This window comes from Castanea sativa, chromosome 1, assembly GCF_040712315.1.
Source record: "Castanea sativa cultivar Marrone di Chiusa Pesio chromosome 1, ASM4071231v1".
NCBI classification, from domain to species: Eukaryota; Viridiplantae; Streptophyta; class Magnoliopsida; order Fagales; family Fagaceae; genus Castanea; species Castanea sativa.
The window spans coordinates 39,896,632-39,968,720 of NC_134013.1; the positions used below are offsets into that span (position 1 = coordinate 39,896,632).

The 72,089-nt window shown below is 36.4% G+C and overlaps 4 protein-coding genes across 4 annotated transcripts; 3 read left to right on the top strand and 1 right to left on the bottom strand.

Moving 5' to 3' along the window:
* The first annotated feature begins 3,966 nt into the window (after positions 1–3,966).
* On the top strand, positions 3,967–12,802 carry LOC142622717 (dolichyl-diphosphooligosaccharide--protein glycosyltransferase subunit STT3A). Its single transcript, XM_075796246.1, has 23 exons — positions 3,967–4,606; positions 5,025–5,087; positions 5,272–5,327; positions 5,489–5,560; positions 5,735–5,840; positions 5,927–5,977; positions 6,739–6,834; positions 7,078–7,137; positions 7,346–7,459; positions 7,694–7,780; positions 8,568–8,671; positions 8,763–8,858; positions 9,143–9,263; positions 9,346–9,426; positions 9,521–9,652; positions 9,751–9,981; positions 10,539–10,682; positions 10,807–10,993; positions 11,079–11,176; positions 11,353–11,432; positions 11,528–11,615; positions 12,207–12,296; positions 12,397–12,802. Exons 1-23 carry the CDS (start codon positions 4,490–4,492, stop codon positions 12,457–12,459), a joined length of 2,337 nt encoding a protein of 778 aa, XP_075652361.1. The 5' UTR covers positions 3,967–4,489; the 3' UTR covers positions 12,460–12,802.
* A 578-nt stretch (positions 12,803–13,380) lies between these two features.
* Positions 13,381–19,035, bottom strand: LOC142622718 (protein unc-13 homolog). The gene is made up of 5 exons (XM_075796247.1): positions 18,427–19,035; positions 16,766–17,632; positions 15,509–15,964; positions 14,997–15,186; positions 13,381–14,905 (listed from the first exon to the last, which is right to left on the bottom strand). Exons 1-5 carry the CDS (start codon positions 18,937–18,939, stop codon positions 13,971–13,973), a joined length of 2,961 nt encoding a protein of 986 aa, XP_075652362.1. The 5' UTR covers positions 18,940–19,035; the 3' UTR covers positions 13,381–13,970.
* A 7,779-nt stretch (positions 19,036–26,814) lies between these two features.
* Positions 26,815–27,192, top strand: LOC142626894 (uncharacterized). The gene has a single exon (XM_075800613.1). It carries the CDS (start codon positions 26,815–26,817, stop codon positions 27,190–27,192), a length of 378 nt encoding a protein of 125 aa, XP_075656728.1.
* A 1,216-nt stretch (positions 27,193–28,408) lies between these two features.
* On the top strand, positions 28,409–31,581 carry LOC142626904 (uncharacterized). Its single transcript, XM_075800624.1, has 4 exons — positions 28,409–28,791; positions 29,808–29,977; positions 30,085–31,136; positions 31,210–31,581. Exons 1-4 carry the CDS (start codon positions 28,409–28,411, stop codon positions 31,579–31,581), a joined length of 1,977 nt encoding a protein of 658 aa, XP_075656739.1.
* Positions 31,582–72,089: the final 40,508 nt, after the last annotated feature.

Consider the following 72,089-nt stretch of genomic DNA (forward strand, 5'->3'; position numbering starts at 1 on the left):
AACCTTTGCTTGCTTGGTCTTGCCCTGGACGACCTCCATGGACGATATTGGAGTTTGTGCCCCATCAAGATAGATATTACTATATTAGTTAGACAGACTTGGACGTGTTGTTAGTAATAGTTAGTAGCTTTTGAAGTAGAACTTAGTTACTTTGTAGTTAGCAGTCTTAGTTAATAAATGTTACAACTAGAAGTAGAGCTTAGTAGTTAGTACTTTGTAGTTAGTGCTGCTTACTTAGTAGTGTAGTCTACTTAAACACTGGACAATAGATGCTTTAGGCTTTAGCTTTCATTTTGTATTTTTTTCCCTTTCATTTAATTCGTTATTTTTTTTTAATAAATAGGGGGCACAAGACACAAGTTCATTGTGCCTTTTATGATAATGTTATGCACTTAGGAGTAGTCTAGCACACCTTGCCATTTAGTTTTTAAATTTTTTTTAGGAGGAAAAAAAAAGAGGTTAAAAAACGGGGCGGGCCGTGGGTCGGGTCGAGTTGGCCCGCAAAGAAAAGGGTGGGCAGCGAGTTGACCCATATTTAATTCGGGCCTAAAAAATTGGATTCGGGCCAGGCCAAAATAGGTGGGTTCGGGTTGGGTCAGCAAATTTTGGCCCATATTGCCATGTCTACTTTTAAAGTGAAAATTGAAGTTTTTTAAAAAAAATATAAGATTAAAAAGCGAAACACCCCCAATACAAATTTAGGATATATTTTCTCTCTCAAAAAATGTTTTCGTATTTAGGTTATTTTTAGTAAATTAGAATTTTTTTTCATATGTGATTCGTTTTGATAAAATACTTTGTATTTGGATCAATTTTACTTATTTTATTTATTATTTTTTAAATATGAGTAGATAGTAGGAAAGGGAGATATGAAGTATGAACTACACATGAATCAGCGTAAAAGATACCATTACTAGTGGACTATCACTTGAACCTCTTATCTTATGAAATTTGATAGAATTACAATTATACCTTTAAAAGAAATTGTCATAACAAATTATTTATAAGTAAATAAACCAAAAAGAGAAGAAAATGTTAATTCGAACTCTCTTGACAGTTAACAGAGTTACCCCAAATTTGATTTTAGGGTTTAGTTTGTCATCTATTAAAAGTTCAAGGTTTAATTTAGTACTTTTGAAACTATGAGATTTAATGTGGATTACCCTTGAACTATAAGATTTAAAATGAAGTTTTTCCTCCCATTTTTTTTATACTGAAAATGTTAAAAGTATAACAAGTTTTATTTACAAAATTACATGATAATGAAAGTGATTGATTTTTTTTAACTACCTCATAAATAAATATTTGAATTAATTACCTCATAAAAATATTTGAAATGCGTCTTTTATGATCAGTGATACATTAATTTGTAAGCTCCACCATCTCATAAGTAAATACTTGAATTAATTACCTCATGAAAAGATATTTTCATGCCTCTTTTATCATCTTTGATGCATTAATTTGTAAGCTCAATACAGTAAGACTTGTAGCTAGGGATGACAATGGGGTAGGGTGAGGCCGAAGACCCCATCCTCGGCCCCGCCCCGCCTCGCCTCAGGATAGAATCTTCAACCCCGCCTTCATGGTTTTGTCTTGCCCCGTCCTTGCCCTGCCCAACATGATGGAAAAAATTTTCTTGTCCTATCTCAGCCTCTTGGGACCCCACGAAGCCTTGTCCACCCCGTAAAACTCTATTTCTTATTAATATTTCTCTCAACTATTAATTTTTCCATCAATATAAATATACTTGAATTTATAAATAAATTTATCCCATAAAATCAAAATTTTTTTTAGCAAAAACTGAATAATATTATTCAAGTGTTTAACAAGAAAAATTTTACAACAAAAACAAATAATAGAATATGGTTAAGATTATGGAGTAATAGCAAATGGCCTATATAAGCAACAAATGTTTGCTTGTGTCAAGGTATGAAAAAAAAGCCCCCCCAAAACAGTATACAACATATATAACTTGATGGGTTAACTTAAGTAAAGTAAGTATCAAATAAGTTTTTATCCGCATCACAATGGTGTCACTCTGAATTTATGTGTAATCTTTTACTATTGCAAGTTTTTCAAAACTCATTTAGACGTGTATCAAATAAGAAACATTTTGGAAAGAATCACAATTTTTATTTCAAAAGACAATAATTGGCTGCACAACTGCACGATCACAAATAACTACAAACATAAAACATACTATTATGTTCATGATAAAATCTATGCTGAAAAGAACGTTGAATGGAATCAATGATTCAATAATATATAATTTTTTTCCTAATAAAGACAAAAAAAGTTAAAATTTGTACGTTGGCTGTTTTTGGTTCATTGTAAAATATTTTTCGAGTGTAAAATAATTTCATATGAAAATATTTTCGAGAAAGGAAAATAATTTCTAGTGTTTGGTTGCATTTTAAAAATTATATTTGAAAATAATTTCAAGCGTTTGGTAACATTTTGAAAATGCAAATATTCTACTAGTTTCTTACATTTTCCTAGCTATTTCTCAATTTCCAAACAAATTTTATAATAGAAAATTGCAATACATAAACTTTTAAACAAACAAAAATCAAAACAATACCATTCTCAAAACAATAAATCATTCGGTCAAACTGAGAGAGGGAGGAGGAAGAGAGAGTCATCGTAAGTTTGACGGAAAGGGAGAGGTAGATTGGGAAAGAGAGGGATCAGTGGTCGGTGGGTCATGGGCGACGAGACCAGTCCAGCGGCGGCAGGCTTCGGCGATGCGATCTCACGGCGTGATCTCGGCGGGACGATCTCGCTAGCGCAATCTCACCAGCGTGAGCTCTATGGCGCAAGCTCTATGGCGCGATCTCGATGGCGTGATTTCGCGGCTCGATCTCGTCGGCGCAAGCTCAACGGCGCAAGATCACGGTGCTGGGGTGCGACGAGATTGGTGCGATCTGGGGTTGGGGGCGATGGTGCGATCTGGGAGTGTGGTGCGATCTGGGTTGCTCTCTCTCTCTCTCTCTCATTGTTTTCAGTCTGGAAAATGAGATTTGAAGGTAAAATAAGAACGGAAATGATTTTACGGGTGGGAAGGATTATTTTACAGTCAACGTGAAAAATAATTTCCGTTGACCCAACTTTCTGTGCGTACCAAACACATAGCTTGGTGTAAAATAGTTTCTTGAAATGCTTTTTAGCCAAAACAAACGCAGCCTTTATTTCCAACCTTGCTAAAGAGAAAAAATGACAGGGAGCCATGTTGGTTAAAATACAGTAAGTTGATGATATGTTTGTTGAAATAGTAAGGTTTTAGGTATGAAAAATTTACAATTTAACATTTATCAATATAGGGCGGGATAGGGCAAAATTGTCATCCCCACTTGTAGCATCTATACCAATACCTTTATATATATATATATATATATATATATATATATATATATATATATATTTTTTTTTTTTTTTAATACTCACGGCTTTTTATTTGATGTGAAACTAAATTTTCATGAATTTAAGCAAATAACCCATTGTTTGATTGGTAACTTTGCTCATGATTCAATATTTTCCCCATGAAACATGGTACTGTTATTACCTGGCCTATCCATGGGTTGAGTTGGTTTATTTTGGACTTGACTTGAACTTGACCCGCTCATATTAGGTGGCAAGTGGAGAGACCTATAATCGACCACCGACATGAACAAGTCGAGTCAGTTTCGAGCTTTGATAAATGTTGATCAGTTCGGTTGGTGGTGGAGGTTGCCGGATTCCAGTATATCATTGGTTGGTTTTTGGAGAAGAAAACTCACTACTTGACCTGCTGGAGTTGGTACTTAGAGGCAGAGACTGATGGCAAATGGACTAGAGTTTCAAATTGAGCGGGCTGCGAGTTGGCGTTGGGCAATTTCGTTGGTGATTGGGTTGGACACCCCTAGTAAAATGTTACCATTGCCATAGGCTATAAAATTTGTCAAATTACAACCGTAGGATGTAGTTACTAATTAGGTATCTCTTCCCCATCGAGTTTGGACCCAAAAATAGGAACAAAACAACAACAAACTCATAATTGTCCATTTAAAGGAAAACTCATATTTATCCAATCAGAGAAGAATTGGAAATATCCACCACATTACACAGATTCCACACATTTGTAAAGACTTGAGGAGTCCAAAGTCCGGAGTATCAAGAAGATCACAAAAGTCCTTCCAATAAGATCACACCACAATGGCAAGCCACGGTGTTCATCACCAATGGCAAGCCCCGTCTCAGAAGAAGCAATAAAAATCCGCCACGTCAAAACAGAAAAGAACAGATTTGTCATTTCACCGAGACCCATCATTGTAATTTGAAACACAGTGGCAATTTCGTAATAAGATAAAAAATTAAAACCTCCACAGCTACAAAAAGTCTTCCACTTCTCTCCTCGTCTACGGTCTAGACCCACACGACCTGCAAAACCAACCTCACTCTCTCTCTCTCGCGCTCTCTCTCGCACTTAACTCAGAGCTCGATTTGGCCGTCAATGGCGGCCTCGGAGACCTCAAACGGAACCGCCTTAAGATACGCTTTCGGAAATGTTCTCTCCTTCTTCATCCTCCTCCTGATCGGCGTTCTCGCATTCTCGATCCGACTTTTCTCCGTAAGCTCTTCTCAACCTCATAGATCCGATCTTTTCGTACTTTTCAATTCTACAATTTTCTCCGTTTGGTTGCTTCGAAAATGAGGGAAAATACTCACTTTACATCATACTTTTTTCCGTCTAACACTAATTAATGAGTAATTTCCTATTTCTCTCTTAGCATTTAGGAAATGCTCTATGCGGCTTAGGGATTGATTGTATGTGTAATATAGCAAAATTAAAATAGATGCAGTTGCAGTATGATTCTTAGGCCTGACTAATGGAAATTTAGGTCGAATTTTTCATTTCCTTTGTGTTCTTACATTTTCTCACCAGCCAAACGGAAAGTACGAGTGTGTCTGTGTCTTTCTAGAATTTTTTGCTTTTTATGTGTATGGGTAGTGCTTGCTGTAACATTGTTATGTGGAATAATCTGCAGGTTATAAAGTACGAGAGTGTTATTCACGAGTTTGATCCTTATTTCAATTATAGAGTCACTCAGGTGTGTTTTCCGTTGATTTGATTTGGCTTTGCTTTTTGATTACTCGAAAACTTTTCACTATTATGTTGAACTTTATTATGTAAGGTTGGTATTGTATTAATAAATTGCATTATGTTCTCATAATGGGTGAAGCAAAGTTGAAGGTGATGTCGTCGTTTTTTATTTTATTTATTTTTAATTACAGTACCTGACAAAGAATGGAATATATGACTTTTGGAACTGGTTTGACGATCGGACTTGGTAATTATTTTCTACCCTATAGTGGTGATCGATTCTTATTCATTAGGAAAAAAAAAAAAAAAAACTTTCATTGCAAAGTTCTTGTGTGCTCTTTTACCCTTTTAGTGGGGTACTTATTTTAACAGTTCTGAGGCGACCTTGTTTGTTTCACTTTTCTCAAGGTATCCTCTTGGTCGAGTTATTGGCGGAACTGTTTACCCCGGATTGACATTGACCGCAGGCACCTTATATTGGTGGGTATTCGAGAGTTTTTAGTAAGAAGTTATTGTAGTTAATTTTGTCGCTCTATTTTGGTACTGGATTTGGTTTACCATCTGTTGATGGTTTTCCCTTGTTAACAATGCTTAAGTAGCTATGTTTGAGTCATATGCTGTTACTAAGTTTGAGAAATTACTCTATAATGGCAGGATTTTGAATTCGTTGAACATTCCTCTGTCTGTGGAGACTGTGTGTGTATTTACTGCACCTATATTTTCTGCTTTTGCATCATGGGCTACTTATCTTCTGACTAAGGTATTTATTTTGACCTAAACCTGTGTTCTCAGAATTTGTGTTTATCCTAAGCTTAGATGATGATCGTAAATTACCTTTCTTTATAGGAAGTTAAGGGTGCTGGTGCTGGACTGACAGCAGCGGTTCTTTTGGCCATGGTAAATTATACAGCGGGTATTTGTAACTCTGCAAGTTGTTCTTGTAGTTGATTTTTTTAAGACTTAGAACTGCAGCACAAGAAAGTCATTTCTTCTGACTTATCCTACATAATTTTGATCTATGATTGTTTTATCCTGTTTCTTTTGCTACGTATTTGTCTTTCAATTTAGATATCTTAACATCTCTTACACTTTTCTCTTAGAAATTCTGATCGTAGTCTGAAAGGTGAAAACCCCAAAACAAAAGTCATTAAATGAACAAAATAGCAACATATGTACATGTTTATGTGTTCCCCTGGGCCTGGGATGAAGTAAAGTAGTAAGGAGGTGGGGTGAGTTGTGATTATTTGCTGTTTTTTTTATTTTATTTTATTTTAGAAGTAGTTGTGGTTTTTTGCTTAAAAGCATATCATCAAAAAGGGGGAAAAAAGCACTGTATCAATGTTAATATGAAGGCTGATTTATGATTTATGTGTAAGGCCATGTGAATGAAAGTTTCTTGGGAATTTAAGCTAAGTTTTTTTTTTTTTTTTTTTTGGGAATGGGCTTTGGGGGGGGGGGGGGGTTGTGATTGTTCTTGAAATATGTTCTTGTTCCCTGTCTTTAAATTTCTTGTGAATTATTTTTGATATGGCTTTAGTGTAAATGCAAGTTTCTCTTGATTGTGCAGAACCATTGCGTATTATGACTGATAATTATTTGCAACACAAATATAACAAGCACATAATGTCTGTTGTTCTCTTTTGTATTTTCATTTCCAGGTTCCATCATATATATCCCGATCTGTGGCTGGCAGCTATGACAATGAGGCCGTAGCTATATTTGCCTTGATCTTCACCTTTTTCCTTTACATAAAGGTTAGGCTTTGTTAAAATCACACTACATTTTTGTGGTATTTTATTTGCTTCTAAAGAAGATCTTTGTTTAGGAAATAATTAGTTATAGTTTCTGGCATATAGTTTTACCATTATTATTTTTAATAAAATAATGTTTGTTTTAGGAATAATATGATTTTGTTCATTGGTTAATGTTTTCCGATTGATGTACTACTGCAGTTTCTACGTGATGATTATTTTCTGACTACAGATAGTTATTTGCAGACATTGAATACAGGATCCCTCTTCTATGCCACTTTAAATGCCATAGCATACTTTTACATGGTAAGTGTGCACTTGGTATGGCCTATTTTCGTTGTCCTATTTTGCTTAAAAGATAAGCTGGGTAAAAATACAGTTGTACTTGGAAAAAGTGGGGCTTTGAAAAGTTGTACCAATAAGCTATAACAAACGTAGTCAAAGATTTGTGTGCTACTGTTGTTCAGCTCCTTATACACCATATTTATGTTTGGAAAAATATTATTTCTTTCAGGTTTGCTCTTGGGGAGGATACACCTTTATTATTAACCTTATACCGATGCATGTTCTTCTGTGCATTGTAACTGGTCGCTATTCTTCTCGACTGTACATTGCATATGCTCCCCTTGTAAGTATCTATAGCACTCATGAAAGTTTCTTGTTTACAAAGGATTAAAGTTTCTTGATCATAGAATAACGTCTGATTCATATCTGTGTCGGAACTACTTACATCACTGATACAGGTCACAAATTGTCCTATTGATTTCCTTGACTAGAACTCTAGGTCATATAGCTGGGATTTTTTTTTTATTCATAAAAAATTCGCTTGGTTCTTGTCAGAATTTTATCATTTCCAATGCAGGTTGTCTTGGGAACGTTGTTAGCTTCGTTGGTGCCTGTTGTTGGATTCAATGCAGTCTTGACATCAGAACATTTTGGATCATTTTTGGTGAGTGTTTTTCTCCACTGATAATCAGCTATGATATTAGCCTTTTTTTTTTTTTATAAATATTATAGTGTTAATTTGTTTTCATCATGATTTTCCATGTCTAACTGCTTTTGCTTGGCCTATTTATTGGTTATTGTTAGAAATCTATAGCCGTTTCTCCAGATTTGTGGCTGGGACCATTGAGTCTACATATCTGGTTATGCCACTCATAGGAGTTATATTTTATGACTAATTGATTTTAGGGGAGCACTATCTCAGCTCTTAATTTGTTTCTTCAACACCACCCCTCACTAGGTTTGGTCCTGCCCTATGAAAGGGGGTGGAGGTGAAGAAACAAATTCTGGAGTTGAAACAACATTTCCCTTACTATTTATAAAAATGCTTTGAAGGCCAACAGCATTTCCAAATTCAGATGTGTTGCAAACATGGAAAGTTTCATAAGGACTAAGGGACATGAGGTAGTAATTGTTTGAAAGATGTCACTAAGACAGTTAATATAAAATGCTAAACGGCATTTAGTTGATGTAGTCCACTAAGTGTCCATTTGGAAGAGACCACACTTTTTCAAAGTACATTTTTCTTGAACTTCCTCTCCCCCAACCCCACTGCTTTGTACAACTCTTTCAAACAGCCCATTTTCGGAAAGTTGAAAAAATAAGTCGTACCAAATGTTTTTTTTTTTTCCAGGTTTTCCACAAGATTTGTTCTCTCCTACGTTTTGCACCATGTTGCTTTTATTTCTTTCACATCACGATCATGATTTCTTGCTGCTAATTTTCACCTGCAGGTTTTCATTATTATCCATGTGGTGGCTCTTGTGTATTATATCAAAGGGATTCTCTCTCCAAAAATGTTCAAAGTTGCTGTTACCCTTGTTTTATCTATTGGCCTGTAAGCTTCTGTTATTCAGTTTCTTTAATATATTCATGGTTGACAGAGCACTAATTTGATCTCCATTCCTTTTGCATTATTTATTCCTCAGGGTAGTGTGTTGTGCTGTGATAGCAGTACTTGTAGCACTGGTAGCTTCAAGTCCGACAAAGGGATGGAGTGGACGAAGTTTGAGTCTGCTTGATCCGTAAGTACCTAGTTCACATTTCACATCTTCTTTGTATAGTTACCCAAGTCCTCTGTGATGATATAAGTATGATAGCAATAATTAGGGTTGAACTTGGTTGGTGCAACCTGACTCTATAATAGCTCATTTTTTTGCTCTGAGGTGCAAAAGAACTGTTTGACATACTTATCATTCTATTGTTTTTCCCAAATTATTTGGAATATTGTTTATCATGGCTTTAATATTCATAGGTATAAATTGGCATGCACCATTCTTTATTTTCTATTTTGCTTGTGTTTTTACAGAACATATGCAAGCAAGTACATTCCTATTATTGCTAGTGTTAGTGAGCATCAACCTCCTACTTGGCCTTCTTACTTTATGGACATTAATGTCTTGGCATTCTTGGTTCCTGCTGGCATTATTGTAAGTAATAAATTTGTAAGGCAAATTTGCTTTATGTTATATATGCTTTAACATCTTTAACATGGTGTGTATCTGTTGGTAGGCATGCTTCTCACCCCTGTCTGATGCAAGCTCCTTTGTGGTCCTTTATATTGTGACATCAGTTTATTTTTCTGGAGTCATGGTGAGATAATGTTGGGAGCTGATGTCTTTTTGTCTTTCTTCTTTCTATTTTTATTTTTCAATGTCAATCATTATTGTTTTGGTTAATATTACAGGTGCGGCTTATGCTTGTACTTGCTCCAGCGGCATGCATCATGTCTGGGATTGCTCTCTCAGCATCTTTTGATGTTTTTACACGATCAATCAAATTTCAGTTACCTGGAGTAAAAGGAAATTCCCAAGTTGATGTAAGCTTGTTTCTCTATGCTATACTGCCTGTTTACGTTCATCTGTCCTCAATAAATTTAATCATGACTAAAATCCATTTCTGTTTTTGGCCATTAAGGCCGGGGATACTAGTTCTGAAGGCGTTGTAGCGCAAAATGAGGTTGCAAAGACTGACAAAAATGAAGAGGCATTGAAGGAACGACCCTCGAAAAAGAATAGGAAGAAGGAAAAGGAGCATGTGGAAAAGCCTTCTGTTAAGGCCCAAATTAAGAAGAGGCTACTGGTTTTACCTTTTGAGGCATCTATCATTGCCATTCTCTTGCTAATTTTGCTGGGTGCCTTCTATGTGGTAATGGAACTGTCTTTTCTCTCCATCTATAAGAAATTTTCTGTAAAGAATTTATATTATTTTTCCCCTAATTTTAATTCAATTAATATATACTTAATAGAAAACTGTTTGATTACTGTCAATTTAACTTTTAACATGTCAACCCATTTTCATATAATAATTCTGAAGTCTTCATCTTGCCAGCCTTTTATCAAATAAATGACAACAACCAAGCCTTGGTCCCAAAATTTTGGGTTGCTATGGAGCCTCAATAGATTAGTCAGGATGTTATTTAAATAAATAATGTCAAATTATTCATAAGTTTTCCCTGGAATGTCAATACAAACATTCATCTGCAAGCTTTATGTTAGACATTAAATACTACTGTAGTGAAATTTTAGACTGAATTGAAATATCTATGTATTTTACTTTAAAAAAAAATCTTTTTTTTGTTTATATTCTATTTTTTATAATTTAATATAATTGTTTTGGAGGAGAATTGCTTCTTACATTTGTGTACTCAACTCTCCTTTTTTATAAAAGCTTTTTCTTGATAACAAGTATCTTTCTTTTTTTAGGTTCACTCTGTCTGGGCGGCTGCTGAAGCTTATTCTGCTCCTTCTATTGTTCTAACATCTTATTCGCATGATGGTCTTCATGTTTTTGATGATTTTCGAGAGGCTTATTCATGGTTGAGCCATAACACTGAGGTGGATGACAAAGTGAGTTTCACATCACGTCTTTTCCTTTCTTTTACTGCCCTTCTTCTCTTCCGTTTAACATTTGTATTACTGACCAAAAATAAGATATTTGGTGACACTAATTCTTGCTGGAAACTTCTTTCAGGTTGCGTCTTGGTGGGACTATGGGTACCAAACTACTGCTATGGCTAATCGTACTGTCATTGTTGACAATAATACATGGAATAACACACATATTGCAACTGTTGGTACTGCCATGTCTTCTCCTGAGAAGGCAGCTTGGGAAATTTTTGACTCCTTAGATGTGAAATATGTTCTTGTTGTCTTCGGAGGTAAATTTCTGACATGTATTCTGAGATTATCTTACTTAAAAGATAAATAAAGAAACTTTATTCCTACGTCTTACTTCAATTTTAGGTCTTGTTGGCTACCCGAGTGATGATATCAATAAGTTCCTGTGGATGGTTCGAATAGGAGGCGGTGTATTTCCTCATATCAAGGAACCTGATTACCTTGTAAGTTATTATCAATAACAAACGAGTCTTAAACCTCCATTTTGTGTGTGGCTGTGGCTGTGGTTTTTGTTATATTTTGGGGGTGGGGGGAGGGGAACGAACAATGATATTGTTAGCTTACAATTTATTTGATTTATCAATGTCTTTAACTATTTTCCTTTTCCTTCTGTTTATAGAGAGATGGTCAGTATCGGATTGATTCTCAGGCCACTCCAACCATGCTTAATTGCCTCATGTATAAACTCTCATATTACAGGTGTGGTTTGGCTGTGAAATTTTTTGTTGTTTGTACATGGAGATGAAATTTGTTTGACTGTTTCATCTTTTAATTATTTTACCTGTTTACTACAGATTTGTGGAGACAGATGGTAAAGCCTTTGATAGGGTCAGGCGAACAGAAATTGGAAAGAAACATTTCAAACTCACCCATTTTGAAGAGGTCAGTTGATCTTTAACATCTGGTTTCTAAAAGAAGTCTGTTCTTCAATATCATTTGTATTGTACATCACCTATCAAAAAATTCCTCAGTATTGTACGTCTCAATATGTTTTAGATGTCTAATTTTGCGAGGGCATGTTTTTAGTAGTTATATCCACGAGTCCTGCATTTAGCGGACGCTGAAATGAAGCATTTTGATTCACAAACGGTTTAAACATCTGTTTTTCTTTTAACTTCTGTGCTTCCATACTCAAAACTGTGGCCGCAAGGGTATAGAACATTGGCTATAAGTTGGTGTCTTTGTTTGTCACATTATAAATTATGGCCCCTTTGCTATTTTTATTCGCCTCTTCTTCATGGTTTGATATTATTGATTTTTGTGATACTTTTTGAAAATGTTAATGTATTAAGCAGTTTATCCATAAAAGAATAGGTAAAGTAAGCAGGTGCTTATTCTCATTTTTCCAGACCAATAATTTATGAGCATTAGTGATCTTGGTTTAACCAGGAAATTTTTTCAAGTGGTGTTTTCTCATGTTAAGTGCCAGTAGTTTTCCTAATTTGACATTGGTGACCTTTTAAAACAATTTAGGTATTCACAACTCATCATTGGATGGTTCGCATATACAAACTGAAACCTCAGAAGAACAGGATCCGGGGAAAGGCCAAGAAATCAAGATCGGTAAGTATTATTCCTCCTTACAAGAGGTTGTTGTATGCTTTTGAGATACTTGCCAAATCTTATCGACATAACTGATTTTAATTTTTTTTGGTATTAACAGAAAGCAAGCTCAACAACTAGCACGAAACGAAGCGAAACACAAAGGAAGAATCCTTGGCACTGAAGATCTCATTTGTCTTATCTGATAGGCAATTTCTAAATTCAGTTACTGTAGTTGATACATATAAATGTACGTTGGAGCCGATGGAGAAGGATTGAGCTGTCATGGTTAGTACTATTACAGAAATGCAAATGACCGGTCAAGGATTTTGCAGCCTCATATATCCTGTAATTTCTCATCTTTAACATTCGGGTGGAGCAGATGGAAGAGAACAATTTTGCATTAGTTGTTTGAGCATGGCGCTTAGTGATACATTTTTATTTTCCCCCCTTTTTGAGAATGCTTTAGTGATATATTTGAGCTTTCGGCTTTTGTGGCCCATTAAAGGACGGTTTCTTTTTAGACACGTGTTTATTCCTTTTCCTATCCAACTGAATAGATTCTACTCGTGTATACTAAATACTATATAAGAATAAGAATTGAAACCAATGTCCAAGTCTAACCAAAACCAAATCACACTGATTTAAGATTTGGTTGCCCTCCTTGGTAGGTATGGGAAATTTATTGGGTTAAGTTTAAGTACCACCCTAGATCTGGATTAATTTTAATTAATCTGACATCACCATCTGCTTTACTGATCAATGGCATTTCCAAGTCCTGGGATAGGTGAATCACGATTTGCAAGATTTTCAATTTAAGTTCTTTCCTATCCAATCCAAATACTTATTATCCAAGCGCTGTTGGTTAATAATGTCATTATATTCTATCCGTATCAAGCCACGATGCCAGAAAATATTAACTGGTTAGATCCCAGTTAAGTGTTGGCTATGAGTGACTCTAGTGGCTAGCAGCTTCTCCATATCAGCATCAACCTAGACCTACAGTAGATTGACACGAATAATAATGCTAGGGACACAATCAAGTGACTGGACCAAACCTAAACCCAAACCCTGAGAAAGTAACAACACAGTACAAGGGCAGCTGTTACATGGGGCAAATTTCTGTGATGGTTTTCCAAAAAATTACTACCAAAGACAATTCACATTATTGGCCTAAATTCTGAACACTTAAATAATAAATTTATACAAAATATAATGCTTCAATCATTGAAGTTTTCTACTATTTTGCAATTCACCATTTTAGGCAGTGTGAAACATAAGAAATATAACCAAAGGGAGCTGAAGAACCTCATCATGTGAAACAAATGCTTATGTGGTAGTTTGGACACGAGGATTGTCTTCACAGGATCTTATGGGATAGTATAAAACTTCAATCTGCGCCCTTCCTCTTGCATAATACATTCCCAAACTTATTAATCATAAACCTAGGAGCAAGTCCATTGCTCCCACGAGGTTCCCATAACTGACTAGTGATGCCCTGAAGTCATGAACAAATGTAATGCAGCCAATAGATTACTATACAGGAGCTATAATTTTCCTCCAACAATAGAAGTCCCCCATAGGAGATGTTGGAGTTCTTAGCATCTAGTTGGTGTAATATGTACTGGAAAAGACAGACATGACCCAGCAGCATTTCTTGCCCTTAAATGCATTTCTCTACACAACCCAAAGTTGTTATAATTTCTTGGGTAGATTGTAAGTCTTCTTAAGAAACTTTGCTGCCATCTCATCATTCCGATAACACAGAGCTCGTAAAATTGTGTTTGGTTCAGTTGGATCCCACTGAACAGAAGTTGGAGGCAGCGGAAGCTTTGATTTAGCAGAGGAGCTATAAATCTCAAGAATCATACATCTGAATTGCTCAATTAGGCTCTCAGTATCAGTACAAAGTAAAGCGAGGATACTTTTAACAGTAGTTGAAAGCTTATTTATTAAATCAGCTGGCAATCCATCCCCATTGGACCAAAATAGTTCTGTGAGAAACTTAAAATCCTCCTCTATTATTTCAGAATCGTGTTGAGTGAAAGCACGAGAAGGGCCTCCAGCAAGCAAAACCAACAGGAACCCATCAAAAGAAGCTTTCATTATGTCAGTAATAACACGCGTTCTGACTCTGTCATGCACTGTTGATGAAACAATCTCCAAATATTGCTCAAGCTCCTGAAGGAAGGGATCAATCCTAGAAGAAGAAACTTCCCCAACATACAAGCCATCCCAAAGAACATGACTTAGGTCATGGAAGATTATCTTATATGCCATTGCCTCACAGAGTTGTTGGATCCCTTCCCCACATGCAGCTTTTGAAAGTTCAAACTTTTTCCCTGTCCCATTTGCAATATTCTCAGTGAGAGTACATTCAGTGTTTTCAAGATGAGCAATCATCCTCTTCTCTAGAACTCCCAATTCTGTTCGAATCTGCTGCAAAGTATTTACGCGAACACACAGCTGGGGTATCCCAAAGGAGTTATCCCCATTAGGTGTTTCAACTTGGGATTTCCTCTTCTGTGTTATTTGTGATTTTTCCTTCTTTTTGAATACACCATGGAACTTCGATCCTGTTGAGCATCTAGTCAGAGCAGGCATACTGGGGATGTAAGTACTTCGGCCTCCTGCAGATCACAGAAGAAAACCGGTAATCATTATAGAGATTAATAACTTAAACATAAATGCATCAGTCTCTCACAGGCAATAGAATAATACCACAGCCAGACTTAGTCTTCAATATGTAATACTGAAGGCATCTGTCAAAACCAGTCATCAATTCTGGAAGCAAGACTGGATGCATAGGAATTGGCAACAGAAAGAATGCTTCTAAAGTTTCATCTATGACTTGTAGAACTTCAACAGCAGAAGGAGCAAAACGCTCCTTGTTGGCTTGTGGATTCCACACCTACAAAAAAGACGACATCAAGGTTTAGTCATGGACAGGACAACTAGTAAAAAGATAAGAATCACATTATTTTTCCTAAGAAATGATTGGTGAAGTGTGTGTGCAGGCAAGCACATATATGCATGCATAGAGAATGTTCATATCCTCCTGAATTTCAGATGATATTGATCTATATCACATAAAAATGAGAAAAAAAAGCACATCCAATTTACATAATATTAAAGGCATATCAAAGTTGCATCCTAATCAGCAGGTGCTGGCTGAAATTCAGATGCGAATAGACTTGGATTATTTAGAGAAACAAGAACCTTCCATCGCATACCTCTCGTTGCAGATTCCTGTCAGTCCATTCCTTCAGTCTGTCAACTCTTGTCTTTATCCATGACTTTACCAGATTGGCCATAACCGATTCAGCCTCATAAGGAGGCATCTCCTGTATGATAGACTTCCCACCATCCTCACTGTCCACTGCATCTTCAACTGCAATCTGCACAAGATCTTTCTCCAATTTGTCAGCAGCTCTCAGCACTTGTACAGCATCAGGAGTCAACTCACTAATACCCGTAATATATTGCTTCAGCTCATTCCCATAGCAAGAATGAAGGGTAGCTACAGCAACACCTGCTGCAAGAGGGTGCCAACTCTTCAGTATTGGACTAAATATCTCTTTCTCGTTAAGAGCCAATTCACTAACATCTTGTGCAAGGATGGAAAGGGCAGGAAGAGAACTGTTCCGGTTCTTAGATATACGCTTGCCTGAGTTCATCTTCTCCATTTTCTGCCTTAAGATAGACAAATCAGATCCTTGAGTCATATTTTTCAAGGCAAAATTGGGAAGCATCCTTGTTAAAAAAAAAAATATATATATATATATATATATATATATATATATATATATATATAAATGTATCCAAACATAATCTGGGGGAGAAAAAGGAAATTCACTAGGAAAAAGTATATAGCTCAAAGTGCATTGTCTAAACTTACACTATATGCACCCAGATATAGGAAAATATATCCACAAAAGTCGCTCATATAGTTTGTAGCCCCATGGACTAAGGGCAACCAAACATAAAAATTTTACCATATACGTGAGCTTATCACCAAGATCATCAATTTCAGCCAACAGAGATATTTAAGAGTCAGAGCAATTCAGGAAATAGCAGAACTATATTAAAAATGTCAATTTACAAATGGGACTGACAAGTAAAAGGAATTCAACCAATAATAGGTTCCCCTGTGGAGGCAGGGGGGAAGTACAGATTCAAGAAAATCAGAGAATGCTACCGTAGGAGTAGAGAAGAATGGAGCAATTCATAAAATGCTTATTATCTATGAAGAATCTGGTTAGGTAGCATGTAACAGAAACGTTAGAAATAGTCAAAAGCTTCTCTGCAAGATTAAAAAAATTGTAACAAAGATCATTTTCTGGAGTCAAATGTGTACAGAGGGTTCACCAACTGAAAATTTTAATTGATCGGTCAAAAAGCGTACCATATACATCTCAGGATCAAAGGGTTGTTGGATATTAGTTTCATATTCATACTTAGGGATATTATGCTGAATGAATGAAACTTGCCTGAGCAAAAGCAGTGCTTAGCGATGATCTTATATAAGTTTCAACCCTTTCATGGGGCACATTAATTTCTTTCCTCTTCTTACGATACTCATGTGAGATATCTTCTACCAATATCTTTGCTGATAATACCCCTAGGGAGACAACACTTTGCATTGATTCAATATTACCACTGTGGAAAGTATCACGGTAAGCAAGAAGCCTTTTTTCTGCCCACCCCAATATCAAACTCAACGTAGAGCTCAAAACCTCAGAGTGGACTGGATCTGTTATTGCCTTGGCATCCTTTTCAATTTCTATCAAGAGATTATTGGATGCAAATAACAGGTCAATTTCCACTTGACCAGTTACAACATAATGGTGGAATAAAACCCATGAGAAACAAAGTTCATGCAGCATCTGGTTCAATCCTAGGATTGCCCAGGTCTTCTTTATGAGTTCTAAAACCTCATCAACCTCTTCGATTATAGTTGTTTCTTCATTAATATCAAAACATGCTTCTAAGAGCATTTGGTAGAGCCGGAGGTTCAATGGAAACCCATCTGCCCAGTGACACGTCTCGGAAGTAGAACCATCAAATGATCTGCAAGCAAGAGACATTACAACACCCCGCAAGACTTGTATCGACTCACTGTGTTTTCCAGTTTCTATGGGCTTCTCTAAGGCCCCACGAATTATCTGGCGAAGCTGCTGTGCAGTGGTGTTTGTCTTCTCTAGCGGCAGGTGAGGATGCACAAGGAGTCCTGCTTCCAGAACCTTCAAATTCCTCCTTTGCCAAGCCTCATATTCTAGCTGATTAGGAAAATCTGGAGATCGAAACTGTTGGAGTAGCTCAAGTGGCAAAACCATTGACTCCATTCGTCTTCCAAGCTGATTCATGAAATAGAATCTCAATAATTTACTGTACTGGACTAAAAGGACACAAGTAACAGACAACCATGGATTAAGTTAATTTTTTCTTATTAGTTTATGATTGAGAAATAAAATTTTGGCACCTTTTTGTGTTTATTATCATTTTATAAGTTTGCATTTCTTATAGTCATTCTCTCTCTGTCTCTTTTGTTTTTTTTTTTTTTTGGCATTTATGTTTTTAGTGGTTTCTAGCACCGATAGTGCATATATTCTCTACCCCTTTGGACAAGGTCATGGTACCAAAATTATACGTTAGAATCAAATAATTCTTTGCTCTCACCTTAAAGAAACTAGGCTGACACGGAGCAATTAACTAAAATAGAACTCCAAATTAGTGTTCTCAAGCAAGTTCAATGGTACTATTTTTAAGTAAAAAGAGAGAGAAAGTTCAAAACTTTTTATTTTTTTTTTTATTTTTAACGTCCTTTCATTTCCCTCAATTCAATACTTACCTTTATTTCCCTAAACTTTAAACTCCCACAGAGAACCTAAATTGCAAAATGAACACTAAAAAAAAAAAACTGATATAGAAAGAAATTCAAATTAGTGCTCCCTAAACATGGTCCTCACTTGAGTTTGCTCAATATTTTCAGGTATAAAAAAAGAAGTTTCTTTTGCTTGCTTTCATTTTCCTCAATTATCTAAACTTCCACAGAGAATCCAAACCACAAAACCATTAAAAAAAAACAGAAGAACCCAAAATGTAAAATTCAGAAACAAAGAGAGTGAACGAAAAAGGATTTGGAGGTGACCTGACCAGCAGCGACCCTTAACAAGGCTCTCCTAATTCTGGAATCAGTTTGCTCCGAAACCCTCATTTGGACCCGCATCAGCTCCCCAGTAGTCACCGCCTTCTTCACTCGTCCCTGTCCCTGACTCACTGACTCTCCTCCTCCTCCAACTGCGGCAACCCTCCTCTTCGATGAAAAAGACGATGTCGTTTTGAGCCCAAGCGCCTTCTTTACTCGGCTCGCCGCCGATGAAGTCAGCGACCTCTGCAACGAAGCCGACGTTGTAACTGTAGGAGCCCTTTCTGGCTTCTCTGACTGAGGGATATAAGTCAACGGTCTCGTACCGGAGCTCCGGCATGCGCCGACGAGGATCTCGTAAGCGGTTTCTCGGAGCTCCGAGTCGGAGAGATTGGGAGCCCCGAATGGAGAGGGTAGGTGCTCCACCGGTTGCATGGGCATGGGAACTTGGAAGTCGATGTTGATGTTGTGTCTTTTGGAAGATCCTAAGGTTTTGTCTCTGAAAATCTTGGACATTGTTTCCTGTTGCTGTTGCTGTTGTGTCAGTGTGGTTTGGTGTGGTGTGGGCTCACTTTGCGTGTGCGTGTGAGTGAGTGATGTTTTGTTTTGGGATGTGAGAAAAGAAAAAGGTCAAAAAAAAAAAAAAAAAAAAGTAGGAACGAATGAATGGAGTTGGGTTATAATAATAATAATAATAATAATTGATTATAGAATAGTTTTGGTGTTGTTGGGCTTTTATGCTTGCTTGACTTTTAGAATAGGAAATGATAGATGGATATTATTATGGTTTGAGAATTGAGAGAAAGGAAGAGTGTGAGTGTGAGTGTGAGTGCGAGTGCGAGTGTGATTGTGAGCGAAGAATTTCTTCTTTTTTAGATAAGAAGGAGGAATTGTGAGAGTTTTGTATGTTGTGCTTTTGCTCTTGTGTCATTAGGAAGATCTGAGCTCTTGGAATGGAATCTCAAATCTCAGATCTGTATAGAGATGAGAATTTGGGTTTGAACTTTGAGAAGCAGGAAAAGTTACTAGTTTACTAGTCTGGTGTGGTCAGTGCTGCTGAGAGAGAGAGAACAGCGGTGGGAGCTTTGGTCCAGAAGAAAAAGTTCTTCCAAATGCAAAGAGCTATTATATAAATCAATTTTGTTTATGGGATAAGGATAAAAATAATGGAGTTTTTCTTTGGGATTAATAAGATCCGGTGAAAGTGAAACAAAGACCCTCTGTTCTGTTGAGTTGAGTGTAATTCTAATGGCCCAAATAATTAACATCTTTTTACTTTTTATACCAGCCACTTGATTAAATTAATAGGTCAGTTATCCTTTTTTTTTTTTTTTTAAAAATTTTAACAACTTCTTAATTTTTGAATCCAGTACTTATTACTTAATGCAAGTGCTTTATATGACCATTGGATTCAGCTGGACCCAATTCCATACCCGACCTATTGCACCAAATTTCAAAAGATGAGTACAGATTTATTAGGACAATTTATTTTAGTTTTTACCCTTTTTGTAAACAATTTCACAAAATGTGGAATAATGAAAAGTTTGTTAGGAAGTCGTATGATATCTTTTTATAAAAATTATTTTTTTAAGTGGCAATGTGATTGCCCATTCCTTCGAATTTTATTTTATTTTATATTTTTTCAATAAAAAAATGGCAATGCTTTTACCCGTCTCTCTTAAAAAAGCTTCAAATTTTCAATATCTATATGGAATAATAAACATAAATCTCACTGATTTATATGAAATAAAATTAATAGATGTAAAAGTTCTAGTCCTCATATTTTATTTTTATTTTGGTAAAAAAAGCTACTGAGTAGGATAGTATTTGTTGAAAGAAACTAGTGCATTGTTCAGTGAAAATATAATAGACTTTGTGCTTTACAACATAGATAATGTTGTTTGATATGGTTTTAATGTCTCAATCGACCTAATTGTAGGTGTATCAATTACTTTTGTTAACAAGTACCAAATAGCTATGTGGATCAAAGCTATGCTAAAACATTGTGCTAATAGAGCTAATTGATGTTGAATAGGGATAGATTGATGCAAACATGAAATGAGATCAATAATGAATTAATGATAGATTATTAAAGATCTAGACTAATAACTAAGAACATTTTTTTTTGAGAAAGTAATAACTAAGAACTTGAATCAAATTCAAAGGTATTGAAATATAACCAAGATTAGCAGAGTAACGAACTACAAGTAAACTACTTGTATGAACAATTTACAAAGCCCTACGAGAAACTAAAAGGAAATACAACACCAAGAATACAATTCTCTATATAAGTCGTTGGTCAATGGAAAGTTTGTGTTTTTCTTGAAAATGAGTTTTCTATTTATACTTCAGACCTCTTGTGGTTTATGTTGAAAAAAAAAAAGGTTTGATTTAACAATGCAAACCCTACAAAATTTAGCAATTACAGAAAATTAAAGAGAGTTGGAAGGATCTCACAAAGTTATAAAATTATGTAATAACGTTGTCCTTAAAGATTGATTCATGCTAGCTGGAATAGAACTCGGTGTGAATAAATCTCTTAGTTAAACAACTCCATAGGATTAGACTATAGCATTAATCTTCAAGTTATATATTCACATTTCACAGTTACTCTTTCCACATGATTCTTCTTTCTTGGGCTCCAATGCCACTTGTCACGTTTCTAAGTGTTGTTTTAACTTTGATAACTACATTGATGCCAATGTTGTGCATGATAATTGCTACATCTTCATTTTTTACAATTTATTTTACAGATGTCACGTCCTTGTTCCATCACTTGTCACGCTTTTATCCAACAAATAAGCCATTGTATATTTTCCTTCTAATTGAAAATACTCGTTAAATAGCACAGGTTTCTTCCAACAAAAAGTTCCAATGTGAATTATGTGGTCCAAATAACTGTTGAGTTTGCAATGCAAATTAAAATCACCAAATATGTTTGACACCTTAACGTATATGTGGAATGGAAAGAGAGTGACAAGACTTAGACTATATTGTGTAATGTGTTTTAATTTCACACAGATGACAGAACATATATACTTGTGTGTAGGATTTTGGTAATGGTAATGGTAATGGACCTTCAATGTTGATGATGAAGTAATAAATCATCAATATGTTCATCTTCCCCTTTTCCGCGGAAAAATGGATTTCTTGAGTTTGGTTAGATCACCACCCAAATGCCGCAGCTGCCACCAAATCATTGAAACCAAGGTCTAGTTTGGCCTACTCCATTGTGAAGCACATTTAAATTCTAATCCACTTTGTTTGGGTAATATATACATACAGTTCATTTTCTTTCTTTGTTTAATAGGGCTGGTCATTGGTCATTCATCATTGTCCTGTCTTATATTAATTGATGCATTTGTTTGCTCAGTCCGTACATTGCTCAGATATGAAAAGTAGCTATGAAAGTTGGAAATCAATATATTCTTCAATATGGCCTTTAATTTGGCTTAATGTTCCCATCCAAATTTCCAACCTCCCACCTACTTGCAAACACTTACATAGTTACGTAGTACCTAACCTTCCAACGCCTATTTATTTCTTTTCTTCGGTATACTTTAGTCCAATTACCACAATTCAAGCAAAAAAAAAAAAAAAAGAGTCCAATTACCACAAGCAGCATTTCAATCTCTAAATTTTTAATCAATTTTTAGTTAAAATTATAATTTCATTTTAGCTAATCAAATTATAAAAAAAAAAACCAATAATCCAACAAACATTATTCTTTCTCTATTTTATTTAGACATTCTTTACATATTCTTTGATGTTAAATCTTAGTAATCAATGTACTTATTCATACAAAGAGGTTACCATATCTTTTGACTTGTGTTATAAGACTTTATGTCACAATTACATGAGGCCACAAACATTGGAAAACGAACCACATGAGCTAGCATTTAGTCTTCTTAAATTGGTGGGCCATCCCATTGCAATTGCTACCCTTCATCTGATAAGAATCATATCTCATTTCAAATTCAAACACTTGACTCATCTTACGTGGATGCTCCATGAATTCCATTGTTGGAGAAAATGATTTGCCTTATGGGGAAGCTCTGGCATATGTAATATGTTACTTGTACAAAGATTTTATTTTATCTTTTTTTAACTTGATAAGGGTGGAAAGGACATTGACTAGGAAGAACCACACCTAGAGGAGGATTAAATTAAGGCGTAAATGTACTTTTGGTTCTTATATTTTGGGACTTTTTCTATTTTGGTCTCTACATTTTATTTTTTTCACTTTTAGTCCCTAAACCAATTAATGCATGACATTTAAGTCCTTACCGTCACCCAACTAACAGAAAATGCTGATGTGGCTAACGACACAGTAAAATAATAATTAAAAATCTATTTTGGCATTAAAAAATTGCCACGTCAGCGTTTAAATTAATTTTAATTAAATAAAAAAAATTAAAAACAAAATTAAAAACAAAATTAAAAACAAAAAATTGAACATGAACATCATCAACAACAAACCCAGAATCAAGAACATGAACATCAACAACAACAAAATAGATCAGACTGAACCACACCCAAACCAACAACAACAAACCACACCCAAACCAACAATAACAAACCCACACCGATTAGACCAACAACAACAACAAGCCCTTGCAATCCCAACCAATGAACCCAATCGAACCTAGCACCCACCAACAAGCTCCCTTCCACCGAGATGGAATTGGACCGAGATTCCTATCGGAAAAGCTACGCCGCTCGAACTCTCCCCCTTCGTCGACGCCGTCGAAGCGCTTGAACAAATCACATAGATCGTATCGACTTCGCTTTGCATGAGAGAGGCAGAGAAGCTCTAAACCCAGATCTGATCAAACCTAATGGTGGCAGCGCGTCGAACTCTCCCTCTTCATCGACGCCGTCGAAGCGCTTGAACAAATCACACAGATCGTATTGGCTTCGCTTTGTGTGAGAGAGGTAGAGAAGCTCTAAACCCAGATTCGATCAAACCTAGATCCGATCAAAACCAGTGGCGGCGGTGCATCGAACTCTCCCTTTTCGTCGATGCCGTCGAAGCGCTTGAACAAATCACACAAATCAACAAAGATCTAATCTTTTCTAACCTTCAATCTTCAACCTAAACCAAAAAAATCCCTCACTTCATTTTTTCTTTTCTTTTCTCCTATTGTTTGGTTTCTCTCATCTGTGCAAATCTGACGGAGTGAGCACCGCACCACCACAATTAGATCCAAACCCATGAGTGCTGTGATAGCATGAAACCGGATCTTGGTTGCAACTGTACTGGGTTTGCCATATGGGTAGCTGGGTTAGTTTTAGTTGCGACAGATCTAATTTGTATGAAAAATTTTCAGGTTTGTTAGTGAGTTTTGATTTTGATGCATATGGAATAATTTTGTTTTTAATTTTTTTATTTAATTAAAATTAATTTAGATGTTGAGGTGGCAATTTTTTAATGCCAAAATAGATTTTTTAATTATTATTTTACTGTGCCGTCAGCCACGTCAGCATTTTTTGTTAGTTGGGTGACAGTAAGGATTTAAATGTCACGCGTTACTTGGTTTAGGGACTAAAAGTGGTAAAAATAAAATGTAGGGACCAAAATAGAAAAAGCCCCAAAACGTAGGGACTAAAATTGCATTTACGCCTTAAATTAATGCTGCTCTTCTATAAATAAATGAATAATTTTAGTGACAAACAACACAATATGCCACATAAGACAATTGTAGCAAAGTTTGTAAATAAATAATGACAAAACTATTGAGTCCTAAAACTTTTGAGAACGGCAATTCCGCTACAAATGGCAGATGTACTTGTTAATGTGATCGTTTGGTATTGCTGTCTGAAGTAGAGCTTCAGTTGAAAATTTCTTTAATGTTTTGAGTGATTGACAATTTATAGTGAATAGTGCATTAAAATTCCGAATTTATAAAACATAAACAATAAATTATAGAGCTATATATAAATAGTAAAAACCCCAAATTTCAGCTTAAACCCCTCCTTAAGGTTCTTAAGTGAAATTGTCGAACATTTGACACCTTCAACTAAAAGAGTTCTAAGTTTTAATCCTCTAAAAGCTGTTTTCAATCACTCCCAAAAAAAAAAAAAAAAAAAAAAACCAAACAGGTCGTGTCATCTAAACTAAATACTTTTTTGGCATTGCAGCAGGAAGTTTGAGTTTTATTTGTAGAACTTTAATACTAAAGCTTTTGAAATATAGAACTTTGATTGAATTTTTTTTTTATAGTGTTTTGCATGTTTGGTTAATAGAATAATACTTTAAAGTTTTAAATTTATAAAATATGAACCGTGAATTGTAAAACTTTTTCCTAAAAGCTTTAAAGTTGTTTTATTTTTAATGGACTGCCAAACACTTACTTTTTATTTATTTATTTTGCCACCAAACATAGTTTTAAAGGTCTTGAAGGTCTTTAATGCGAGATGGCCCTAGGTCCTTACTCCTTAGAGATGATTTTTTCTTTTGAGGTCAATCTGTATAATTGATCATTAAGATTATTATTCTTTAATTTTTATACTTTCTCTACCCACATTGATAATGGTCGTGGGTTCCAGTTAGCTCAACTGATAAAGTCTCTGATGGTTGTATAAGAGATATGAGGTTCAATCTCCGCCTACACCAAAAACTGATTGATGTCTTGATTTGATAATAAAGAACTATCATCAGGAGCGGACACTATAAGTTGAAACTCTCTAAAAAAAAAAAAAAAAGATACCCTCAATGGTCCATGTACATATGACCAGGGGCGGAGCCAAGGGGGGCGAGAGGGGGCAAGTGCACCCCCTGGCTCCTTTTAAAAATGCTTATATGTGCTAGTATATAGGACCCACTTAAATGCCCTGGCCCCTTCTCACCTAAGAAAAAGACCAAAAGGCAATTCCTATTGGCAAGAAAATAGCTGTAACACCAACAAAATGTGAAAAAGTTATAGGAGATATTCACGGCACTTTTAACCACATTATCATAATTTTTGTTTAAAAAATAAAAAAAAATTTATCTCCCATTTTTTATAAATAAAAACTTTTATATCCCATTTCTTTTTAAACAAACAAAAAAAGAAAAAACTTTTATCTTGTCCCTCTATTTTAGCATTTCACTGTCACGACATTTTGAATGTTTATCATTTTTTTTATTTGATGGATGACATGTTGAATGTTTATCTTTTTTTTTGTTGTTGTTGTTTATTTGATGTAATTTCAATTGATTGTGTGTATTATATTTTAACTAATTTCCCCATACTAAAACTCTAAAGCCTCTCTTATTTTTTCTATTTTTTATTATTATTATTATTATAATTATTTTTTTATCTTCTATCAATTGACCGTTCAATTTCGAACTCTTGATTTTTGCTGTGAACCTAGATTTAAATACTTTGAAGAATATAGAACAAAAGTGGTGAATTTTACATATTTTTTGCAATATATATTTACTTCGTTATTAATATTGATTAATTTTTTTTTAGATTTTAATATTGTTTTTAAATCTTGTCCCCCCTAGACTGAAATCCTAACTCCGCCACTGCATATGACATTTATGGATTGATCTACATTTACAATTTATTTAAATGAACTTTTAGTATGTCTTAGCAGGTATATATTTTTATGCGATTTTTTTTAGTGATATAAATACATATATATATATATATATATATATATATATATATATATATATATATATATATATATATTATATGAATTGCTGTATGCACCAAAGGTTGAAGTACCGAATTTATTTATAGGATTTCACCTATTTTTGTATACATAGGTAATATTTATAGATCAAAACTATTAAATTAATCTGTAAACAGTGGAGCTAAATGATTAATGAGATATAATAAAAATCATATTAGGTTTCTCTGACCTAGGTCTGGCGGCGCTAGTTCTTCCTTGGTTTGTAGAATATTGTTTCCTATTTTGTAGGAATCTGGTTCCCTCATGTAACTTGTTGCGTTGGGGCTTGGGTTTTTCGCTGTCTCTGTAGGGTGGGATAGCTACGCTACAATGGAGAACCTATAGGAGGCATAGACCCGTTTATCACTGTCTGAACATGAGGGGCGAAGTCTTCAACTTTGAAAACCAAGTGTGCAGGAAAGATTATACGTTGGCGGCTAAGTTATTCACAAAACGTGCCCTAAATATTGAAGCCATTACGCATACTCTAAAACCTTTATGGCGCACTAAACAGGATTTTGAGATTCAAGAGATGGGCAATCATATTTTGCTATTTTTTTTTTTGAGAGTGAAGTTGATGCTAACTGAGTTTTGCTGGGGGAACCATGGAGTTTTGATAAATATTTAGTTGTGTTGCGAAGGTATGAGGATGATAGTTCCCTCCGGAGGCTCCACTTTGATACTGCAAAGTTTTGGGTTCAGGTACATGATGTACCTGTTCGACGAATGGTCACAGAGACGGCAGAGAGTCTGTGCAAGTCTGTGGGTAGGGTGATTCATTCTGATGATAGGTCGGAGACGGAGTGTGGTGAATTTATGCGAATAAGGGTGGAGGTAGATGCTCACAAACCGTTGTGCAGAGGGAGAAGGGTCCGTTTCAGTCCGGACAGGGAGGGCTGGGTGTCGTTTCAGTATGAACGATTACCTATATTTTGCCATTGGTGTGGGGTATTGAATCATGATTCTAAGGAGTGTGATCTGTGGCTTCGAAGTAAAGGAGAGTTGAGAACAGAGAACCAAGAGTATGGCTCATGGTTGAGGGCTGATCCTCCAAGCTTGCTTCGGAAAAAGGTGGTAAGGGTGTGCGGGTATGGGGGTCCCTAATTCAACTTCAAGCTGAGGGCAGTCAATGATGGAGAGGCCAGCCATTATCACGGGTATTGAAGTGCTTAGTAATGTTGATATACAAGAAGGAGAGCAGAGGGTGTCTGAGGCAAATGTAGAAGTATCGAATATTTTGAGGAATGAGGAGGCTTTCCAAACTCACCTGAAGGAAATTGATATGGAATTAGAAGGGCACATGCACAATGACAAGGGAGAATCAGACTCATCTTCTTTGAATGTGGGTGGGGCCGAAAGTCAAGGGGTAGGATTAATTTTGGTGGAGGACTCAACTTTGGCAGGCACTAACTCAGGTGTGGTGGAGTCTTTAGTTCAATCTGATGTGGATTTAGCTAAAATTGTCTCTCATACGAATCAGGTGGAAGGCAGTCAGTCAATCCATACTTGTTGGGAGGAACAGGGTCAGCAAAGGATAGAGACATTGTCAGTGGACTTGGGCCTACCTATTAGTGGACTGGATACCATTGCTTGTAATGGGCCGAATACCAGAACTTGGAAGAGGCTTCAGCACCAGACCAAGATCGTGGATACAGTTGGTTCTAAAGAAGTGGAGGTGGGCACTAAACGTAAACATAAACCAAAACTTAATCTGCCTGAGTGTACAGAGAGTCCAGAGACAGAGAAAAGAAGGGGAGATGATGAAATTCTTGTGGTGAGTGATCTTTTGAAAAATGAATTTGGATCGGTGGTGGCTGCAAGGCAGCACCGCCGGAAGCAATGAGTACTCTTAGTTGGAATTGTCGGGGCTTGGGAACCACTGCACAGTTCAAGCTCTTCGGAGCATTGTTGAGAAAGAAGTTCCCAACTTAGTTTTTCTTATGGAGACTAAGATTCCAAGAAAACAACAGCACAAGATGAAGGAAATTCAGAACTCCATGGGTTTCCTCAAGGTTTAATCGTACCAAGTGAGGGTCAAAGTGGGGGTCTAGCCCTTCTTTGGAAACCAGAAACTTTTGTTAATATTAGGGGTTATTCGCAGTGGTATATTGATGCTGAGGTTTTTTGTAGTAATGTGCAAGGGAGTTGGCATTTCACAGGTTTTTATGGCCAGCCAGATACTAGTAAACGAGAAGAGACTTAGCAAATTTTGGAAGCTTTTGGATGTCGCAATACGCTGCCTTAGCTTTGTATCGATGACTATAATGAAATCCTTAGTAATTCTTAAAAATTGGGAGGGCAGCTTAGACCGAAGAGACAAATGGATAGATTTCAGGAAGTTGTGGATTTATGCCAATTTAGGGACTTGGGGTACATGGATGCAAGGTATACTTGGTCGAGGCACTTTGAGAACGGAGATAGTGTATGGGCTCGGTTGGATCGTGCACTGACCAATGAAGGATGGATGAGAAAATTTGCTAATGCTAGAGTGGTCCATATATCAGCCATAGAGTCTGATCATTGCATGCTTTGCCTTCAATGGGGCGGAGACACTAGGAGCCGAATGAAAACAGGAAAGTTGTTTCGATTCGAAGCCATGTGGCTTTGTGACCCTTGTTGTCCAGAGGTGGTTAGTGAGGCTTGGGAACGTGGTCTATCATGTTCTTCGGGTTTTCCAATTCACAACTGTTTACAATCATGCAGGTAGGCTTTGAAACGTTGGAATAAGGTTGAGTTTGGCCATGTGGGGCGCCGTATTTCGACTTTACGAACCCATGTTCAACGGTTAGGACAATAACCCGAGCAACATGGTGAGGAAATTCGAAGTGTGAGGAAGGAGTTGGGTTCTTGGCTGGACATCGAGGAGGTCATGTGGCAGCAACGTTCTAGGAATATGTACTTGGTGGCTGGTGACCGAAATACTCAATTTTTTCATGTCAAAGCTTCCAATAGAAATTAGAAAAATATGATAGAGGGTATGGAGGACAGTTCGGGTACTTGGCAGGAGACTCCGGAGGCAATTGAAAGTATTGTCACAGAATATTTCTTGTCACTCTTCACCATTTCCAACCAGTCTGAAATTGAGAAAGTAACTGACACTGTGCAAGCCGTGGTTTCTGATCCTATGAACAGTTTGCTAGGCCGAGATTTTCAAGCAATGGAAGTGCAATAAGCGCTAAAACAGATGCACCCTACAACGGCTCCTGGCCCTGATGGTATGCCCCCTCTCTTTTATAAAAAATTTTGGTCTCTTTATGGTGATTGTGTCACACAAGCAGTCTTGAATTTTTTGAACCATGGAATAGCCCCACTGGATTTTAGTGACACCCACATTGTCCTTATTCCTAGGGTTAAAAATCCTCATAAGATTACTGAGTATCGACCTATAAGCCTTTGTAATGTTATTTATAAACTTGCATAAAAAACTGTGGCTAATAGGCTTAAGACTGTTTTATTTGGCATTATCAGTGAAAACCAAGTGCTTTCACTAAGGGTCGGTTCATAACTGATAATATTCTTGTCGCTTATGAGACTATGCACCATATTAGTTAGAAAAGGATTAGGAAAATTGGGGAGATGGCTCTGAAACTAGACATGAGTAAAGCTTATGATAGGGTGGAATGAGCTTGTTTGAAGGGTATCATGGAAAAGCTTGGCATTCATAGGAGAATGGTGGAGGTTGTAATGAGATGTGTTTGTACTGTGACTTATTCTGTTAGGATTAATGGGCAACCTAAAGGGCGTATTATTCCTTCCAGGGGTTTACGTCAAGACGACCCTTTTTCTCCTTATCTATTTTCACTTTGTGTAGAGGGCTTATCTGGTTTACTTAGACAACAGGTGGAAAGAGGCAATATCAAAGGAGTGGCTGTTTGTCGTGCTGCTCCTTGTATTTCTCACTTATTTTTTTTTTTGCAGATGATAGCCTGATCATTTGGCAAGCTACTTTGGAGGAGTGTGAAGTATTTTAGTAGGTCTTCTTAGTTTATGAATCAGTGTCAGGGCAACAGTTGAATAGGTATAAGACTGCTTTATTTTTTAACAGAAATACTCCAAGGCCAGTTCAAGAGGAAATACAACAGAGGTTTGGGGTTTTAGTGATTCGTCAACATGAAAAATATCTGGGTTTACCTTCTTTGGTAGGGCGGTCTAAACGTAATACTTTTAATGATCTTAAGGAAAAGTTGGGGAATAAATTATCTGGCTGGAAGGAGAAGCTTCTGTCAAGTGTTGTCAAGGAAATTTTGATAAAGTCAGTGGCCCAAGCTATCCCATCCTATACTATGAGCTGTTTTAAGCTTCCTGATGCTTTGTGTGATGAACTTGCTGGTATGGTGAGACGATTTTGGTGGGGGCAGCAGGAAAACCCTAATAAATTGGCTTGGCTAAGTTGGGATAAGATGTGTGCTTCGAAGGAGGAAGAAGGTATGAGATTTCGGGATTTGAAAGCATTTAATATTGCTTTGTTGGCTAAGCAGGGATGGCGGCTCCAGAATTGTCCAAACTCATTATTTTGTCGGGTGTATAAAGCTAAATATTTTCCGCATGGTGATTTTTTGAGTGCATCGTTGGGAAGGCACCCATCTTATTCTTGGTGTAGTATAATGGAAGCGCAAAAGGTTTTTCAATTAGGGTGTTGGTGGCAGATTGGTAATGGAGGCTCGGTAAGATTGTGGAGTGATAAGTGGTTGCCTTTCCCATCCTTGTATAAACCTGCTACTGTTCCTCATTTTTTCCCTGATGATGCCATGGTTTCTGCCCTTATCAATCCGAAGACAGCAACTTGGAAGTCTGATATCATCCATGAGGTTTTTCTTCCTATTGATGCCAAGACTATTCTCTCCATTCCTCTTAGTCCATCGCTACCTGCTGATATTTGGGCTTCTACTCCAACAGGCCGGTTCTCTGTGAGCAGTGCTTATCGTGTTGCTCGCCAAGTTAGGACTGATACTCATCAGGGTGAGAGTTCGTCACCACAGCTCATGGTTTCCTTTTGGTGGTGTATTTGGAAGTTGCCTTTGCCTGATAAAATTAAGGCTTTTTCCTTGGTGAGCTTGTAGGAATATTTTGCCGACAAAAGCAAATTTGTTTATTTGAAAGTTTACTTGAAAGTTTACTTAGGATAATGTTTGTGAAGAGTGTGGCACTGTGGAATCTTCGGCTCATGTGCTTTGGCATTGTGCTAGAGCTAAGGAGGTGTGGACAGCTGCTAATGTCGATTTTGGATCAGATTTGGGGGAGGTAAGGGAGTTTATAGATCTGCTCTGGTATGCTCGAAACATGAAACAATGGTCTGCTCAGGATTTGGCTCAATTATTTGTTATTGCCTGGGGAATTTGGCCCAATAGGAATGAAGTTCGGGCAAGTGGTCTTCATAAATCGGCCTCTGTTATTGCTGGTTGGACTATGGAGTATTTGGAGGAGTTTCAGTTGGCAAATCATAGAATTCAGATGAAGAATCCAAGGGTCGAAGTTGGCTGGGCTCTTCCTTAACATCTGTGGTTCAAAGTTAATGTTTATGGTGCTGTATTTGAGAGACAGCGGGCTGTGGGAATTAGGGTTGTAATTAGTGACCATCTCGGGTTGGTTTATGCTGCGTTGAGTAAGAAGATTCATGCTTGCTTGGGTCCTCTGTAGATTGAAGCCAAGGCGATGGAGGAAGGAATGCGGTTTGCTTGGGATCGAGGTATCAGTTCTGCAATTTTTGAAGGGGATTCACTGGTGGTCTATAATTCTCTCATGGGTTCAGTCACCCCTCCCTCCAGTATTTGCAATTTGATTTCAGGTTCCTTACTACAAGCCACAAGGTTTAGTGAGTGCTTGTTTTCTGTTGTGCCTAGGAGTGGTAATACAGTAGCGCATGGGTTAGCCCAACACACTAAAGCTGCGTTTGGTTCGACAGAAAATAACTTTCAGAAAATGTTTTACACGTTTACGGGTGTTTGACAACAACTGAAATCTTGGTCAAACGGAAAATCAGTAACATTGACCGTAAAATACTCCTTCCCCACCCGTAAAACATTTTCCATCTCTATTTTACCTTCAAATAGAAATTTTCCAAAAAATCCAGAGAGACAGAGCACGAAGAGAGAGAGAGAGAGAGCACGAAGAGAGAGTAGAGAGAGTGAGATCGTGCCCCAACCCACGCTGGCGAGATCGTGCCCCAACCCGCGCTAGCGAGATCGCGCCCCAACCCGCACCAGCGAGATCGCGCCTTCACCATCGCCATCGCCATCGCCGCGCGATCTTGTCTTCGCCATCGCCATCGCCGCACGATCTCTGATGAACCCGGTCTGATCGTGCTCACCTTCGCCTCTGCCGCGCGATCTTGCCTCAACGTCAAACCCAGTCGCCTTTCTCTCTCTCTCTCTCTTTCTCTCTCTCTCTCTCTCTCTGTCTTTGTTCTTCTCTGACTGGATTTGATGATTTTTTTTTTTGGGTTTTGTTGTTCTGTATTGAGAAGTCTTGTCCGTATTGAGAAATCTCTCTTCGTTCTTCTCTGACCGGATTTGGGTTTTGTTGTTCTGTATTGAGAAAATTTGATGATGAGTTTTTTTTTTTTTTTGTTGGGTTTTGTTGTTCTGTATTGAGAAAATTTGAGGAGTTTTTTTTTTTTTTTTTTTTGGGTTTTGTTGTTCTGTATTGAGAAATGATATTTGTTTGGAAGCTGAGAAAATGTGAGAAAATGTGAGCAACAAGTAGAAAATGTATTTTCTATAATATTTTCAACATCACAACCAAACACTTGAAAATATTTTCCAAAGTATTTTTTAAAATGCTACCAAACACCTAAAAATATTTTCTTTTCTCGAAAATATTTTCAGCTGAAATTATTTTACACTTAGAAAATATTTTACACCCAACCAAACGTAGCCTAAGACTTTATCGGATTCTTTTAATTGGATAGGAGTTTGTCCTCCTTTTGTTGAGCAGTTAGTGTCCATGATGTAATGTTTTCTTCTTCTACTTAATAAATTGACGTAGTTCGCATAAAAAAAAATGATTAATGAGAAAATGGTTGACCACGTTATATGTATAGACAAAATTAGACTATCTAATTTTTTAACAAAAAATATATAATACTCACTATTTTATGTAAAAAGTTTTGACTGTGAGTAATGAGTAATGACCTAGAACGTCAAAGTGAAAAAGTCCACTACTCAAGAAAAAAGAAAACCCACTTGGAACAAATGGCCCGCAAAGGCAAAGTTGGTTTGCACTTCACGGGGCACTTTTTATTATTATTATTTTTTTGAGAATAGGCACTTTTTATTTGGCACTTGTTAAATTTTTAGACCTCAAATTAGTTAGTGTTTTATTCTATGAGTTTGTTTTAATATAGGTTGTTGTAAAAACCATATATGTGCCGCTATTAGAGGCTTTGCCGTTGATAACTCTTTCAATGGAATTATATATATATATATATATATATATATATATATATATATATATATATATATATATATATATATATATGATGATGATGATGCAAGGAAAATCAGTAGGCTGGATGCTCCGGATTTGAAAGGACCACTCGCTCTCTAATGGCCTGAAAAACAAAGGAAAACGATCAAAGGTGACCGGGATCGCCGGCCAAGAACCCTCCGATGGTAAAGTCAGTTTTCTCTCTATATCTTTGGAGCTCCAATTTCTTGGGAAAATGTTCAACGTACCTTCTATTGGTCTGAATGGTTGTTTATATAGTGTCCTGGGGGTAGTTATTGAAATTGTAACCTCCCCCGGATTTCAAGAGGTCCAGGGTTCTTGGATAACTCCCATAACCACTTGACCGTTGCATTTTCTCACACAACGGTCATTAGAGGTTATGCGTGTATTACGAAATGGTAAAATGTGCTTAATAATTCCAAGTGTAAAAGTCTCGGGGTGGGCTGTGCGCATCCTTTGGATGAGGGATGTAGCTTTGCTATCATCCAAGGACGGCCTTGCGCGTTAGCCTTGTCTTGATGCTAACTCCTGGATAGCTGCCGAGGTGAAGACCGTCCAGGGACGGTCTGAGTGTCTTCATCCCTCATCAATATATATAATAGTTGGTTTTAATTGGCTCAATTGGTAGAATTTTTTATGGTTGACTTAAGAGATTTAGGGTTTCAATTTCTACCTACATCAAAAACCCAATTTTGGTTTAATGATAAAGAATTATCATAAGGAGCGAACGTTTTATATATATATATATATATATATATATATATAGAGAGAGAGAGAGAGAGAGAGAGAGAGAATAGTGCTGGTAAATTGACATTTGGCTCCAAATATGAAGAACAAAATATATAATTAGGACATGCAGAGACTTGCTCAAACCATAGCACGTGATATAATTAAAGGTAATATGAGAACTGAGAAGTAGGCAAATGTAATAAACATCTGTTGAGATAATAATAATAATAATAATAATAATAATAATAATAATAATAATAATAATAATAATAATAATAATAATAATAATAATAACTGATGGGACTGACGAACTCACATTCTATAGATGACATTACACTTGTCCACCTCAACGCAACATGGATGAACATAAGCAAACCAATAATAAAGAGCACATAATGCCTTAGACGGTTGCTGATCAGATGACTGACCGTTAAACCTCATTAAATTCCACAATCATGAGCCCCAAGGCGTTACAAACAAAGCAATAAAGCTACAGTTAAGTCCCCAACGGCTAGAAACCGTGAAGGTATACATACATACATACATACATACACACACACACACACACACACATATATATATATATATATATATATATATATATATATATATATAGCCTGTTCAACAAGAGGGAGGTACGAGATCTCTTGCTTTAGAATACTCTTATATTGTTTTAGAATTCTTATTATTTCTCCAAAAAAGAGCTTTATACTAACTTTAGCATTGGAGACGTTGTGGCAGGCACTACACCAGTGACCGCCTTCATAAGGTCTTTGCTCCTCGTTTGCAGGAACAACGACAAGGGATAGCATCTGGCACAAACTTGACTAACGATCATACATCATCACTTTGGCGCCGTCTGTGGGAATTATGACATTTTTGCGCTAAGGTTCGAGAATACAGTTCCAATCCCTTTCTAAAGCACAAATGGAACCCAATCAAGATCCTGCAGCATTGGCCTTACAAATCCAAGCACTCACAGCTAGCATGGAAGAGCTCACCAGACAGAATCATGAGATGAGGCAGCGACTCCTGCAGGAGGACAATCGCTCTAGGGTCAATTAGGAGGATGAGGGGGATAGCCAAAGGAGGAGCGATTGCAGAAGGCCAACCACCCCTGAAGGACCAAACTCAGAGCTTCTCCGAGAAATGAGAAAGGAGATGGACGAATTGAAGAGTGCCATTAAAGGGAAGACAGATTCAAGGCTGGACAGAATGGTCAAGACGACAGACTCCCTTTTCACGGCAGCAGTCCTGGAATGCCCGGTACTGTCAAAATTTCGCTTGCCTCAGCTTGAGCCGGTCGATGGACTCAAGGACCCCTTGGACCACCTCAACACCTTTAAGACGATCTTAGGCCTCCAACAGCCCCCTGATGAAATACTGTGTCTTTCTTTCTCCACCACTCTCAAGGGAGCAGCAAGAGAGTGGTTCACGAAGTTACCAATATTGTCCCTAGATAGTTTTGAGCAGCGCCTTTTTGCGCCACTTCGTTGGGGGACAACGCCCAAAGAGGCTGGCAGACCACTTACTCACCATAAGACAAAGGGAGAAAGAGATCTTGAGGTCGTATGTGAAACGCTTCACTCGGGAGACCTTGGAGGTGGACGAACCTGACTATAAGGTGCAGTTAACAACCTTTAAAGCTAGGTTGAAATCCAGAGAGTTCGTGGTTTTGCTCGCGAAGAATCCACCTAAGACGATGGCAGAGATGCTCCTAAAGGCGCAGAAGTACATGAATGCCAAAGATGCTCTAACCGCAATAAGAGACGTGGAGAAGCCGGGTGACAAGGGAATGAAAGAAGATGATCGCAGAGGATGAAAGAGAGAGCGCCTAGACCGTCAGGCTAGAGACGGCATTAAAAGGAAGGACGAAAAAATTCCTCGAACGGTAAAATTCACTCCTTTATTTATGCTTGTTGATAAGATTTTGGCACAGATTAAAGATGAGCACTATCTCAAATGGCCAAGGCCACTGCACTCGTCGCCCAATGTGCGCGACAAAAAGAAGTATTGCCGGTTTCACAAGGATCATGGTCATTACATTGAGGATTGTAGGGAACTAAAGGAGCAAATAGAGGAACTCATACGAAAAGGGAAATTGCAGAAGTTTGTGAAAAAAGGGAAATCTAGCAGCACCTAGGGACGAGGACCCCGTGCCCCAGCACCCTCCAAATGTGGTAGGCGAGATAAAGATAATCGTAGGAGGACCGTCAGCCGGAGGATCATTCAGATCTCTTAAGAAAGCATGCCAAAGGCAGGTGAATAGCGTCTGCCGAATACCCCTATTTAAGCAGAGACAGACGGATCGAGACATGTCTTTCTCGGAAGAAGATACTAGAGGAGTGAAGCAGCCCCATGACGACCCCCTGGTCATAATGCTCACCATAAAAGCTTTTAACATCAGGAGAATTCTCGTAGACAATGGCAGCTTTGCGAATATAATCTACCTTTCCGCTTTTCAACAGCTAAAACTGAATCCAGAAAAGCTGCGCCCATTCGACTCACCCCTTGTCAGCTTTAGAGGAGACTGGGTATATCCTAAAGGCATAGTGACACTGACGGTCACAGTGGGGACTCAACCAAGATAGTTGACTCGTCAATTGGACTTCTTGGTGGTGGACTGCCCTTCGTCTTAAAATGTGATTATAGGAAGACCCACACTTAATCGTTGGAAAGCAGTTACGTCCATCTATTGCTTGAAAGTAAAATTCCCAACGGAAAACGGCGTCGGAGAGGTTAAAGGGGATCAGGTACTAGCCAGGGATTGCTACCAAGCCGTGCTAGCCGTAAGAGAGAACCATACATGGATGATAGAGGAAGAGCAAGGAGATAAAACGGAAGCCATGGAGACGGTAGAACTGGTTGAAGGAGATGCAGCCAAGACGACTAGAATAGGGACGACGTTGAGCCCCGAGATAAGGACGAGGCTCCTCCAGCTCCTTAGAGAGAACCTGGATATCTTCTCATGGAGTCATAAGGACATGCCGGGTATATCCCTAAAAGTTATCCAGCACAGGCTGAATATGGATCCCGAGAAGAAGCTCGTCCAACAAAAAAGCAGGGTCTTCACTCCCGAGCGGAATCAAGCAGTGACAGACGAGGTTAACAAGTTGTTGACAGCAGGATTCATAAGAGAGGTCTACTACCCAGATTGGCTTGCCAATGTCGTCTTAGTGAAGAAAGAAAACGGGAAATGGAGAATGTGCGTGGACTTCACGGACTTGAACAAAGCCTATCCAAAAGATAGCTTTCCTTTACCTAGGATAGACCAGCTCATGGATTCCACAACAAGACACAAGCTACTCACATTCATGGATGCATTCTTAGGATACAATCAAATAAAGATGGCCGAAGAAGACCAGCAGAAAATTTCTTTCATCACGAGTCAAGGGCTCTATTGCTATAAGGTAATGCCCTTCGGTTTGAAGAATGCAGGGGCAACTTACCAGAGGCTGGTGAATAGGATGTTCAACAAACAGATCGGAAGGAATATGGAAGTGTATGTAGATGATATGCTCGTTAAGAGCAAGAAAGAGTTTGTTCACTTGGATGACCTCAGTGAAACTTTCACCACACTCAGGAGATACCAGATGAAGTTGAACCCTGGCAAGTGCGTCTTTGGAGTAGCCTCGGGGAAGTTCTTGGGATTCATGGTGTCCCAAAGGGGAATAGAGGCAAACCCAGAGAAAGTACAAGCTATAATCGATATGACATCACCAAAGACCATCAAAGAAGTCTAGAAGCTCACAGGAAGGATAGTGGGACTTAATAGGTTCGTCTCTAAAGCGACGGATAAATGCTTACCCTTCTTCAAGACACTAAAGAAGGCCTTTGTCTGGACCGACAAATGTGAAGTGGCATTTCAAGAACTCAAGTGTTATCTGAGCCGTCCACCCCTCTTAAGTTTGTCGAAGGAAGGGGAAAGCCTGTATCTATATCTGGCAGTGTCGGCCATAGCCGTAAGCGTAGCCCTGATTCGGGAAGAGGACAGAAAACAACTACCAATCTACTACGTCGGCCAAGCTTTCCAGGGGGTAGAAGCCAAGTACCCGAGGATTAAGAAGATTGCATTTGCATTGATAGTAGCCTCGCGCAAGCTGCAACCGTACTTTCAGGTGCGCCCTATTTTGGTAATGACGGACCAACCCATTAAAAAGTCCATGAATAAGCCCGAAGTGGCTGGGAGAATGGTCCAGTGGGCAATTGAGCTTAGTCAGTTTGATGTTGAATACCACCCCAGGACGACGATTAAGACCTAAGCCTTGGCAGACTTCATTGCCGAGTTCACCCTTCAAGAAGAGGATAACCACTCTGACGATACAGAGTGCTGGATGATACAGACCGATAGTTCGTCAGCCCAAAAGAGGAGAGGAGTAGGGGTCGTCATCATCACCCCAAACAGAGATATGCTTAAGTATGGAGTCCAACTAAAGTTCCCGGCCACCAATAATGAAGTCGAATATGAAGGAATACTGATGGGGTTAAGATCGGGAAAGCACTAGGAGCTAAAAATTTTCTCCTTCAGAGTGATTCTAAGCTAGTTGTAGGGCAAATAAAAGAGGAATATGAAGCAAAGGAGGAGAGAATGCGAAAATATCTCAGGTTGACGAAGCACTTAACATAGGAATTCGATAGGGTGGAATTCGTGCAGATCCTAAGAAGCGAGAACATGATAGTAGATGAAATCGTGAAGCTAGCATTGTCAGAAGAAGGATCAACAGGCATAGACTTAAAGGTGGGAACCCAGAAACACCCCAGCATCGAAGAATTTCCTACATTTGAAATCCAGAATACAAGCAACTGGATGACCCCGATCATATCTTTCCTCCAAGACGGACACCTCCCACAAGACGCAGAAGAAGCCAGGAAGGTTAGGAAGAGGGCAACTAGATTCACAATCTTGAATGATACCTTGTACAAGAGGGGCTTTTCTATGACTTACCTAAAGTGCGTTGACGAAGAGGAAGCCAAGTACATCCTAGAATAGATCCATCAAGATTCCGCAGGCCCCAGAGCCTTGGTAAGTTAAGTCACCTGGACAGGTTACTTCTGGCTTACTGTACAGGTAGACGCGAGGGAGCTCGTTAAGAAATGCGACAGGTGCCAGAGATTCGGGAACGTCCAACGACTCCCAGCAGAGACACTAACGACGATAGCCTCCCCATGGCCATTCGCACAATGGGGGATTGATATCGTCAGTCCACTTCCACGAGGCACAGGACAGGTAAAATTTCCACTAGTCGCTATTGATTACTTTACAAAGTGGGTTGAAGCAGAGGCATTGTCAACCATTACCGAGGCAAAAATCCAGAGCTTTGTATGGAAGAACATTATCTGTAGGTTTAGGATTCCACGGACAAAGGCTCCCACGACCATGGAACATTGAGCATTTGAAGAAGTACCATCAATAGATGTAACAAAAATTTGTATTCATTTTTTGAAAAAGCAATAAAAGGACTATTCAGCCAATATTATTCAGCCAATGGCCTAATGAAAGCAAAATCGGTAGCCTAAAAGTCAACAAGATTGGCTAAGTAACAAGATTCCGCGTTGACAGATGTAAGTTATTGACGAAGCCAAAGAATGGCAAGATCCCTTAAATGAGTGTAAGTCATAAAGATTCGCTAAGTAACAAGATTCCATGGTGATGGATGTAAGTTACTGACGAAGTCAAAGAATGACAAGATCCCTTAAATGGGTGTAAGTCATAAAGATTGGTTAAATAACAAGATTCCGTGCTGACGGATGTAAGTTACTAACGAAGCCAAAGGATGATAAGATCTATTAGATGGGTATAAGACAGAAAGATTGGCTAAGTAACAAAACTCCGAACCAACGGAGGTAAGTTATTGACGAAGTTGCCAAGTTCTGCATGAACGAGGAAAAGGTACTGACGAATCAGAACCCCTCCAACGAAAGTGCAAGTCATAAGAAGAAATAACTAGAGAAATGAGGTAAACAAATATCGCGCAAAGGCAGGAGAACAAATTAGTAAGTATGCAAACGAATATAATTAAAGGCACAAAAACAATGGGCACCATTGTTTCCACATTGAAATTAAAAACCCATAAATGCTGGGTTGAGAAAGGCATTGTTCTAAAAATTAGAAACATTGTTCTCAAAATAGAAGTAAAAAAGCCCAAAACACACTGGGCACCCCAAAAACATAAAATTATATTTACATAGAGAAAACTGGTTTAGGCAGGTTCAGGCATTTAGAGGAGGCAAATGAGCATCTTCGGGAGCGACACCCTCAGGAGCAACAGATTGTGAAGCTTCGTCGGCGGCCATCTCCTTGTCCACGTCCTCAAGATCGAGATTCTCCAAGTCCACTCCAGTTGGATGTTTGATGAGGTACCGCCTCAGGAGCTCAAAGCCTTTAAAATATTAGCTGAAAAGGACGACATTGTATTCCTCCGTTGTTTGGAAAGCTTCAACAGACTTTGCGGCAATTGTTTTCAGCTTTTCCTTCACCGCCAAGAGTTGCTCATCCTTCTTCGTGACAAGCGGCTTTTCCACCTTCAGCTTGTTGGAGAGACCCTTAAGCTGCTCCTTGATGGTATTGACCTCCCCCATAGCAGTAATTAAATCTTTTTTCAATTTGGAATTCTCTACTTCCAAGGCCTCCATCCGTGACACCGCTTACGACACCTTCGCCTCCTGAGTAAGGAACTCCGAAGTAATGTGGAGGCTCTCCCCCAGCACCTATAAAAGAAAATCCAAAAAAAAAGGGACGAGATTGTGAAGAAGGACGGATTTGCCCAAACACACTGCCTGGACAAGCTTGTGAAGATGATGACTCACAATCTCGTTAGGAGATGATCCCGAGAACACTTTCATATCCTCGGTGGTGATGATTTCTTGCGCCCTCGCCAACGTAACTCCAGCATCATCCCAGATGCTAGATGACTGAGAATCAGCTTTATCTTTCCCCTTATCATTGGTATGCGGCCTTTTCCTCTAAGGAATCTCTTCAACAGAGGTTTCTAGGAAGGCTGTCTTGGTCATCTCAGTCCCAGGAGTGACCAAAGCACCCAGAGTGACAGAGGCCCCTCTATCCGTCACTAGGACACCTCTGATTTCAATGTTAGAAAGGGGCTCGTTCTTCTTTGCCCTTATACCTGCATACATTCCTTGGTTAAATTTCGTAGTCATCTTGTCAAAGGGAAACCCCTTGTTAACAAAAAGAAAAAGGGAAGAAGAACCATGTAAACGAACTCAACACTTACTTCTTTTTTTCTGCTCAATTTCTAAGTTCCTCAAAACAAAGGCAGATGACTCTGGACTGAGGAAGTAAAAGCTAAAGTTCGCGGATCAACCAAATCGTAAAAATCTTTGATCGTCCTCGCGTACTCGATGGCCTTCGCAACCCGGTCCTTGTACCTGCCCTTGAGCTTAGGGCGTCTCTTAACTGCGTGAAAAAATGAACAAAAAAGTTAATGACGATGAAGTGAACACAAGCAGATTAAAAGGCAAAGGACTAGAAGAAATGACGACGCACCTAGGTTCGGGGATCTCCACCGACGGAGTAACCTAGGGAGATCACCCCAAACTTCGCCAGAAGAAGTCTTCCAGTCATCCCCAGACACAAAAAAGAACTGGGACTTCCAGTAGCTGAATGACAATGGCAGGTCCTGGACGATCCTAGTCCTTCGCTCCCAACGTACCAATTCGCAGTACCCATGCTCCTTAGACGGCTTTAAACGGTATAGGTAAATAAGCTTGTCCACCCTAATCATGTCCCCCTCTGTAGCAGCCAGCCATATCTCCATACAACTGATCATTATCCTCCACGAATTGGGCATAAGTTGCCCAAGAGCAATACCAAAGTGCCCTAGAAGCTCCATAATAAACGGGTGGACAGGTAATCTAAGCCCGCGCAAGAAGGCAGCTTCGTAGAAGCACACCTCCCCAGGCGAGAAGTGGCAGGCTCATTCCTCCTTATAGGGTAGACAAACCCTAACCCTATCGGGAAATTGAAACCTATCCTTAAATCTAGAGAGCGTTTCACCATCCAAACTACATACCTCCCCGAGGGCATGAAAAGCCCTAACCACTTGAGGGACGAAGACGGCGGTGTCCCCCTCCATGGGGTCGTCATTAGATGACAGACCGGTATCAAGCTTGCTCAATCTTACCTCAGACATTCATCTTCTCTCACTCACCAACCCCTCAAACTAATCAATTGACTAGCTAAGCATAGAAAATAACTCGCCAGACACAATGCCTAAACCACTACCTTCAAAAACAAAGTTCCTAATCAAAGGAAGAAAAGCATGGGAAGCACCAAAAGAAGCCCCTAAACGTGCAAAAAAGAAAGAAACTGAGGGGCAAGCTACCCTAACCTCAGAATTATTGACCATGAAAAGCAAAAGAATGGAGGGAAATAGGTAAATCCTAAAAACCCCAAAAGTTAAATGCACACAGGAAAGAAAAAGGGAAGGAAAAGGAGAAAATCAGAAATTTGCCATAAAGCTATGTGGAAAAGACAACAAAGGAAAAAGAAAAAAAAAAGTGTACCTTAAAATGAAGAAAAATGGAAGTGCTAGCTTGAAGAAAAACACAGAGAGAGGTCGGAGAGGAAAAAACTTAGAACAATGATTGGAAGATTGGAAAAAATGGAGGAGAAAGTGAAAAGTGGAGAAGTTTAAAAAAAAAGGCACAAAAAACTGAAATTTAGCGGGAAACCCAACAGTCATACCATTGGAGTAGTAACTGCACTAAGCAGAACATGCCAAGTGGCCATGTTGGGTGGGGCGCTGCCACTACGCATTAAATAAGGAATAAGACCCCTAAGAGTCGCATCCAGTCAGAAAACTCTTCACCTTTCGATGGTCGTCATGACACATCACGACGACCAAGGAACTTGGGGGGCAGCTGATGGGACTGACGAACTCACATTCTATAGACGACATTACACTCGTCCACCTCAACGCAACATGGACGAACATAAGCAAACCAATAATAAAGTGCACTTGCCAAACGGTTACTGATCAGATGATTGACCATTGGACCTCATCAAATTCCACAATTATGAGCCCCAGGGCGTTACAAATAAAGCAATAAAGCTACAGTTAAGTCCCCAACGGCAAGAAACCATGAAGGTATTTATATATATATATATATATAGCTTGCACAACAAGAGGGAGGTATAAGATCTCTTGCTTTAGAATACTCTTATATTGTTTCAGAATTCTTATTATTTCTCCAAAAAAGAGCTTTATACTAACTTTATACCAACAACAACAACAACAACAACAATAGGTCAATAATAATAGCCAGTTGTAACTTGGTTGTTAAAGCTGAATTCTGTCTTCAATTCATTGCCACACTAGGCTTTGTTCTCTCTGAGACATGGCAATTGGAGATAGGTGCTAGCTAGCTAGATATTGCTTGGATTAGAAAATAGGTCAATATATAACTCCTTAATCATTTCATTTATCAAAATGAAAGTAATTAATATGAAAGTTTTGCATAAACATGAAACAACAAAGCCAGGTGACAGTGAAAACAAGGGATTGGAATTTGAAATGCCCAATCAAATTCATTTCCATAAACCTATAGATTAAAGCCGGCCAAATTTGCACTAGTGCACAAGGATTAGGCTGTACCCTTACCTAGCTCTAGGTTTGGTTCTGTTGTTTGCCACATTAAACATACATACCGATGATGCCAAAATCGTCAGTTGGATCACTCATCCAATTCGGAGCATTAGATGATCTTGTAGGACCTGCAATATAAAGGAGAGATAGATCGAAGAGACCACCGGGTTGTGCCCGGTAGGGGAGCCTTTGATGCTTAAGTTAGTATCAGCCCATATCTTTTGTATGTAGATAGTATTTTGTAGTAGTTTTTGACGTACCTTGGCAAATGGATAGATTATCCCTTTTATAGGTGACTTAGGTAGTTGTTGGACATAAATGAGGGTGATTATTACCCTAATTGTAACATTTTTTTGTCTTGATGAGAGAGTTTAAGACCTTCGATGGCAGTTATTGAATGTGTTGGACAGTTACTCATTTATCTTTGATGGCCTACTAATGAAGCAATGACCGTCCATTAAGATGGATGACCTTAATGGTTTTTATGGACTCATCAGTTTCCTTTCATTCCCAAGTCTGATTTTGCTTTATGCTAGTCAGGCTTAAGGAATGTTATTGACTTGCTTAGATTCATACTTCTTTATCTTCAACTTTTTTTCTTCTTCAGGAATGGTAGTATTTCTGTGATGACTTCTTAGTATCTGCCTTTTGAAGGTCTTTTTGTACGTTTGAGGGATCATAGCTTGATCTTGAAAGTGAGCTAATTTCTTTGGACGATCATTTGTTATCATTGCTGAAGAGCAAGCTAATTTCTTTGAATGACCATTTTTTATCATTGCTGAAGGGCAAGGTGATTTCTTTGGACGACCATTTTGATTTTTTTTTGGATGACCATTTTTGATTTCTTTAGATCCCTTCATTATTCTTATGTAGCTTGGTCGTGCCATTTGTTGTTTTGATGATGAGACTTTAGGGAAGACTTGATGTTTTTCCATTGTTGTTCATATATTTCTCTCTAAAGTAGTGTTGTCTTCATCCTAATGTTTATGAGTGCCATGTGTTGGGAGAGATGATCCATATCGCTATGAAGTATCTAGCCCACGAGGAGAAGGTGGTTGTGGCCGGTTCCAAGGTGGAGGCGTTGGAGGTTGAGGGCTCCACATTGAGAAATAAGCTCATATCAGTAGTGGACGAAAGGAATGCTACCGAGAATGTTAGAGCTCTGACCAAGGAGCTTAGATCGGAGAAGTTGTTGTTGGTGTAGGAGGACGAGCAGCCCTAGTCGGCCGATCAGAAGATAAGACCGTGGCTACCAAGGCTGTTCAAGTGTTCCAACTTACGGAGGAGAACAATACTGTCTTGTTCAGTTGATATTATAAAGGCTTCGAACTGCTAAAGAGGTACTTGGTGAAGCGTGGTCCGGGTGTTGATTTGGAGAACCTAGACTTTAAGTCCATAAAGAAATGGAGGCTAACAAAGTTGCTCAGGCTATGAGAATCATTTTCCATTAATTGCTACACAAACTTTTTGTTTTTTGTTTGACCTTTGCCAAATGGTCTACCTCCCTTAGCCTCGTCGAAGTGATCCATATCCTTTTAGGGGTCGTACCACTTAGCTTGTGTTTCAGGTGATTTACATCCATTTAAGGAATTGTATCCCTTGGCTTTGTCGGTGATTACATCCATTTAAGAAATTTTATCATTTAGTCATTTTTAGGTGATTTACGTCCATTAATGAATTTTATCATTTTGCTTCGTCAATGATTTATATCCATTTAAGGAATTTTATTACTTAGCCATTTTTAGGTGATTTACATCCATTTAAGGAATTTTATCACTTGGCTTCGTCAGTGATTTTCATCAATTTAAGAAATTTCACCACTTAGCCATTTTTAGGTGATTTACATCCATTTAAGGAATTTTATCACTTGGCCTCGTCATGTGATTTACATCCCTTAGATTAGGGAATTTTATCACTAGCCTCATCATAAGATTTATATTCCCACTTGGAGAATAGGTGATTTACATCCATTTAAGGAATTTTATCACTTGGCTTTGTTAGTGATTTATATCCATTTAAGGAATTTTATCACTTAGCCTCGTCTTGTGATTTACATCCCTTAGATTAGGGACTTTTATCACTAGCCTCGTCATAAGATTTATATTCCCACTTGGAAAATTTGTATCATTTTTTGCTAGAATGATTTCTTGACACTATGTTGTTTTGGACCTTCTTGAGGCCATGTTGATATCTGCATTAAGTAGCACATGCACTTACCAAAACTTGGTTAAACAAGAATTTTGGAACAATTCATACATGAATAATAAGTTACCAATGGCCTAGGTGGGCCTTTTTCTTATTTTCTTGTAATCCTAGAATTTTACCTCTTTTGAGATCTATCTAGTAGTACATACACTTTTGCATGAAACCTTACTAGGTATAAAATTTTATAGACAAATACAAAAGAGACAGAAATAAATGTGTTACCTTAAATGACGACATTATTTTGTTACGTACCTCGATCTTTTTGTTGCTGGGATTTTCTTGACAAGCTCTTCTCTTTTCAAGATTTTTTAAGCTCAACATGATACTTCATGTCTAAGGTCTAGATTTCTTTTGCTTCAATTTTTTGAAGGTGTAAAAACTAGGCCACATTGTTGCCCCCGTTCAAACACGAAAGTGGCAATTCTTGTTTGTTGACTACTATAGGAGTGGTCTATCATGATTGGAACCCCCCCCCCTTTTTTTTTGCGTGCTTTGACGACTATGACCATTGCTGTTTGTAATAGCAATTTCCTCTTTCTTCTTTTTTAATTGTACGCTTAAGTCACTTTACTAATGCTAGCTGCATTTTGTTAGGAATAACAATGTACAAATATGCAATTGCATGCTATACAATTATGGATGTTAGTTGACGAAGTGCATTCCATATGAATCATAGAGAAGTATTATGTGATGTATAAAAATTGAAGTTATTTGACTATATGCTTGTTTCTAACTGTGCTTTGTTAGGTGCTTGCACCGTATATAATTTTTAAAGCAATTTAACAAGATTTTGGTGAGTTAACGGAGACAGCAGAAATTTATTGAGACTTAAACTCATGACCATATTGTGAACAAGAACATCAATCATTTTAAGTCTAGGAAACTTAATAGAATTTCTCAAATTCATGACGATGGAACATCTGCTACTAACAATATAGTCATATTAGCTGTGATAGTTGTAACAATTTTATTGCAATATTTCCAACATAATTTATATGTACAAATTTGTAGATAACCATGCAAGCTTGATATGCACTTAATTCTAATAAGATAATATTTGGCATGACTAATTAAAAGAAAGAAATAATGAGTTACCTTGACAAGAGATCTTAAATTACGATACTATTATGTACGTACCTCGATCTTTTCATTGTTGTAGTCTTCTTGACAAGTTTTAAGATCTCTTTTGTTAAGCTTAACATGCTACTTCATGTTTGAGGCTTAGATCTTTTTTGCTTCATTCTTTTGAAGGTGCAAGGACTAGGGCATGTTGACCGTTCGAGGTTATATTTCCTTCCTTTAGGGACGAAGGATATCCTAGGGGCTTCTATTATTACTTTCTTCATTTTTTGATGATGGCTAGTGAAATGACCCATTCTTTTTGTCTTTTTGTTGAGATGTGGCCTAGTTGGCCAATTTCTTTTCTTATTCTTCTTGGGATATTCACTTGACTGTTATGATTGACTATCTAAAGTCCTGTCATTCGGAAATTTATACATGTACTTGCAAAGTGTTTCATTAAACACATGTCATATGAGTAAAGAGACTGCTGGTAAGATTTTATAGGGCGTTTAGCCTTTGTTCCAGTTTGTTTTAAGAGGTGATCCCATTAGGCTCAAGATTGACATGTGCATAGGATAAGATTCTTCCGAACACATGCCTAATTGGTTACGCATATACTACAATTTAAATAGAGTACTTATGCTTGATACATGATCTATCATCATACTTTCACATTCAAAAAATTTTCAAGCTAAAGTTTTAACACCATGTCTCTTACATATCATTGTGTGAGCCATTATGTATCAAACATATAGCATACTAATATAGAAATTAAAAAAAAAAAAAAAGAAATAGTCTTGATGCTATGGAAAGACTCTAGTCTTTTCCATGTTTTTTGGCCTTGGTACAAAATTACCTTATATCAGTGTCAACAATTATATATAGATAGAGATGGGGTGGTATGATTCTATCATGTCACATACCTCTCTCCTTTTTAGCAAGCTCTTCTTTATGAGTTCTCATTCTTAATCCTGTGGACTTGAGAGTATATGCATAGTTGAGATAGTCTAGATACTCTAGTCTAGTTGTTGTACTACATGTATTCTTGCTGTGTAAAACATAAGACTTGGAGCAACAATGTCAAGCAAGAAATCACAAATAATATTAAGAAAAATGTATACAATTTGTTATGGCTTGAGCCCAGAGGCATTATGACTTTTCAAATGAAGTCATCTAAGCAGTAAAAATATCTCATAGAAAAAGTGAAATCACAATTTCTTGGTAAGATTCAAATTTTATATTGCCTAAATATCACAATTTTTTGTTTCTAATACACAGTGATGTAAATTTTGCTTTTTACATAAATGTATAATTCTTCTGAACTCTTTATCAATTGGTCATATTCTTAGACCATATATCATCAACATAGAAAATCCATGGTGTTGCAGTCAACATTATTATTTTATAATTGTTATCATATCCTCTTCCGTGTGGATGTTTTTAGATGACTGTTGCCATATTAGTTTTTTTTTTGGACATGTATATACAACGCATTTGCCAAACTTGTATCGCATGTATAATAGATCTATTTAAACCTACGTAAATCATACATAAATCATGAAAGTTTTCACAAGGTGTAGTTTTAGTGGAAAACTAGAATATTCATTGTCATTGGCTTCTACCTACCTAATATTGATTAGGTTTGGCCAGGCTCATTGAACTTTCTTTTATGTCCAAATATAGTGTTTTTAAACTTGGTAAGATAGTAAAATCTGACATTAGCCTCTTTAGTGTCTAAACTCTAAAATCATGATATAATTTCGGTAAGAAAAAAAAACTTTGGCAAGGCAATAATACTAGATTTGACCTTTCCTATTTAGCATGACATGTTAGGAAAGAAGAGTGGTGATAACGCATCTCTACATTTTTCTTTACTAACCAATATGAAGTTTTCAATTTTGTTTGATATCTAGTGTAGTATTCTTGAAAATAACTAACACATTTGACTAACTACACTAAGAAGCATTTATAAAATTAACTTTCATTAGGAAAGTAACTATAGAAAGTAGAAACATATGTTTACTAACTTTCTTTATCCAAAAATTCTTTGAAATTCCTAAATGGCAACCCAATAACGTCTGGTTTTAATGCCTTCTAAATCTTGAAAGGCATTAAGGTTTGACTTCACATATTTAATGTACAAAATTACAATATATTATTTTGGTAAGATGGTATATTTTTGGCTTCATTTTTCTTTAATATTCAAAATTAGTATCTTTAAATTTGGTAGAGCCTTTACCTTAAATGGTCCTTAATTGCAAAACTAAAGCACCATAAACTTATTCACCATGTAAAGATGATAATCTAGGGGTTTTAATTCGTAACCGAAATAATATCTCCTGATTATTTCTTTATTTGGTTTCAGCCTATAATTAGTTATTCAAAGGCTTGCTTAATGATTTTTTTCAAATGACATAAGAAACAATAACATGAAATTGGTGCTTTACACGCATCCCATCTTATTACCCATCTAGCCTTAGGACTTATAACTTATGAGTCATGAATCATGACACAAGGGCTTTAGGGTTCCCCCATCTTCTAGCATATGGACGGCCTAGACTTGTTAATCATAAACAATATATTAAGTTGAAATTATCAAATAACATACTAGGTGTTTGAACTTTGAAGAGAAAATTCTCATCTTTCATAGAAAACAAATTGCTCTTAGTTACCTTCCTTGAAATAAGGGCTCTCTAGTTTAAACGCAAATAACCACGAATATTGATCTCTTTTGCCTCCTCTTGTATTTGCCTTCCATTTTGAGTTGAAATTTTCAAAGCTGAGATGTGGTGCTTAAGGAGCCTGTTGTTGTTGTTATGGATGATGAGGTAGATTTTTATTTTTTATTTTTGAAAGAGTGTCTGGGATAGTGAGGCTTGTTTTGATCTAGCCAAAGATTGGGATTAGATGGTGGCGTCGTTGTAATGGCCATGGACATATCTACGGATCAATTACTTGGGGTCGTCCACTGAAGTGGTTGTTGTCACTTTTTTATCTATTGACGTGTGTATATGCATTTTTCTTCAGTAGTTTGGGATGAGCATTTTCAACATTTGTGGCTCTAGATTAAACCTAATAACCTTTTGTTTTAGGAGGAGGTGAATGGCTAGTCTCTCCCCACAGACGGCGCCAAACTGATGATGCTAAAATCGTCAGTTGGGCCCCTCGTCCAATTCGGAGCATTAGATGATCTTGTAGAACCTGTAAGATAAATAAGAGATAGATTGAAGAGACTACCGGATTATGCTCGGTAAGGGAGCCTCCGGTGCTTAAGTTAGTATCAGCCCATATCTTTTGTATGTAGATAGTGTTTTGTAGTAGTTTTTGTTAGGATGTGTGCCTTTAAATTCTATTGTATGATGCTATGTATGACATTACGTATGACTTAATGTTGTGATTAATAAAGTTATTTTATTATTATCTAAAATAATGGTAACATGAATATTTGGACATTGTCATATAGTCCATGAGATGCATAGTATGTGATTTAGTCACAGAAGATATAAATCACAAGTTCTTTGTGAACTAAGAATTTTAGTTCGTAGTTGGTGATGAAATTGGGCATTTCATTTGCGAAGACTATAACATATCAACTAAGATGATTTGTCTTGATCATGGAAGTGGAGACTTTGAGTTGATATGTTGATATATTTTAAGAGTTAAAACATATTGAACAGGACCGCTGTGGGATTAATTATTTTCCTAACGACTGTCAAATGAACTCTTAATCCTGAGAGAATAATGGACCTGGTCATGAGATGTAAGTTGCTTTGATATATCAGGAGTGAGATCTAAAGTTACAGTCAAAACTTCAGTATGTTGGACAGCCACATTTAGTGTTGATGGAACATATATTCTTAAGATGGAATTCATAATCTCTTAACGGGGATATAAAATATTCCCTTGAGATAAGTTTAATGGGTTTGGTTATTCAGAGTGTTAGGCCTAACCTCTTTAGTAAGGAGTTACTAAAGTATATATTTATGAAATTGGATTTCATAAATATATGATTAATATCTTAAAGTATTAAACCGAGTATTCAAGGATTAAGATGTAGTAATCTTCAAAGTGGTAGTCTACATGCATGACTTTGTATTATTGCGAATATTTTATGAAGGGGTTGTATATGATGGAAAATCACATGTTTGTATCGCATACAAAACAGATGCAACAGAAATTTAACGGATCTATTTCAATCGCAATCGATAACATGTACTATGTAAGTTTCAGAATTTAAGAACAAGAGAGCGTACCTTGGTGTAGTAAATTTCAAAACAAAGATCAAAAGTACTTGGGAACACTTTTAATCTTCACTCCAATTCCACTTTACGCCCAAGAAGTATGGTCTCTCAATCAGTTTCCAAGGGAGAATTAGAGAGTGTCTCACACTCACATACACACCATTTCATACACATACATAAAATTCTGTATGTTTCTCCCTTTATAACTAACTGATTATCTAATTGGGCTGGTCTATTGGGCCTTTCCAATTGGGTTTAAGTGTGTGGCTTGGAGTAAGACCAAAAGGGACCAATAAGATACTAGCTCCAATGGGACTTGGGCTTTTCTATCAACTCTTGACAAGTCCAAAATTACTATTAACTATATTTAATACCACTATATAAATATAATTGCACTTTAGGTCTTATTTATGAATTATATCCCAAAACTTTATTATACATACAACCCCTTCATAAAATATTCGTAATAATACAAAGTCATGAATGTTGACTACCACTTTGTAAATTACCATTTCTTATCTTTGAGTACTCAGTTTAATCCTTCAAAGTTATTCATCATATATTTATGAAATCCTATTTCATAAATATATACTTTAGTAACTTCTTACCAAAGTGGTTAGGCCTAATTTTCTGAATAACTGAACCCATTAAACTTATCTTAATGGAATATTTTATATCTCCATTAAGAGACTATGAATTCCATCTTGAGAATATATATTCCATCAACACTAAATGTGGCTGCCCAACATACTGAGATTTTGACCGTAACTTTAGATCTCACTCTTGATATATCAAAGCAACCTACACCTCATGACTAGGTCTATTATTCTCTCAGGATTAAGAGCTCATGCAAATAGAAGTCGTGAAATTTATTATTCATTTGACAGTTGTTAGGAGAATAATAAATCACACAGTGGTCCAGTTCAATATGTTTTAACTCTTAAAACATATCAACATATCAACTAGAAGTCTTCACTTTCATGATCAAGACAAATTATCTTAGTGGATACGTTATAGTCTTCGCAGATAAAATGTCCAATTTCATCATCGACTACGAACTATAATTCTGAGTTTACAAAGAACTTGTGATTTATATCTTCTGTGATTTTTCACATAATCACATACTATGCATCTCATGGACTATATGATAATGTCTCAATATTCATGTTACCATTATTTTAGATAATAATAAAACAACTTTATTAATCACAACACTAAGTCATACATAATGTCATACATAGCATCATACAATAGGATTTAAGGGCACACATCCTAACAATCTCCCACTTGCTCTAAAGACTATTGTGTACTAATGTTACTCTCATTTCCTCCAAACTTGACTTAAAAGTCCTTTGGGGCAAGGTTTGGTAAAAGGATTTGCTTAATTTTTTGCACTTTCAATCTTTGCTACTACTACATCTCGATGAGCAACAATGTCTCGAATGATATGGTACTTTCTTTCTATGTGCTTTCCTTTCTTGTGATTCCTTGGATACTTAGATTGTGCAATCGCTCCACTATTGTCACAGAACAATGTAATGTTAGGATTAGTGCCCTTAAATCCTATTGTATAATACCATGTAAGATATTATGTATGACATTATGTAATGGTGTATGACTTAATATTGTGATTAATAAAGTTGTTTTATTATTATCTAAAATAATGGTAACATGAATATGGGACATTATCATATAGTCCATGATATGCATATTATGTGATTTATGTGAAAAGTCACAGAAGATATAAATCACAAGTTTTTTGTAAGCTCAAAATTTGGTTTGTAGTCGGTGATGAAATTGGGTATTTCATTTGTAAAGACTATAACATATCAACTAAGATGATTTGTCTTGATCATGGAAGTGGAGACTTCTAATTGATGTGTTGATATGTTTTAAGAGTTAAGACATATTGAACTAAACCGCTGTGAGATTTATTATTCTCGTAATGATTGTCAAATGAATAATAAATCTCACGACTTCTATTTACATGAACTCTTAATCCTGAGAGGATAATTGACATAATCATGAAGTGTAGGTTGCTTTGATATATCAGGAGTGAGATCTAAAGTTACGATCAAAATCTCAGTATGTTGGGCAATCACATTTAGTGTTGATGGAACATATATTCTAAAGATGGAATTCATAGTCTCTTAACGGAGATATAAAATATTCCATTGAGATAAGTTTAATAGATTTTGTTATTCAGAGAGTTAGGCCTAACCACTTTAGTAAGGAGTTACTAAAGTATATATATTTATGGAATTGGATTTCATAAATAAATGATGAATAACTTAAAAGATTAAATCGAGTACTCAAGGAATTAAGATGAAATAATCTACAAAGTGGCAGTCTACATTCATGACTTTGTATTACTACGAATATTTTATGAAGGAGTTGCATGTGTAATAAAGTCTTGAGATATAATTTATAAATAAGATCTAGAGTACAACTATATTTATATAGTGGTATTAAATATAATTAATGGTAACTTTGGACTTGTCAAGAGTTGACAAAAAAGCCCAAGGTCCATTGGAGCTAGTGTCTTATTGGTCCATTTCGGTCCCACTCCAAGCCACACACTTAAGCCCAATTGGTGAGGCCCAAAAGGGCAGCCCAATTAGATAATCAGTTAGATATAAAGGGAGAAACATACAGAATTTTTGTGTAAGAAGAGGAATATAACACTATTGTGAAATTGTGTGTAAGAAGTGTTAGACACTTTGACATTCTCTGTTTGAAAACTGATTGAGAGACCACATATCTTGGGCGTTAGTAGAATTGGAGTGAAGATTGAAAGTGTTCCCAAATACTTCTGATCTTCGGTTTTGAAGTTCACCGCACCAAGGTACACATTCTTGTTCTTAAATTCTGAAACTTAGATAGCGCATGTTATCAATAGTGAATGAAGTAGATCCGTTAGTTTTCCGTTGCGTATATTTTGTATGTGATACAAACATGTATTTTTCCATTAAATAATAGGAACTTATTCAATTCTCACAACACCAAGATCAGAATGGAATTTCTTGAGCCAAACTGCATCCTTTGCCGCTTCACAAGCAACAACATATTCAGCTTCCATGGTGGAGTCTGCAATACAAGATTGCTTAAGCATAGCTACTAGCGAAAAAGTTTCATCATAGTCAATACCTTCTTTTTGTGTATACCCTTTCACCACTAGTCTTGCTTTTTCAACTTTTCCATCTATCCCTCTCTTCCTCTTGTAAACCCATTTGCAACTAACAGGTTTAATGCCGTTAGACGCCTTTACAGATTCCAAACTTGATTGGAATACATGGAATCCAATTCAGATTTCATAACTTGGACCCAATGATGTGCATTTATATCATTCATTGCCTCCTCATAAGTGTAGGGATCCGATTCAGCCTCTCTTGAGATAGTTTTATAAGTTTCTCCCAGACCTATAAATCTTATAGGAGGTCGAACAATTCTCCCACTATGACGAGGTACTTGAGTACTAGACATCTCATGAGTAGTATCTTGTGGTGTATCGAATACAAGCACATCATCCATAGTTTCATCCATTTATTGTTCAACTACAGGTTCTTTCATTTCCGCCAATACAACTCTACTTCTAGGAATAAAATTATTCATGTAGTCATTTTCCAAGAGTTTGGCATTTGTGCTAACAAACACTTTATTATCATTATGATTATAGAATAAACCTCTAACAGTTCCTTTTAAATACCCTACAAAAAATACCACTTCTGTTTTAGACTGTAAGTTGTCAGACTTTCCTTTTAACACATGTGCTGGACAACCCCAAATATGGAGATATCTCATACTAGGCTTACGCTCATTCCATAACTCTACAGGTATTTTAGGAATAGACTTCGAAGGTATTAAATTCAGAAGATACATTATAGTACTTAAGATATATCCCCAAAAGGAAATTGGTAGAATCGAATAACTCAACATGGATCTAACCATATCTAAAAGAGTCTTATTCCTTCTTTCTGCTACACTATTTTGTTGTGGAGTTTCAGGTGTAGTTAACTGGGATATAATCCCATTTTTAGTCAAGTAATTCTTAAAATCTCCAAGAAGGTACTCGCCACCTCGATTAAATCGAATGGCCTTTATATGTTTACCTAATTGATTCTCAACTTCAGCCCTAAACTCTTTGAACTTTTCAAAAGTTTTGGACTTCCGTTTCATTAGGTACACATAACCAAATCTAGAGTAATCATCAGTGAAAGTAATGAAATACTCATAGCCACCTCTTGCTTGGATTGACATAGGACCACATACATTTGAATGTACTAGTTCGAGCAAATCTTGGGCTCTTCTATCTTTTGCATTAAAAGGTTGTCATTTTACCTTCCAAACAAGATTCGCAAAGTGGAAAACCATCAAAGTCCATGAGCCCTAAGAGTCCATCTTTGACAAGTCTTTGAATCCTATTTGAATTAATATGACCCAAACGCAAGTGTTAAAGATAAGCATCATTAGAAGGAAATTTTCTCTTTAATGATTTTACATGAGAGTTACTATCTAATTCATAATTGTATAATTCATGCTTATCAGGAGTTAAAATATAGAAACCATCCACAATATTGCCAGAACAGATAAACATTTTATCCTTCTCTATTACAACATTGTCTTTAAGGATAATACAATATCCATGTTTACCTAAATAAGTTGCAGAAATTAAATTCCTACGAACATTAGGTACATAAAGACAGTCTTTCAATATTAAAACCCTAGAATTAAAACATAAATTAACAACTCTAACAGCTACAACCAGAATCTTACTCCCATCCGCTAAGGTAAGAAACAATTCCCCTTCATTCAACTTTCTGGTCTCCTGGAACCCTTGCAAAGAATTGCAGATATGATTAGTACAACCTGAATCCATACACTAAGAATCTGTGAGATTTTGTACTAAACATATTTCAAGGAGGAATGAACTTATCATACCCTTATTATTGGCAGCCTTGAATTTTGGACAATTTTTCTTCCAATGTCCTTTCTCACCACAATGAAAACACTTTCCTTTGATTTTCTTTCCTTTGTCGACAACCCCTAAGGTAAATTGTTTACGATCTTTCTTAGTGAAGTCCTTCTTCTTCTTCTTCTTCTTCTTCTTACCCTTGCCTTTCGACTTAGATTGAGAAGTAGAAACTTCACCCATATTGGCTTCAACACTAGAAATACCACGGATACCTTCCGCCGCTACCAACTCATTCATTAATTTAGACAATGAATAAATCTTTTTGTTCATATTATAATTGAGTCTGAATTCCTTGAATGATTCCGATAGTGACTGGAGTATCATAATCACTTGGGATTTTCCATCAATATCGGCACCTAAAACTTCCAATGTGTTCAGAGTAGAGATCATCCTAAGACAATACTCCCTCACTGAACTACCTTCAGCCATTTTGGTATTATAAATTTGCCTCATGGTTTCTTGTCTTGCAGAACGGCCTTGCTCACCAAACATCTCCTTCAGACCTAGAATTATGTCCGAAGCTAGTTCTATATCCTGCATTTAATGCTGTAGAACATTTGAGATAGATGCTAGGATGTAGTACTTGGCCATCTCATTAGATTTCTGCCAACGATTATATCGCTATTTTTCCTTAAGAGGAGCATCTAATGAAGGAAAGTTAGGACATGGTTGAGTAAGCACATATTTGTGTTCTTCAACTGTAAGAACAATGTCCAAATTTCTTTTCCAATCAACATAGTTGGATTTAATTAGTTTGTTTTGATTAAGAATAGTAACAAGTGGGCTAAACGATGCCATGATCAAATTTGAAAAATAATAAACATGAATATAATAAGCAAACTGGACATTATCAATTTAGCATATAAACATATAGTATGAAACCTTAATAAAACCATAATATAATATATGCAACGACAACCCAATCCCATGTCTAAAATTCCTTGGAAGCAAGTTAATTATAAACATTATGATTGATTGAGAACTATTCTCATTATTAGTACTATCGTGATAACTCTTATCAAACACTAATAATATGTTGTTTTACATTTAGCCTCTAAGTAATAATAGTAAGAACTTAGCATAAATGATACTATAATACTTAGTCTACTGTATACCATGATAAAAACACCCTCCGCATGGAATGCAAAGTTTAAGACTAAGACAAGGTGTTTCATCAAACCACTATAAACTAGGAAATTCAATCTTGTAGGACCATGAAATAAATACTCTCCGCATGGAATGCTAAACTCGAAGCAAAGACAAAATATATTTCACACTACTATGAACCAACAGTGGAGGCTGTGAGATGCAACCTTTGTATCTCTCTCCCACTAGATATTTTAAATTACAGGTTTTTCATTGTTTAATACATACATAAACTAATTACACATAGCCTTACTCTTTATACATGTAAAAAATAGGTGTCAGAATTTTTGGCTACTCGTTTTGGCTACTCAAGCGAGTAGCGAGTTTTGGCTACTCGTTTTGACGACTTACCCAGTCGTGAGTTTTGGCTACTCATTTTGGCGACTCGCCCAGTCGCGAGTTCATCCAGAAGCTCTTGTGACTCACTCGCGACTAGCCAGTCGCGAAAATGCCTAGAAACAGCCGTTTTTCTTTTAACCATTTTTTACGTTTCCAATGAACAAAACACATTCTTAATGATAAAAAACGATGAGATTAAGATTAAAACTAGAATTTTATTGATGTTAAAGTGTTAAAATTCAATTTTGCATGGTTAAAATCAAACTTAAACAGCATCATAACATCAAAATTAGTTTTAATCAAACAATAGTTTCAAAAACTATAATATGCAGAAAAATGATAGCAAAATTTTCACGACTATGAAAATAGTTCTTTGATTCTAAAACTCATTAAACATGTTATACAGATTCAAAAACGAAGACCGCTCTGATACCATTTGATGGAAAATCACATTTTTGTATCACATACAAAACATATGCAGCGAAAATTTAACGGATCTACTTCATTTGCAATCGATAACATGTACTATGTAAGTTTCAGAATTTAAGAACAAGAGACCGTATCTTGGTGTAGTGAATTTCAAAACAAAGATAATTAGTATTTGAGAATACTTTTAATCTTCACTCTAATTCCACTTTACGCCCAAGAAGTGTGGTCTCTCAATCAGTTTCTAAGGGAGAATTAGAGAGCGTCTCACACTCACATACACACCATTTCATACACACACATAAAATTCTGTATGTTTCTCCCTTTCTAACTAACTAATTATCTAATTGGGCTGGCCTATTGGGCCTTTCCAATTGGGCTTAAGTGTGTGGCTTGGAGTGGGACCAAAAGGGACCAATAAGACACTAGCTCTAATGGGCATTGGCTTTTCTGTCAACTCTTGACAAGTCCAAAGTTACCATTAACTATATTTAATACCACTATATAAATATAATTGCACTTAGGCTTTATTTATAAATTATATCTCAAGACTTTAATATACATGCAATTCCTTCATAAAATATTCGTAGTAATACAAAGTCATGAATGTAGACTGCCACTTTGTAAATTACTACATCTTATCCTTGAGTACCCGGTTTAATCCTTTAAAATTATTCATCATATATTTATGAAATCTTATTTCATAAATATATACTTTAGTAACTTCTTACCAAAGTGGTTAGGCCTAACTCTCTAAATAACTGAACCCATTAAAGTTATCTCAATAGAATATTTTATATCTCCATTAAGAGGTTATGAATTCTATCTTGAGAATATATATTCCATCAATACTAAATGTGGCTGCCCAACATACTGACCGTAATTTTAGATCTCACTCCTGATATATCAAAGTAACCTACACCCCATAATCAGGTCCATTATTCTCTTAGGATTAAGAGTTTATGCAAATAGAAGTTGTGAGATTTATTATTCATTTAATAGTCGTTAGGAGAATAATAAATCTCACAGCGGTCCAGTTCAATATGTTTTAACTCTTAAAACATATCAACATATTAATGAGAAGTTTCCACTTTCATGATCAAGACAAATCATCTTAGTTGATATGTAATAGTCTTCGCAGATGAAATGTTCAATTTCAGCATGGACTACGAACTATAATTCTAAGTTTACAAAGAACTTGTAGTTTATATCTTCTGTGACTTTTCACATAAATCACATACTATGCCTCTCATGGGCTATATGATAATGTCCAAATATTCATGTTACCATTATTTTAGATAATAATAAAATAACTTTATTAATTACAAAACTAAGTTATATATAATGTCATACATAGTATCATACAATAGGATTTAAAGGCACACATCCTAATAGTATGTATAATAAAGTCTTGAGATATAATTTATTAATAAGGTCTAGAGTGCAATTATATTTATATAGTGGTATTAAATATAATTAATGATAACCTTGGACTTGTCAAGAGTTGACAGAAAAGTCCAAGGCCCATTGGAGTTAGAGTCTTATTTGTTCTCTTTTGGTCCAATTCCAAGCCACATACTGAAGCCAAATTGGAATGGCTCAAAGGGCTAGTCCAATTAGATAATCGGTTAGATATAAGGAGAGAAACATACAAAATTTTTGTGGTACTAATGTGTGGAATGAAATAGTGTGTATGTTAGTGTGTGACACTCTATTATTCTCCTTTGGAAACTGATTGAGAGACCACACTTTTTGGACATTAAGTGGAATTGGAGTGAAGATTAAAAGTGTTCCCAAGTACTTCTAATCTTTGGCACCAAGGTACACTCTCTTGTTCTTGAATTCTGAAATTTACATAGTACATATTATCAATTGCGAATGAAGTAAATCCGTTAATTTTCCACTGCGTATGTTTTGTATGAGATACAAAGCATGTTTTTCCAACAGTTTTTGATATACCTTAGCTAATGGACAGATTGTCCCTTTTATAGGTGACTGAAGTAGTTGTTGGACATAGATGAAGGTGATTATTATCGTAATTGTAACGTTTTCTGTCTTAATGGGAGAGTTTAAGACCTTCGATGTTTATTGAATGTGTTAGGTTGATGGCTTACTAATGACGCAATGAACGTCCATTAATATGGACGACCTTAATGGTTTTTATGGACTTATCACATACTATTTCATTAGAGAATTAAAATTTAAAAGGCCTTGAAGGATACTTTACCTTAGATTATTTGTTATGTCCAAAATATATTTATAAGTTAATTATCTCTCACTTACTCAAAAAGACCAATCACAGCGTCAATCCTTCAAAATCTAGTAACCAGGCCTTTTCTCTCTTTGGGACGAAAAATAATTAAATGAATTTTTTTTTTGAAAATGTCTTTGACGTACTTGTGAAAAAAAACTATTGAACCCGCATCTAAATCCATGGAGCAGCGGGTAAGGTCGGATTGACCCATAGGACTCAATTTCTTGTCCTTTATTCAAAGGAAATTTTTTTTTTTTTTTTTTTTTGAGAAACCAATCGTGAAATTTCATTAATAGGACAAAATACTTCTGTTAGAAAATACCAGAGTAGCTACATCTCTATGGATATCCTCAAACCAAATTGTAGATTCATACAAGGTCTTAGCCAACTTTGCTAATTTATCTGCCACCATATTACCCTTGCGCTTGATACATGAGAACTGAAAACTCCTCAAAGTCGCTGCTAAATTGCGTGCCTCATCAACTAAGTGGCCAAAGGCAACCATGCTTGATTGATCAGAGCTGAGCTGTTTGAAGATAATCTATGAGTTGCCTTCGAACACGACGTCTTGAATGTCCAAATCAATGGTAAAAGCTACTACCTTCCTACAAGCTAAAGCTTCCAAGGCTTCAACGGTTGGGGGGAGGGAGATACGTTCCGAAAGTGCTGCGATAACTCGTCCATCTGAATCACGTGCCACTACACCCAACCCTGTCGATGCTAAATCTTGGAACATTGCACCATCATAGTTTATTTTATAGAAACCCGATGGGGGTGGCAACCAATGGGTCGGATGAGGGGCTGCTTCCTGCGGCAGTGGTGGGTCTAGAGCCGGCCCTAGACATTTTGGGGCCTAAGGCGAGAATTAAAATTGGGGTCTTTTTTATACTTATATATTAATTAAATTATATTTATTTAATATTTTCATATTATAATATATTTCATTTAAAATCTATTTTTCTTGCATTTTGAGATGCAAATTGACTAATTAAATTTTTGTATTCAAGTTCTTCTAACATCTTCTTTTCAATCGATAGTATAGCTAATCCACTTAATCTTTCTTGGGACATTGTCGATCTTAAATATGATTTTATTAATTTATATTTTGAAAATTTTCTTTCTGCAAGCTACTATAACAGGTATTGTTAGTAAAATCCTATAAGCAATGCATGTATTTGGAAATGAATCTAATCTTTTTATATAATTTAGTATGTCAATTAGAGTATAATCTTTTATTTGTAAAATTTCTTTTAAAATCTTTAACTCTGACGATAAATCAAAACCATCAATATCACAATAAACATCATGTTTGAGAAAATCTTCAAGTTTAAGACAGTATTTTTGTAAACTATCATTATCTAGTGACTTCAATTTTGTGAAGTTAAATAGAAAACCAAAAATATCTTCACATATAAAAAATAACTTTCAAGTGTAGAGCAAATGAGAAATAGAACCTGATTTATATAAAAAGTATTGTTGTAATTTGAGTTTTTAGCAATTTCAACACGTATAAATAAAAACTTATTCAGTATATGGCCACTAACTAAAATATATACATATAAACTGAAAACACTAGATTAAAAAAAAAAAAAAAAAAAAAAAAACCATAAGAAAAATTTAAGCACAGCTATAACACAACAATTATTATTAATCTTATCCCAAAGTTTCAGATGATTATTAATCCGGCCCTGACCCACTCAAAAAAAAAAAAAAAAAACACAAAACAAATTATTAATCCTATCAGAGTTTCAGACTTATCTAAAACAGTAAAACCCATTAACCCAATACCCAAAAAGCACAGGCACAGCAGCAGCAAGCTTTGATAAAAAATCCCATCTATCTATTCTAACCCAAATCCAAAAAGAAGAAACGCAGGCAGCAGCAAGCCACTAAGCCGGCAAGCTTTATTAAAAAAAAAAAGAAAAAAAAGAAGAAAACCTTGAAAGAAGCTTGCCGGCTGAACGGAACTGAGGAAGAGGAAGAGAAAGGCCGGAGGAACTGAGGAACTGAGGAAGCTTGCTGAATGAGAGACTCAGAGACAGAGAGTGAGAGAGAGGCGGAGAGCAGAGATTAGAGAGAAAAGGTTTTTTTTTTTTTTTTCTTACTCCCTCTTATTTTCTAAAATTCTGGGGCCTCCCTTCCACTTGGGGGCGTTAGGCAACCGCCTAACTCGCCTAAGGGAAGGGCCGGCCCTGGGTGGGTCGTGTGCTGAGTGGAATTCCTGAAGGCGTTGAAATGCATCAGTATTGATCATTTCCATAGGCATTGTCACTGTCCCAAACTTCCTTGCATTCCGATTGTGCCATATACTCCATCCGATGTACGCAAATAACTATACCATTCGCGGATTGTTTTGTGCATTTGAATTTCTCCCACAAGAACGTTCTGCATTGTTCCAGCTCCCACCAAGTGCCTTTAACTATCGGACAGCCCCAGAGTGCATGTATTGTATCCTCAGTGTTGTCACCACAGTGCTCATAAGTTGACTCCGGCAAGATATTCCGTTTTTGCAAGTTTTTCTTTATAGGTAAAGAATCGTTGGAAGCCCGCCACTGGAAATGTCGTCTTTTATTCAGCACATTCAACGACCACAACTGCCTCCAAAATTGATTGTGTGCTTTCGGAATAGATGGACCAGGTTCTGAAACTACTGCCTCCATTAAGAGAAGGTGATAAGCAGATTTGGTAGAGTAACAGCCATTGATTGTGGCAGACCAGATGAGCTTGTCCTCGGTGCCCAAGTTACTTAGAGGTATACTGATTATTGCCTTCGCTTCGTGGGGGAGAAATTCCTCTCTCACTCTGTCTTCTAGCCACTTGGCTCTTTCCTCATCAATGAGAGCACAGACCTTTGTGTTGTTGGGAATTTGTTTTTGGGGCGATACCACCCGACTTACTTGTGAATCCGACAGCCTAAATATCCCCACGGATCCTCACAGATTTCCCATCTCCTATCCTCCACTTCGACCTGAACCACAACCCTCCTTGCTTTTAGTATACTTAACGAAGCGTATGACCCGTTCAACTTTACCCCCTCATCCAGAATAGTGCAATCCAGAAAATATTTTGATTTGAAGACTTTATAGAAAATGGAGTCTTTATTGTGGAGCAATCGCCATACCTATTTGCCTAACATGGCAATGTTGAAAATTTCAATATCCTTGAATCCTAACCCCCCTTGGCCTTTCGGTTTGCATAGTTTCTTCCATCCCACCTAATGAGTTTTCCTTTTATCTCCCTTTTATCCCCACTAGAATTTCCTAATAAGAGCTTCAAGGATTTGGCATAAAATGCAAGGATGGAAGGAAAAATTATTGTCGCAAGGTGGTAGAGAAGTTTTGATAACAGCGGTCCTTCAAGCAATGCCTAATTTCACCATGGGATGTTTCAAAATTCCAAAAAAAAAAAGAAAAAAAAAATTCTTTATTAATTAAGCTTATTGAAATTCTGGAAAATAAACAAACTAAATATAAGTGTTTGATGTGACATTTAACTTCATTCCCATTTATATTTTGAGGCTTAACAATTACACATCAAGCAGATGGCAAAAATGTCTCACTTCACTTTACCCACTCTATTCTAAGTAAATGTTTTTCACCTTGAAAATGTGATGTTGGTAAAGATGAGTTTTACTTGCGCCTACTCTCTGCCTTGGGATTTGGATTATCTCTATTTCTCCGTTGATACGAAGAGTGTCCACTTAAAGATTAGGATGCACTCCAAATAAATCTAAGGACCTAAAAGATGCCACCTCATTTAAAATCAAATTACTTAACTCGTAGTTAAGTAAACATAATTTAAGTTTTATTTTAAAAAAAACACAAAACAAATGTTGGAATTATCATCCCTAGTTTCATTGCTTGAAGTGAAACGCTGTGATTAGCGGAGGCTGGTGAAGGAAGATGATCACTTTTCTACATTTGGGTCTAGCTGCAAAGGCAAATATCGTGGCCTTGTGGATTAAATTTCCTTAATTTTCTCATTGTCAGCCTACGTTCACAGAGGAATCCTTAAGGGCTACATCTTTATTTTGTAAGAATGTAGTACAATAACCTATGTTACAATGAACCATAATATGAATATATATATATATATATATATATATATATATATATATATATATATATATATATATATATATATATATATGCGATTAAACCTTAGACTACTAATACAAGTAGATGTGGGTTTGAGCCTATTACATTGGGCTAATATGTATAATATATCTCTAATACAAGTAAACAAAAACAAAAACGTTGGTTCAATTTTTTAAAATAAATTACATGCAAACCATTGGGCTATGCACATCTTGTTGGTTAAGAATGAAAAATTAATAAATATAAACAAATTTAAGTATCAAATATATTAAAAAAATTAAATGATACATCACGGTTTAACCTCGGTTAAATCTTGATCTAACCTCAAAAACCTTGAACCTTTTTCTTTTCCAATTCATTAAATAGTTTGGGTTTCAAAACCATGAGCTAGGGCTTTCCAACATTGAAAAGGAAATATTGTACAGCCAAGTAAAAAACTAAAAAGTCTGCGTTGATATTTGATCGCCTCCACTAGCATAAATAAAATCCCTCAAGAGTGTTCATCAAAAAAATTCCTCAAGATTGATTATTGGTAAAAAAAAAAAAAAAAAACCTCAAGATTAGCACTAGTAGTCCTTTTAACATGTGATGGCCTGGCTTCTCTTCAATATGTTTTAGGTGAAAACTCTTTTTACATGTAATAAATGCCTTTAAAATTTTTAGGCTTTACGCTCTTATAAACAATTATTTTTAGAGCTAATATTTGTCGTATAATCCAAGATAAAAATTAAAATTTTTTTGCCTAAAGCTTATTATTTTTTTATGAAAACTTATAATTGTCTTTTGTTTGCCTTTTAGATGAAAGGCCAGCTTGAGGGTAAACCTTGAAGGCTTGAACCCATTAGATTGGGCTTGAGCGCTATCGTGCAAAATCTATAGGACAACGGGTAGGAATGGGCTAAATTGTTTTAAGAATGCATAGAGTTTCTTTCTTATACGTTGGAGTGTTTGATATTTCTATTGAACGATGTGCCATCCCAAGCCTAGCCTTAAGTCCATTGGATTGGGCTTGATTGTTTGAGATGTGGCTCAGCTCAGTTTGGTGTTTTGATTAGGTTGGCCATTCAATATATTATGATTTATGAGAGAGAGAGATATTAGCTGGGGACCAGATCTTTCTAAAATTCTGTGTAAGCAGAATTTTCTTTTGGGCTGAATAGTGAATATGGTCCATCTTTAGATTTTTAGTTTGAAGATTACCAGTTCAATTAGAGGATCGTTTCTATTTTAATTGGAATGGACAGTTAGAGTTGGATTTCTTAATCTGAAGGATGGTATAAAGTTCAATTAGGATCTTTTCTATTTCTAGTGAAATTGGAAGTTTTGATTTTTGTTTTTGTTTTTTTGCGTGTATATATATTTTTACATGTTATTTAAAATTTGGAACCATTTACATCCAGTTTTAGATTTGTAAAATTTAATATGGAGCATCACTTGAATTGGAGGATGGGTCTGTGACAAGAGCTGGAATTCAGTCCAACCGACTACATTTTGTGTTGGGTCAAAATTAAAAAAATTGCATGTATACCCTACTTATTATGATATTGCCCTCTCCCTAATTTTTCTTCATATACTCGTGTCGTGTCCACACTCCACTATACAACAAAATCTGACTTTCAAAAAAAAAAAAAAAACACTGTTCAGTGTGGGTTCCCTAAGGGCAAGAAAATCAACATTAATTTTATTAGCCTTTTCTTTGTCTTTATTTTTACGACAACATTAGGAGCAGGGTATCACCTAAAAGTCGGCTATTAGCCTATAAAGTTTTTTTCAACTCAACCGATCTAGCTTACTTATGGCCCACTCAAAATGCTGTGTTGTACCGTTTATTTGATTTGCTAGGTTGGATTCTCAAAAAAAAAAAAAAAAAAATTTCTAGGTTGCAAATTACACATTTTTAACTTTGACATGTTAATTTTAAACCCACTTTTTGGAATTTTATCTGTCCCTTTTTTCTTTTTCATTTCAATACTTTATTAATGTAGTTATTTTGTCTCTCCTTTAACTTTAGTATATTTCATTTTCCAAAATGATGGTGTTAATTTTGGTGGGTTTGAGAATGTGCAAATTGGTAGAAAGACTAACTTGAAAATGAATAAAATTTAAATAACTAAAATAAAAAAAACTAAAACTTAAATGATTGAATTAAAAACAAGTCAAAGTTAAAAGAAGTAATTTATGTAATACAGGCTATTTAATTTCTAGTTTAGACTCAAAAATTCTGTGGCTATATCATATCACCCTATCTTTTGTGTAGGACTATAAATGAGTTGAGTTGAGCTGAGCCGAGTATTAGATGTTTATGCTTGTTCATTTAATTTTATTTTGAATACAAGCCGAGTTCAAGCTTATCATCAAACTATCTTATGCGTTCAAGTTTTATTCATATTCTTGTTGAACAACTTGTTTATGAGCTACTTCATTGATTTATTCTTTTTTCATATATAGTAAAACTACAACTAAAATATTTTACCCATTCACAATTCAATGCTAATAATTAAAAATTATATTATAGTTAAAATTATATTCTTTTTTTTTTGAGTTGATTAGATAGGATGATTTTTATTTATGAATTTATAAAAATTAGATTTATCAACTTTGTATTGACATCTTATGAGCTTATTTAATCTTATATCAAATCTATACATGTATATATAGTATATACGCACACACTTGAGTAAATGAAATCTCACACTGATAGGCTTGTTCATGACCAGATTATTATGTTTGAGTTTACTTCTTTTATTAGTCAAACGACTCAAACCTAAACTTGAACTTAAACTTAACTTGTTTGCTAAAAAAACTAAACTCATTTAAGGCCTTACTTCCATTCACTATTTCATCTTGCTCTTCCTAGCTATCTCTCTTCTTGACTTAGGTTTTACATCTGGGTTTTGAGGGGTTGGGCACTTAGTATTTCTCTTTCTTTCAATAAAGAGAAAGTTTATTAGAAATAAAAAATTTGACACCTATAGATGATGAAGCCAAATTTGTCAGTTGCTGAGGTCGTCTAGACAGAATGAAAAGGGCCGACCAAGTATTCTGTGAGAAACAGAGAGTGAATTGTATAGGTTATTGGCACGGTGGTAGCCAATGAACCTTCGATGGAAAAGTCAGATGATTTAGAGAGAAAAATATCTGTGTATTTAGAGAGGTATGGTGCATCTGTACCTTTGTTCTAGGTCTGATGTGGTTTATATATGCTTTTACCTTTCTAGCCGTTGGAGGCCTTTAATGGTGGTTTAATTGCTTGTTTGTGTAACGTTTCTGGTGGTTAATGTAGTGATATAGAGACTTCTAAGCTGTTATGTCTTTTGGTTTGTCTAGTTGTAATGACTCTTGCATTGAATGCCCTGTTTATGGTGCTTTGGTCGTCCATTGCAACCTTTGGATAATGGGAATTTCCCGACTAATCAGTTGCCCCCTATTCCATGGTCGTCATTAACCTTCTTGACGATCTAAGGAATACGAAGGGTTGCCCTATGTCAAACGTGACTTCTGGAATTCCATTTTCATCGCATTTAAAGCAACGTGATGGTGCTACATGCACTGTGGCCATGTTTACACTGTGATTGGTTGGATGTGGGCATGTTCCTCAACGAGGCATTTGGTTTTCCCGCGTCTCGGTTTTTGGGAAGCCTTTAAAAGCCTTTTCCTTTTTTCTTTCTTCCCTATTTCTATTTTCTCCTCCATTTCTGCATTTCTTTCTTCCTCTGAGCTCATGCCGATTTGCTTTCTTCTTCTTCTCAGGCATTATTTTTCTCTTTCTTCTGTTGAATTTCCTTTTCCTTTTCTTCATTTTGATGTGTGAGTACTCTGAAATTAGGTATCTTTGTCCCTCTATTTATTTCTTTTTTGCTTGCCTAGGAGCTTCTCTCGAGCCTTTCGGTGATTGCCCCCAAGTTGAGCTATTTGCTTATAGGGATAGCACCTTGGGGTTAGTTTTAGCTACCTTTACCCTCTATTGCATCAGTCCTTACATTGGTTCTGATCCCTTCAAGAAATGTCGATGGAGGTGAGGTCTAGTGAGTTAGATATAGGTTTGTCGTCTAGTGATAAGACAGTGGAGGATGACACCGTGGTTTTGGCACCCTCGTCCTTAAACCCTTCATCTTTTTCTCACGTTGTGTGTGAGAGAACGGGAAATTAGGCCTCTAAAAAAAAAGAGATATTTTTGGAGTGCTTTTTCAAGACACCTCTCTTTTTGGGTAAGTGGTGTGGAGTCGCCACTTATTATTTATAAAAAAAAAAAAGAAAAAATTAAATACAATTTTACATGTCTAAATTGTTCCATTCTCATTGATTGAATAAAAAAATACAAACATGATAAATTGAGTATTACATGACTTTGGGTCCTAATTACAAACTACCAAAAATACATGCCTTTTTGTCCTAGTTACAATCTACCCAAAAAAAAAAAAAAAGATAAAGCCTAGGTCTACCTATCCAAAGACACTAAATTCGAAAGCTAGGTTACATTATGAGAAGGTGTTAGGCACCCATTTCGCCCAAACAGAGTTTGGTCTTCTAGACTTTCATGACCAATGTACAACTTTTATGCATGACATGAATGATATGTTACACATATGAACAAACCAAAATTACATAAGTTTATTTATGAATATGCCCTCTTCTTTGTTAAAAATTTAGATCTGTTTTTGATGTGTATAAAAAATAGAATTAGGTTTAGAAAATATTAGATTTGTTTTTGATGTGTATATAAAATAACTTTTGGAGAGAAAAATTCAAATCTGTGTTTATTAAATTAAACAAAGTCTTTTGTTTTTTTAAAAAGATCAGATCTGTTTTTAAGAACTAAAAATGGTTTATGGTGAAAGAAAAATTAGACGTGTTTTTGTGATAATAAAAAATTAGATTTGTATATTGAAAAAAAATCAGATCTATTATTGTATGTGTAAGAAATAAGGAAAAGATTTTTTGAGAAGAGGACTTTATCTATGAAATAAATTCACGCTACATGCACTAAACAAACAAACAAAACCATTCATGATCCTTTTTTTTTTTTTTTTTTAATTTCAAAATCTGTTATGTTAAAAAATCAGATTTACATCTAATGAAAATGTAGATAATTTTTTTAAATAAGAAAAATTCAAATTTGTATTTAAGGAAGATACAAATAATTTTTTGTTAAAAAATTCAAATCTGCATCTAATGAAGATACAAATCAGCTTTAAGATTATGGAAAATTCAGATTTGCATTTAATGAAGATGTAGATCAGTTTTCGATTTGAGAAAAATTCAAATCTACATCTAATGAAGATACATATCCTGTTTTTATTTTATATTAAGAAAAGATAGGACAAGAAGCATATTTTTGAAATTAAATAATAGATCATGACAATAATAAAAAGAATCAAGAACATGTTTCAACAAAATAAATCAACAATTCGTGATATGAATATTTGAAACAACTAAATTGAAAGAAATATATAAACATGCATCATCACAAGAAGAGAAACATAAGAAAAAAGGGTTAATAAGAAACAACCACTTGCATGAAGCACTCTTCTTCTTGAGGGGATATTTTTAGGCTTCAAAGAAATTTATGCAATTATCTTTGAAACCTAAAAACCCTAGCTTAAGAGAGAATATTAGAAAAGGGAGTAAAAAATATGAGAAATTTGAGAGCGTGAAAAAGTCTCTCCCAGAGCGTAAAAGAGTGTGCTGAATTTTGAGATCCAGTCCTTGTTTATAGAGGCTGGGATGCTTAAAAAATAAGCAAAGACAATTAGAATGCAAATTGGGAGCGTCTTTCTATGAAAAAGTTGAAAATGATGTATTTTATCGTCACCCGAAGAGCATCAGGCCAAAGCCCTTATAGGTTCCATTCGGTACTTTGAAAGTGTCGATTGGTACTCCAAAAGTGTCGAATGGGACTTTTGAGTTCGGGTGCATTTTAGACTCCCTTTTTAGGTTTTCTTGAGTTGGGACTTGTACTTGACGTGTTTTTAATCCGTATTCTAAAATTTTTATCTCTTTTCTGGATAATTTAGGTCTTTTCAGCAACAATTATCTTGTAGATAAATATTCCAAAATAAATCTTGATAAAGTTCAGATTATCCACAATTTTATTGTTATCCAATTATCCCCTTTAATCCCATGCAAGCAATCCTATTTTATATAGGTCTTTTCAGCAACAATTATCTTGTAGATAAATATTCCAAAATAAATCTTGATAAAGTTTGGATTATCCACAATTTTATTGTTATCCAATTATCCTCTTTAATCCCATGCAAGCAATCCTATTTTTGACACTAACTATCAACCAATCACAAAATTATTTAATTAATTTTAATTGTTTAACCAATCAGAATTAATTTAAACTAATCATGCGTGGTTGACTCTACCTAGACATAATGCATGTTGACCGTGTAAACTTGATCATACGATATCTTTTGATCCGATGGTCTGATTTGGAAACTAGGCATACCGTCGTGACCGTCAGAATCTCAAGATCATGTTTATGATATGCAACGAATGAATTAATGCATGTAATGCAATCATGAATTTTGGGGTACATGAATGGTCATTCCAGTCATCTTCCTCGATTAAATCATGGGTGCAAAATCGAGTGTTTACATTGTGCTTAGGGATTTTCATGCCCTTAAGGAGGAGTGTTCTTTGGACGAGGATACTATCTTAGGTTTAGGGATAGGTTCTGATTCCCCGATGAGACTAGGATCCACCTCCCTCGTTTAGGTGAGAAAACGTGTTCCTTTTCTCTAGGGGAGGTGTGCTTCTATGAGGCCACCTTCTTGAGTGGCCTTAGGTTCCCCGTTCATTCTTTCATAATGGAGCTTCTCCATCACTTGGGTATAGCACCTGGGTGCCGAACTCTTGGCTTATCGTTATTAGTTGTATGAAGATATGGATGATAGTGGCTGAAGGGGATATGATTTGTTTGGATGAATTTGTGTTCTTGTATCGTTTAAAACAATCGAAAGCATGTGTGCTCAGAATCATCTCTGTTGCAATAATGGGTTTACAATTTATTTGTATTTGGGATTGTGCTTAATCCTACCAATCGAGGCCCCAAACAAGTAATAGGACCCCCCTTAACTCCCCTGAGTATCCTAGTGTATTCACTCTTTTTGTTTTCCTATCTTGCTTTCTCCTTCTCTCACCTAAATGTCCAACCCCCTTTTACCCTGGCTTCGACCTCCTCTTATAGTCCTCTGTTAGTGGGGTGACTATCATTTCCTTCCCCACTTATTCACATATTCCCATGCCCACCAAAATCCCAAGGGATCCTCACGAATTCAGAGGATTCTCTTGGAACTTGTTCCAGACGTCGGACAGTGTTCGGGAGTGGATCCCTTTCAGAAACACTAGTTTTCGGTGAACGATCTTATTGGAACTACACATAGATTTCCTTTGTGGTCGGCTCCATCCTGCCGACCTCTAAGTAATTCCTTGGGATATGGTCGCCCCAATCCCTGGTACTCAACTAGAGATCGG

Bases quoted from the DNA above. Each gene is read 5' to 3' on its own strand.
- LOC142622717 (XM_075796246.1), top strand. From the start codon at position 4,490: ATGGCGGCCTCGGAGACCTCAAACGGAACCGCCTTAAGATACGCTTTC. The intron at 5,328-5,488 runs GTAATTATTTTC...ACTTTTCTCAAG, and splicing joins TGGTTTGACGATCGGACTTG to GTATCCTCTTGGTCGAGTTA. The intron at 8,672-8,762 runs GTAAGCTTCTGT...TTTATTCCTCAG, and splicing joins CTTGTTTTATCTATTGGCCT to GGTAGTGTGTTGTGCTGTGA.
- LOC142622718 (XM_075796247.1), bottom strand. From the start codon at position 18,939: ATGTCCAAGATTTTCAGAGACAAAACCTTAGGATCTTCCAAAAGACAC. The intron at 17,633-18,426 runs GTCACCTCCAAA...TTCATGAATCAG, and splicing joins TAAGGGTCGCTGCTGGTCAG to CTTGGAAGACGAATGGAGTC. The intron at 14,906-14,996 runs GTATTATTCTAT...TGTGATCTGCAG, and splicing joins GAAGACTAAGTCTGGCTGTG to GAGGCCGAAGTACTTACATC.
- LOC142626894 (XM_075800613.1), top strand. From the start codon at position 26,815: ATGGTCACAGAGACGGCAGAGAGTCTGTGCAAGTCTGTGGGTAGGGTG.
- LOC142626904 (XM_075800624.1), top strand. From the start codon at position 28,409: ATGGATAGATTTCAGGAAGTTGTGGATTTATGCCAATTTAGGGACTTG. The intron at 28,792-29,807 runs GTAGGCTTTGAA...TTATTCTGTTAG, and splicing joins AACTGTTTACAATCATGCAG to GATTAATGGGCAACCTAAAG. The intron at 31,137-31,209 runs GTGAGCTTGTAG...AAGTTTACTTAG, and splicing joins AAATTAAGGCTTTTTCCTTG to GATAATGTTTGTGAAGAGTG.